This window comes from Eulemur rufifrons, chromosome 7 (genome assembly GCF_041146395.1).
Source record: "Eulemur rufifrons isolate Redbay chromosome 7, OSU_ERuf_1, whole genome shotgun sequence".
Taxonomy (NCBI): Eukaryota; Metazoa; Chordata; class Mammalia; order Primates; family Lemuridae; genus Eulemur; species Eulemur rufifrons.
This window is the reverse complement of record NC_090989.1, coordinates 180,617,008-180,689,096: the sequence shown is the minus strand read 5'-3', so window position 1 is coordinate 180,689,096 and position 72,089 is coordinate 180,617,008.

The window sequence follows — 72,089 nt, the reverse complement described above, 5'->3', positions numbered from 1 at the left end:
TAAAAATACTAATTTCAAAGATTGGATCAAGAAGTCGCACCGTTTGGGGAGTGGTAACACTTGAAGGTGCTGACTCGGGAAGGGGGGGGTGGGGAAGGGAGGGATATATACCTACATGATGGGTGCAATGCGCACGACCTGGGGAACAGACACGCCTGGAGCTCTGACTTGGGGGGAAAGGCGGTACAGGAGCAACGTATGTAACCTGCAATTCTATATCCCCCATAACAAGATGAAATTAAAAAAAAAAAAAAAAGAAGTCAAATGCTTCATTTCCTCATCTGAAAATGGAAACAAATGTATTTTGTCTACACTATAGAGAGTGGTTTTGAGGATAATATGAGGCCTTATCTAAATGTGCTTTGGAAATTGCAAACAGTTACAAAATATTAGCTTATTATCATGATCATTATTATTAAAATATGTATGCCACACTAATGGGCAATGTTCCCCATAGAATAAAACACTTTCTAGAAAGTTGAGTTATGATACTGGTATAAATGCAAAGTGAAATCAGTGATTTTCTGTATGTATTTACCAACTACCTATACCAAACACAGTCTTACTGAAAATGAAATCTCTACCAAATGGAGGGAAATAAATGTTAACAATTTCCTTCCTAGATTGGGTTGTAATGTTGGTATAACCAGGACCATATGTCAAAAAGTTTTTGCTTGTTTAATTTAACATAAGAAAATATTATTTCAGTAAATGGAAGGTAAAGATGACTTTTTCCAATAAATAAATGTGTTGAGAAGTGACATTCCTTTTTTTTTTTTTTTTTCCTACCTAAGGATATGCTTCTTGGATGTTAGAAACCCTGTAGAAAAGAAAAACACTATTTTAAATTTGAACTTTCCTAGATGTGGCTCCTGTTTTGAGTCACAACAAACAGAAAAGATTATGCCCCATTGCTCTCTCCTTCAATTGCAATTGATTTTTATTAGTAACTACGAGCATCAGAAACAGAGTTTCTGTCTCTGTTAATGAACTGAGGTGTGCAGGTGCATATGGATATGTTCATAAAAATCAGGGTTCTAAAGTGCACAAATTCTCCCCAATTTTCCACAATATTTTCTGTTTCTTATCATTATGACTGAATAACGATGGCAAAACTAATGATGCCATTACCCTGTAATTGGGAATTGAGGCTGCTTAGCAATGATAAAGCAGGCAGCGGGCAGAGTTAATGGGCCAACCAGGCGGCCCCACTGGGTAGCTAGTCCACAGAGCAAGGAGACTGAAGCGTCGCAAGGTAGAAATGTTGTTCGTAAAAGGCAGCGAGCATCAGGAAACAGCTTTTACAGATTATTGTCTCTTGCCCTGTCAGCCTAGGGAAAGTTAAATGAGCTCCAATAAAGATTTGAGGGGATTCTTGATGTGAAATGTAAATAGCCATCTTTTCTCCATGATTCAACCTTTTAGAAACCTCTTGCTGACCTCGTTTTCACAGGAATCCATTATTTTAATCCTACCCTATTCTGCTTATGTTACCTTCTCATTTAAATGGAGATGACACTATAGATTTTAGGGGCTGTAAGTGTATATATTTATTTAAAATGCATGTTCCACTATCCAACATGGTACCTGGAACACAGTAGGAGCCCAGTTAGCTATTAGCTCAATCAATAGGTGTGAACCTCTTATAAAAGAATATACAGTAATATCTTTGCTTAAGAATATACCCTAGCTCAATTTAGTGGAAAAAAAAACTGAAATTCTTACATATTTTTAGCACTAAGAATGTTTTCCTTAGACCAGTCAGGTTAAAATGAAAGCAGACCTGGCTGAGAAATAAGGAAAATTGGGGGGCATGGATGGACAAAGCATGTCTAGAGTAGCTTACCCCTGAAACTGTTCCCAGGACTGGGATTCAGAAACAGGAAGCATTTTCCCAAAGAACCATTTCTTTTCTATAAATAAACCATGCTCTATAATTTTTTTTCCACTTAGAACAGGTGATAAGTGAAATGCCACTACTATTAATGATACAATGCCTCCTATTAGTAATAATGATACTATTATTTATTTATTATTTTGTGCCAAGCATTATCCTAAATACTTTCAATAGATTATTTTATTTAATCCTCACAATAAGCCTATGAGGAGCATTTGATTAGCTTCCCCGTTTTTCAGTTTGGAAACATGAGTGTTAGGTAAAGTAGTGTGCCCAGGGTTATACTGTCAGTAAGTCATAAGGCAGGAATTTAAAAGAAGCCTGATTCAATTCCATGGTCTTAACCATTAGACCACATTGCAGCACATCATACAAAGTGCTTCCACACATTGCCTCAGTTGAGCCTACCAAATGTTCTTTCAGTTAGGTTGAGCTTGTTCTTGGAGCTCCATTTTACAGATAGACGTTTAGAAAAGTAAATAACTTGCCTGGGATTTTTACAGATAGTTAGTGACAAAGCCAGGTCACCAACTGCCTTTTTGCCCTCCTCAGGAAGCCAGTGTTCCTGGATGTGCAGTGCATGACATAGTTCCCAGGTAATCCTCAGGCCAAGCCCTCGGCCTTAAAGGTTTGAGGAAAGCCACTCATTTTTCGAACATCTAAGTCGCTTCCCTCTGCTAAGAAGGAACATTCTCTTGTCTATATTATTCTTTCCTCCCAACGAGAGGACCACACATCCTGGGCCCAAGGCTACTTCCCTAATCTCTTTCAATCTCTTCAGTTAAGACCTTTTCCCTCTTTCCGACCACATGCATCTGAGTGTATGCATTCAATTTTCCAGGTCATTTTTAGGTGGATCTCTTATCACAGCTTTTTATTTTACAGAATGCAAAAGGACATTCTGTTCTCGATTATACCCACCAGAATGGTTGCTCTTCATCCTATAATCCCCGGAAGGCATCTGTCTGTGGTTTGGGGTTTTAGACATCAGTGGAAGCAGCTGTGACTACAGTAACATTCACCCAGTTTCTACTGTCACCGTAACAATCACAGAAGTGAGCTGTGTGCCACATGCCACAGGAGCAGATAGTAACAGCACAGATCGTGGGGACCCCTGGGGCGCAGGAAGAAGCACACAGACAACTCTGTTAACCTTTTCCAAATATCCGATTTTTTTGTTGTTGGTTGCACTCATGTAGCCTAGAGTTAAAATATTATGTCACATACTCCTCCTGAAATAGTTTTGATTCACCAGAAGACTTCTGGCTAAACAGCCCTCTACCCAGGGAGAAAATTCAAATGCATATCCCCCCTGCTGGATGTTCCCCAGGATTTAAAAATATGTTGCTCTCTGTTATAGGCATGCGCCGACACACATTATGGGAATGTAAAGAAAGAAATAGTGACTGTTTAAGCAAGTTCTTATGGATGTGTATGTTTGTAGCTGTGTATATATTAATAGATACCACATATGAGAATTGAATATATAGTGCTCTTTAATTTAGAAACTTTTACAGATGGAGGAAGCATCACAGATTAAGCAGCAGTAAAGCACTGTCCTGAGGTCCACGCAGACAGGCAAGGCAAGTTAAAGGCAAGGGGAAAGGTGAAAGTCGATGGGATCCATGCAAGGAACTGCATGATTTCTTCAATTATTTTTCCTTCCTTCCTCTCTCCTTCTAATTTTTTTTTCTTTGGGGAGGGGGCTATAGGTGGGTTAAAATTAACATTCGGTAGGGAATTTCTATCTCTTTTGCTTCCTTTGCTTTAATGAAAAAGTTTCTTTCTATAAGCAAACCTTTATAATAGTTTTTTCTTATAAGTAGATATTGTCTCTTAACTCCCTTTCAATTAACTACATCAGAGAATCTTGACTGCAAGTACTATTTAAGGTACCATCAGATCTAGTTTCATCTAACCAAGTGTCCATCAAACCACTGATAGATTAATTATTCTATGCTGAACATTTGTTAGGGATCAAGTAATGATTCACAAACAGGCAGTACTGATAATCATTGACTATCCTATCAGCAACTTACATTTTTGTGCTTGTTTTCACTTGTGTGTTCCAGAAGCAACCAATCATTTATTTACCTTCCAGAGAGCCCTGATATCATTTTATCAAGATATTTCATTCAAAGAGCAGTTAGTTGGCCGGGCGCGGTGGCTCACGCCTGTAATCCTAGCACTCTGGGAGGCCGAGGTGGGCGGATCGTTTGAGCTCAGGAGTTCGAGACCAGCCTGAGCAAGAGCGAGACCCCACCTCTACTAAAAATAGAAAGAAATTATATGGACAGCTAAAAATATATATAGAAAAAATTAGCCGGGCATGGTGGCGCATGCCTGTAGTCCCAGCTACTCGGGAGGCTGAGACAGGAGGATCGCTTGAGCTCAGGAGTTTGAGGTTGCTGTGAGCTAGGCTGACGCCACGGCACTCACTCTAGCCTGGGCAACAGGGTGAGACTCTGTCTCAAAAAAAAAAAAAAAAAAAAAAAAGCAGTTAGTTTTGCCATTAATTCTAATGATCTGTTTTTTCACTGAAGAAGAAGTACTTTGATCCTGTTACCTCATTATAATGTTTTGCTGGAAGAAAAAAGTCTAAGAATTGTTAATTTAAAGAGAACACTGCTCTTAGGAAGAGTTCAGTATAGGACAGATATTACTGTCTGTGACATCATGATCTTTATTCATTGTCTGCATCTATCAGAAGTGGAATGAGGTGGGAAGGTTGATACTCTTTTTTCACATGGTAATTTACAATTAGAATCTTATTTGAGCATCAAAACAAATTTGTAAATTAGGGAGGAAATAGTCATGTGTTGGTAGGTAGTAGAGTGGTAGAAAATGGGAGCGATTGGAAGAGAACTTGCACAAACTCTCACCATCACGTCTACTTATCTCAGCAGCATCTGTACCTACCTGCTCTGCCCTCACAGCTCTTATTATAGGTGCATTGTCCACACTGCTGTCCAAGACCAGTCCTGTACTTCCACATGAGATACCAATCCTTTTAATCTATGCAGAACCATCACTCCAGCAAATCTCTCCTCTCCCTAATTATAGCTATTCCCCCTCTGCTGAATCATGTTCATTGGTGTATTAATAATTTATTAGTCCTGAAAGAAACTTCTCTTGATTACACTTTCCTTGTTCTAGTTACTGCCGTTTTATTTGCTCCCATATATAGTAAAGCTCTCTGAAATGATTTATGTTCTCTGTGATCAATGAGGTGTTCATTTTACCACCCTCTTTCTCTCGTCTAAAATGAACTAGTCATGGTAGTTGTGACTTTCATATTACTGAACCCAAAGACAACCCTCACTCTTCGTACTGATCCAGTAGCAGCACTTGCTACAGCAGACATCTCTCTTCCTGGAAATGCTTTCTTCTCTTGGCATCCTAAATGCCTCTCTCCAAGTCCTCCTCCTCTTCTTTTACCTTCTTTTCCTGACTCATTGGTGGCTCTTTCTAAATCTTTCTCTTTTTCCTTACCTCTTAATGGTGATTGTCCCAAGAATTACTTCTTGGACTTCCCTATCTTTTCCCTTTGTGACTTCACCCAATCTAATGGCATTAAACACCAACTACATGTTAACTATTCAGAAATGTATACCTATAACCTGGATCTCACTGCTGATTTTCAGATTTCTTTGCCCCTCTGCCTACTTGATACCTTTGACTTGGATGCTAAATACACATCTCAAGCCAAACAAGCTGAAATGTGAGCCGCTAATCTCTCCCCCAAACCTACTCCAGGTGTATCCCAGCTCAAGGCAATTATAACCTTGCAGGTACCCCTGAGATTTTACAGTCATTCTTGATATACCTCTTTCTCTCACACTCCACAACCAATCAGAATATTCTGCTGGCTCTATACTCAAAATATATCCAAAGTCCAGCGTTTCTTGCTGTTCCATTGCTAACATTATCAACTTCTCCCAGATAACTGTAAGAGCTCCCAACCTGTATCTCTGCTTCCACCCTTGCTTTCCTTCCTTCTTTGCAATTTACTCCAAACACAATAGCCAGTAACCCTTTAAAAGCCCAACAACCATTCCTTGTCACAGGAAAATCTAAGTGCTTAAAGTGGCCTCCAAAGCACAAAAAGATCTGTTTCCTCCTCTCCTCTGTTACCTCTCCAATTTTTTTTTTTTTTTTTTTTTGAGAAAAGAAGAATACCACATTCCATTTAGTCATCATGTCTACTTAGGCCTCTCTTGGCTGTGACAATTCTCAGACACTACATGTTTTGATGACCTTGACAGTTTTAAGGACTTTGTGTTTTGTAGAATATAACTCTGTTGGGATTTGTCTGATGGTTTTCTTATGACTTGACTTGGGTTTTTGAGAGGAAGACCAGTGTGACATAAAGTGCCATTCCATCACATTATATCAAGGGTACATACTATCAGTGTGACCTATCACTGCTGATGTTCACCTCAATCACCTGGCTGAGATACTGATTGCCAGGTTTCTCCACTGTAATGTTACTCTTTTCCTGGACCTCCACTCCTCCCCCAATTCCATATTGTACATTCTGGAAGCAAACCATTATGTGCAGCCCACACTCGATGAGTGGGGAGTTATGCTCTGCCTCTTTGAGGGATGAACGTCTATATATGTTCTTTGGAATTCTTCTACATGGGAAATTTACCTATTCCCCATTTATTTATTTATATAATCGTTTGTTTATAGTATTATGGACTCATGGATATTTACTTACTTTCTACTTTGGATTACAAGTAAATACTACATTATTTAATTTGTTATACAAATTATTCCAGCTTTGTCCCCGGGACATCTTTCAGTTGGCTTCTATACCACTTTGACATATCCCCAATTATTGTATATGTACATGTATGTGTGTGTGTGTGTGTCTGGTACTACAAGACACTCCCTGCTCATCTTGTATACTTTCTGTTCCAGTCCCAGAATTGGCCATTTTCCCAAAGAGCTCTGGTTTCTTTTATTAGAGAATGGCATCAGAAACCAACAAATGGGTGCTAGGTATGATTATTGCTACTGTTACGTGTGTGTGTGTGTGTGTGTGTGTGTGTGTGATTGCTTTTACACCCTTTTAGCTGAAAAAGTCAGGAAATATATGTCTATATACTAACCTGTATGCATACACATATCTATTAACATTTCTACATGTAACCATCTGGGTCTAAATGAGGTAGATTAACTTCTGGCATGACAGCATGAGGAGCTTTACTGCCCTGTTCTCCAGTGAAACTAGTGAAAAAATAAATAAATAAAGCTTCTGGAAATAATTCTAACGGCAACTGGCAAATAAACATCTGTTCAAGGAAATCTATCTATCGGAATTCACTGATAAATTGAGAGTTTGAGGTATTTGAACCAAGACTGCTGCTCCACCTTACCAGTTCAGCAAGGCAAGGTCTCCACTCCACACTGCTGAAGCCAGGAACACAGGGCTCCCTCTCCCCCAAGCTCATGGCTAGACGGCTTTCTTCCTAGGAGGAGCAGAACTTCAGCATTTATTGTCCTGCCCCCAGATGCCTGTTGCTAAATCCCAGGTGATTCATAACAAAAGGTGGAGGCTCCTTTCTTCTGCCCAACTCCCACTCACAGAATAAAGGCTCTATCTTGGGTGAGGTGCACTGAAAATACCAGAGCTCTGATAGCCTTTGTTTTGCCTGGTGAGGCAGTGATTCCATGCCAGGAGAAGAAAGTCAAAAGGACCTCAGCTGCTATTGTCCACCCCTCCACAAAGAACTGAGCTCCTAGAGTGGGAGTGTCTTCAGAAAGTTTGTCATTGTCCCCACCCCTAGCTCCAGAGCTCTGGCTCAGAAATTTTGCCTAGGAGAAAGAAGCCTGCTTTAAAACAGATAGCTCCTAATCTCTTCCCAAAGAAACTAATTTCATTTGCAACAAAACGTGGAAAAGTTTAAGCGTGAAGGTGCTCCAAATAACAGTGGAGACTGGGGCGAAAGGCAATTGGGAAGAGATTTGCATATTTAATAAAGACATAACCTAGTCTGTAGCCTGACTAGTTTGCAAGGAACCAAAGACTGGGACAGCTGGAAGGGATCCTCCTAGTATCAGAATGAACAAAATGCACTGACCTCAAAAACTATTCCTTTAAAGGAGCCACAATTTGATTGGATTAGTTCGTAGAGTAATTTATGTCCCAGAGAATCATTGAAAACAACAGAAAAATCAGTTGACAATTAGTAGAGGTTAACAGCTTTGAGTGATCAGGAAAAGAGACCCCTATCGAAACCACTATCATTTCAGGGTGACTATATGCACACCCAAAGGTATATCTCCCTGATGCATACCAGTGTGTGTATGTGGCAAGGGTGGGTTTGTGGTGTGAGTGGATTAGACTGCACTAAAATAATCCATGCAATCAATAAAATATAAACAAGCAAGTAACAATTACAAGCTTGGGAGACACCAGGGATGTGTGAACACCAAGGAAAGATCATGTGAGGACAAAGAAAAGGTGGCCATATGTAAGCTAAGGAGAGAGGCCTCAGGAGAAACCAAACCCGCCTATGTTTGTTTTAGCCTCCAGACTGTGAGGAAGTAAATTTCTGTTGGTTAAGCCAAAAACAAACAAAAAACAAGCCCAAGACTGGGGTGGAGGCTGAAGAGGGTATCCAGAGTTGCCATAATATATTATCTAAAACTTATAGTTTCTAGAAAAAATTTATGAGGCATGCACAGAAACAGAAAGTATAACTCATATGCTGAAAGTAAACAACAACAGAAAATAAAACAGATAATAGAAACTATTTGTGAGAGTTATTGAATGTAACAGAAAAAGGCCTCAAAACAGCCATTATAAATGTTTGTACACAGAACAAAAAGAAAACATGATTATAGGTGTTAAGAAAGACAGGATGACAATGACACATCAAAGAGAGAATATCAATAAAAAAATATAAATTATAAAAAAAATCAAATGGAAATTCTGGAGTTGAAAAGCAAAATAACTGAAATAAATTAATAAAAGGGCTCAAAAGAAGATTTAAACTGACAGAAGAAAATATTAGCAAACTTGGAGATGGATGAATATAGATTACACAAGCTGGAGAATAGAGAGAAAAAATAATGAAGAAAAATGAACAGAACCTCAGAGAAGTGTGGGAAACCATTTAGCTCACCAACATATGCATAGCAGGTGCACAAAAAATATAGGACAATGAGAAAAAAAAACAGAAAAAAATATTCAGAGAAATAATGGCTAAAACTTCTCAAATCTATTGAAAAACAACATACATATAGCTCAAAAACTCCAAGTAGGATAAATACAAAGAGATTCACAAATAGTCACATCATAGTAAAAATACTAATTGTCAAAGACAAGGAGAAAATGTTGAAAGCAGCAAGAGAAAAATGGCACATCATTTACCAGGGTATCCTAATAAGATTAACAGTGGATTTCTTAGCAGAAACAACAAACATCATGAGGCAGTTGGAGAACATATTCAAAGTGCTTTATGACAAAAAGAGTCAATCAATTATCCTACATCCAATAAAGCTATCTTTAAAACACAAAAACAAAATAAAGACTTTAACAGATAAACAAAATGGATAGAATGTGTTACTATCATACTGGCCTTACAAGAAATATTAAACAAAGTTCTTCAGGCTGAAAGCAAGTGACCCCAGATGATAATTCAAATACACATGGAAAAGCAAAAAGTACCAGCAAATGTAATTATGTGATTATAAAAGATAGTATATATGAATATTTTCTCCTTTATGTTCTTCATTATTTAAAAATTAATTGCATCAAATCATATGTATATAATGTATTATTGGATATATAATATACAGAAATGCAATATACGTGTAATATATTTGCAAATTAACAGCACAAAGTGGGTGAGTGGTAGCAAAGAAAAGACTATAGATTTTTATAATAATTATAACAATTATTATTATTATAACAATGTGTTGTTGGGTTTATAGCATTAGTAGATGTAATATGTATAGCAATAACACAAAAAAGGAAGAAAAGGAATATAGCTAGAGCTAGGAGTGGTACAGCTCTTTTCTCTGCCCAAGAGCTCCCCTGTTGTGTGCTGTGAGTGTCGGTGCTGCTTCCAGCAGAGACAGTCTGTGCTCTTGCTTGGCTCTGTGAGGCAGGAGACTAATCCCATCCCACTTGCCAAGTGGCCTTGGTGATTGAGCCCAAGAGTGGAGACGGAGACTTCTCCTCCCTATCAGCCTACTGCTGTAGACACAGCTGTTGCTGTTCCCATGGGAAGATGTCAGAGATGTGCCAGAGAACAGCCTTTCTGGGGCTTCTAGGGGCTACTGTAGTTCTACTGGCAGTTTGGCCACCAAGCCTGGGCTTGTGTAAAATGTGGGGCCCTGCCCCCTCTCTGAATGGAGCTGCAGCATTCTTTTTTTTTTTTTTTCATTTTTTTAATTTGAGTTTTTATTTTTAATTGACAAATAACTATATATTTTATGGGGTACAATGTAATGTTTTGATATATATATACATTATGGAATGATTATATCAAGCTAATTAACATATCCCTCACTTCACATACATAGTTTTTTTTTTTTCTTTTTTTTTTTCCTTTTTTTTTTATTTAATTTTACAGAATCAAAGAGTCTAACAGTATATCTTGTTAGATACAGTATGTCCTCATAATGTATACATTATTTCTTGTACAATGATATGAAATAATATGGGAAATATTCATGATAAATTATTAAGTGAACAGTGCAAGTTAAAAACAATAGTTTCATATTTTTTCCCCACCCCCCCTTTCCCGAGTCAGCACCTTCAAGTGTTACCACTCCCCAAACGGTGCGCAATGCACTCATTGTGTAGGCATACCCCCATCCCCTCCCCCACCCCCCACCTCAGTCTGATATCCAATTGGTGTCGTTTCCAGATTTGTATTTAGGTGATGATCAAGGAAACCAATTTTCTGGTGAGTACATGTGATGCTTGTTTTTCCATTCTTGGGATACTTCACTTAATATAATGGGTTCCAACTGTCTCCAGGAGAACCATAGAGATGTTGTATCTTCATCATTCCTTATAGCTGAGTAATATTCCATGGTATACATATACCACAGTTTACTAATCCAATCATGTATTGATGGGCATTTGGGTTGTTTCCACATCTTTGCTATTGTGAATTGTGCTGCTATAAACATTTGGGTACACGTGCCTTTGTTACAGAATGACCTTTTTTCCTTTGGGTATATGCCCAGTAATGGGATTGCTGCATTCTTGTAGTGGAAAACTGGAGAGCTGGAGAGCTAGAGAGCTGTGTTTGGAGCTGAGGGAGGAGGCTTCCCACCACAGACAAGTGGTTACATAAGATGTCCTTAAGACCAGAGTTCAGAACTGGTTCACTGTCACGTCTGTCTTATTTTATCTATCCAAGCAATTCACATGGCAAAGCCTAATGACAAGGGACAGGGACTCATTAATAATAAATAACTTTAAGCTGGAGAAACTAAAAAGTTACATGGTAAAGTGCTTAAATATAGGAAATGATGAAGCATTTGGGCCAATAATACAACCCATGCTCCAGGTTTCCATTGCACACTACCTTTGCTATTGAAATGGCAGTGACAATGGAACCCCTGTTTCTCAGTGATCCTCTTTCCCAAATTCTTTAAATGTATCAGACCAGAAACAAAGGTTGGTAGCAGAATGAAGTAAGAGGAGACCCCAAGCCTGTATGCGGATGGCAGTATCCAGGCTTCCATCAGACTTGCTAACTTCTTTAAAACAATGGTTTGTATGTTTCAGCAATCTCTGCCCATTGCTCCTGTATTGGAGCAGCAGGGCTTGCCCATAAGTAAGAGGCTTAATTTAGTGACCTCTTAAGTCAAAGAAAAACTTTCAGAGAAAGTAGGGTGTTATTATGCATAAAAAAAATCAATCTAAATATATTTTATTATAAAATAACACTAAATTTACTGATCTGGTAGCCTGATGTTTGTATTAAGTATGCAGCGGTCAACTTTGGGGATTCACTGTTCTATTAATCCAGCATTCAACTATGACAACAACAAAAGAGTACATTTTCTTCTAATCTCTCGTTTGCAAATCTTAAATATTTAAAAAAGGAAAAAAGAAAAGAATTACAAGTATAAACAATGAAAACCACCACTTATAAAGTGCCATTTTCACTCAAATGAACAGATCTTGCTAAATTTGCAAAAAGTGAAAATACAATATTTTTTTATAGGGCATTTGATTTAGGACACAAGTATCAGTTGCTGCAATAAAACAAGATGGTCTGGAACTTCAATTCATTTTTGAAAAATCACGTAGTTTGATTTCAGCTTATAGAATATAAAAATGTATGAAGGTTACTCTGGTATTCTTACCGAGTTTAAAATATGAATCTCTGAAACATTTAAGAGATAAAACATAGAAAAGTTCATTAAGTGCCCACTGTATACTTCAAATGACACTTCATGTATTTGAAAGTGAATAGAGGCTCAGGTGCTAGAGAAGTGAAAAACCATCCATAAATTATCTATAAATGTGGTAAAATGAATGATTCTCAGCCTTTTATTATTTTTAGAATGTTCAACTCTACAGTCTTACATCCAACCATGAAACAAAACACAGGAGCTTTCTAAAATATATCTATGTATAAAGTAGTTTTTTTTAGATTTCATTTCAGAAATGTTATTTTATTCCTGAGGTCTCTCATCAAGATAGAAAACTCTTATATTAATCCACATTGTCTTTGGTACTGTACTTTTTTCCTTAAAATTTCATGTATATTAAAATCCAGAGCTACCAATGCTTTTGCTTATTTATGTGATCTTGGTGATTGATACACAAAAATATGAATGAGTAAAAATCTCTACTTTTATCATTTAGCAAGTTAAATCAAGTAGTTCACGGTTGACTAAATTTTCTAAATTCAATTGGAATTTGATCTAAGTTAAGAGCAGATGCATTCCAGAGGTATAAAAGACTGCAGAGATTATGTTCTCTAATCTTCATATTACAGTATGAAAATTGTACCCACATAGGGACAGGGATTTACACAACACCAAGCCAGAACTGCAATCCAGATGTCCATGTCCCAATTCAGCTGTTATTTTATGGACATAATTTAACTTTTGGTTAAGATTTTATTCTTATCTGTTTTGTGCTTTTGTTTGGTAACATTGTAAGTGAATGACAGTGACTTGAGGGTAGAAACCATCACTGTTGAAATAAAAGCTGAAAGTAAAATTCCCTTTTCATTTTTCAGAAGATCAATGATAGTAAAGAACATTCATATCCCAACACTAGGCATTTGAGCTGAATATAAATTAACTGCTTTCTAAAGCTTGGTTGTTATGCAATTAGAACTTCTGCTCTCTATTACTATTAACCAAGAAAGCGATATTGTACCAGATGAGTGATGGTCCAGTATGTAATGTGATTTTATTGTTACTATTATTGCCTATAATCTATTCTCACTCTTTTATCTATTTCTTCCCATACTGGTAAATGTATCATCATGTCACCCAAAATTCAGAATTTTCAAATCTCTTTTTAGCTTGTGGCACTGTGTCGTGCCATCCGTTTGTAGTTATTTGGTTCCAATCTACTTCAACTCTCAGATGTGAAAGGATGACATTTCTTACACATTAAGATAAACAGTGCATTCTTTCTATCACTTCAGGGAATATGTTAGTCAAGTGCTATAATTTTTGCATTTTGCTGTTTATAATATTAATAGCTATGCAATAAGAAGTGTACTACTAAACTGTCAAGAATGATTTGTTACCAGATGTTAGCATAATTTGCCAGCTGTCAAATTTTAATAATTTTTATTTATCTAAAATGTGATACTTAACTTTCATGGTAAATCAAGACATATAGCAGAACTTATTTGACATTGTAGAAACTGAGGGAAAGCTTGCATGTGGCTTGACGGTTTCAACACCTTGAATTGAGAATGCACTTCACACATGATATTTTGAAAGCATCTTTTTTTGTGATAGGGATAGGTTGGAAAGTTTGTGCTTTGTTTTATGCTTTTTATACACTGAGCTTTGTACAGAGCTAGACAACTTACAGTTCTTCAATACCTATAAGGTGGATGCAACAATTAAAATTTACTTCTAAAAATGTTAGTTTTTTTCTTTCAACATATTTCATCTTGTTTCTAGTCTGTGATAACCTCTCAGGTACAAAAGCAGAGAAAAAAGATGTTTCTTTAAAATAAGTATGTCTTTATGTCTTTATTTTAAAATATTGACATATTTTTCATCTATTATATACACAAGATTAAAAACATAAATTCAGCCTATCAATAATTTTTCTAGGCTCTACAAGATAGCCATCCTTGATACCATGGGCAATTTTATCTAGGTTTATACTACAAACTTGATTTGGTCAATTCATTCAAGTGACTTGCAATTTAGCAGAAAAACAAACAGCTGCTAATTGCATTGGCTTAATTTCCATTACTTGGCAATGCATTTAAAAATCTTCAGACAGTTGTATTTAGGGCAAAGAATGGGAGCAAAAATTCTCTCTATCTAGAAATTTCTCAAATCTGAGATTCTTTCTCCATTTTCTTTTCTGTGACTTGGAAAGTTAAAAAGCTACAAATTAAGTTCCATTAAGTTCACATTCAACCAAATCTTTGATATTGATTTAATAAACTTATTGAAATTTATTATAACTAAAATACTCAAAAGCAAGTACAATAAGGAAGAGCAAATAATATTTGGCTTTATTAAAGACATGGGGTTGAGCATATGTTACATAAAATTATCGCTGATATAAATGACAGAAAAATACCAGATAAAAATAAACATAAGACGCAAATAATTCTAATACATCATTTGTGTTCAGCCTCCAAGCATATCTCAAATTCATGCATATCCCGCCAACTCTACTGATGTCATCCTAGAGTCAGCCCAGAGGTATCTCTCAATTGCACTACTCCATGGCTCCACTAATCGCATGGCTCTGAGTGGTTTCTTCTTCTGTCCTATCTCCCCATGATCTTTTATTGATTCTCTCTCCCCCAATAAAATAAGCACAGAGAACTGGGCTGTCTGGTTCCCTGCCTATCTCCAGTACACATAACACAATCTAGATGTTCAATAAATATTTTGTAAATGAATGAATGGATGGATGGATACTTGAAAGAATAACTTAAAATCTTCTTGAATCAAAGTTTTTGTTTCCTTTTTTCTAAAAATATCCATTATAAAAAATATGGGAATCCTAACGAAGTTTTTCTTTTCAATGCTGGGTTAAAAATCGTAGCCAAGTCCATTATAATCTATCAAGGAATTTTCTTCTTTCCAGAGAATTCTGAGCACTTGGGTCATTAAGTATGGCCTACACCAAAATAATGACAAGCAATTAAGTTACATCTTAACTAAGAGTTTACAGAAACTATTGAATTACATTCTGATAGTTTAGGGATTAGAGATTGGTCCTTATTCAGGAAATAATTCTTTTCTTGGAAAAAAACACACATACATACATACAAGCATAAATATGCATTTCTTATGTAGATCTTATTTCTGGTTTATAAAATGAAGAAAAAGAAATGTCTGCCCATTGTTTTATGTACAATATTCATACCCTTTTCTAGAAGTTTCACATTGTTTTGAAATCTGAGCCAAGTGAAGTAATGGTTCAATATCCACTTAATATCAACTTCTGGAGAAATACTATCCAGGATATGTGGATTAAAATTCTGTCTTGATCATGTAGGAGATAAGTGACTTCCAACAATTCAAAGTGTTTTTTGGTTTTAATTCCCATTACTATTAAATAAAAACAATAAATTAAATATTATTAGATTTAAATAGAGTAAATATTAATAAATAAAATATTACTAAATTTATCCAATCTTTTATAATTTTCTATATAGAAAAATATAGTTATTTATAATACACACGAACACACAAGTATTGGTTGCTGTACTACAACCACCCTAAATATAATGGTATGCAAAATTGTGTACCCATGATATTACGGGTCAAGATTTTGGGAAGGCCTCTCTCTCATGGACAGTTTAATTCTAGTTTATTTTTGAGAATATTTACATCTTTATTCATAAGGAATATTGGTTTTTTTAAATCTCCTCATGATATCTTTGGTTTTGATGGCAGAAAAGTACTAGCTTCATGAAATGAGTTGGGAAATATTCCTTCCCCTTCTACATTGTGTGAAGAACTGAGGATAATTCTTCTTTAATCATTTGGCAGAATTAATCAGTGAAACCATCTGGACTTGTGTTTTTCTTTGTGGGATTTTTCCATTACTTTTTTTAAAAAAAATTACTTGTTATAGATCTATTCAGATTTTCTGTTTCTTCTTAACTGAACTTCATTAATTTGTATCTTTCTAGGAATATGTACATTTCATCTAGGTTGTCTAATCTGTTGCCATACAGGTGTTCATAGTATTCTTTTGCAATCCTTTTATCTCTGTAGGTCTGTAATAACATACCTTCTTTCATTCCTGATTTTGTCAGTTTGAGTCTTCTCTGTTTTTTTCTTGATCAGGCCACCTAAAAGTTTTGCGAATTTTATTGATTATTTCAATCAACATTTATTTTTGTTTACTCTATTTTTTATATTCTATTTTCCTTATTTCTACAAAATCTTTGTTTTTCTTTTTTTCTTTCTGTTAACTTTGGGTTGAGTTTGCTGTTCTTTTTGTAGATTTTTAAAGTGAAAGTTTAGGTTATTGATTTGAGATTTTTATTGTTTTTTAAATGCATGCATTTATAACTACAAATTTCCCCTTAAACAATGCTTTAGCTGCATTTCATAAGTTTTAGTTGTGTTTTCATTTTTACTTATTACAAAATACTTTCTAATTTCCCTATGATTTCTTCTCTGACCCATTGGTTATTTAGGAGTATATAGTTTAAGTTATAACCAATTCTGAATTTCCTAAATTTTCTTTTGTTACTGGTTTATAATTTCATTCTATTTTGGTCAGAGTACATACTTTGCATGATTTCAGTTATATAAATTTGTTGAGATTTACTTATTGCAAAACATATGGTCTATCACTTGGGAAATAGGTGTATTCTGTCCCTGGTTGGAGTGTTTGAGAGATGTCTGTTAGGTCTATTTGGCTTATAATGTTGTTCAAGTCTGTCATTTCCTTCTTGATCTTCTAACTAGTTGTTCCAAACATTATTAAAAGTGGGATATTGAACTGTTCAACTATTATTGTTAAATAGTATTTTTCTTCCTTCATCTCTGTCAGTTTTTGGTTCATGTATTTTTGGGGCTCTGTTACTAGGCATGTATATGTTTTTATTTGTTATGTCTTCTTGAAAGATTAACACTTTTATCATTATAAAATGTCCTTCTTTGTTTATAGCAATATTTTTGTCATAAAGTCATATATAATCATGTCATAAAGTTAATATTTTTGTCTGATACGAATATGGCTACTCCAGCTTTTTGGAGGGGAATGTTTGCATGATGTATCTTTTTCTATCTTTTTACATCAACTTATTTGTTTGTATCTTTATATCTAAAATATTTACCTCATAGAAAGCATATGGTTGGCTCATTTTTTATACTGCTAATCTGCCTTTGAAATGGAATGTTTAATCTATTTGCATTTAATGTAATTACTGAAAGGTAGGACTTACATCTGCCATTTTTCTGTTTAATTTTCTATATGTCTTATGTCTTTTTGCTCTTTATTTTTCTATTATTTCTTTCTTTTGTGTTAAATAGATATTTCATCATGTGTAATTTAAATACCCTTATCATTTCTTTTATTATATTTGTTTGGATTATTTTCATAGTAATTGCCCTGAGAATTAAAATTAACATATTGATTTATAAAAACCTTGTTTGGATTAGTACCAACTTGATTTCAATAGTATATAAAACTTTTATTCCTGTATAGCTTCATTCTATTCCCCCTTCTTCACGCTATTCTGTCAAACAAATTACATTTGATACATTTGTAAGTTCATCACCAGGGTTTTATATTTATTGCTTTGTGAAGTTATCTTCCAAATAAAAAATAGCATAAAAATATTTCAGATAAATATATATTTATACTGTCCTTTATATTTACCTTTATAGTTACATTTACTGGCGCTTTTTATTTATTCATTTGGATTCAAGTTGCTATCTAAGGTCTTTTCATTTCATCCTGAAAGATTCTCCTTATTATTTATTTTAAGTCAGGTCTTTTATCCATAAATTGTCTGATAGGCCTTAATTTCTCTATCACTTTTAAAGGACAGTTATGCTAGATATAAAATTCTTTGTTCACAGTCTTTTTCTTCAGTACTGGACTATGTCATCCCACTCTCCACGGTTTCTGAGGAGAAATCAACTGTTAATCTTCTTGAGGATGCCAGGTGCATGATAAATCACTTTTCTTTTGTTCCTTTCCAGGTTTCTCTTTGGCTTTTGATAGTTTAATCATGATGTGATTAGATGTGGATCTCTTTGGGTTTATCTTGCTTAGAGTTAATGAGCCCCAACTTGTGTCGATTAATGTTTTTCATCAATTTGGAAACTTTTTAAATATTATTCCTTCAAATCTTTATGCTCCTTTCTCTCTCACACCTCTTCTGGGACTTCCATTATGCATATATTGGTATGCTCGATTTTGTCCTAGAAGTCTCTAAGCTCTTGTTCATGTTTCTTCATTTTGTTGTCATTGTTGTTCCACAGAATAGATCATCAAAATTAATCTATTTTCAAATGTGCTATTCTTTCTTCTGCCAGAAAAAAAATCTGGTGGTGAGCCCCTCTACTGAATTTTTATTTCAGTTAATAAACTTTTCAACTTCAGAATTTTTATTTTTTTTAATGATTTCTAAGTTCTTACTCACATTCTCTGGTAAGAAATTATTCTCATACTTTCTTTTAGCTCTTTAGACAAGATTTGATCTAAGTCTTTGAGAATTTTTAAAATAGCAGATTTAAAGTTTCTGTAATATGTCCAGTAGATGGGTTCTTCAGTACAGTTTTCATTGATTGCTTTTTTCTTTTATAGCAGCCATACTTCATTTCCTCACATCCTTTATAATTTTTAATAATACCTGGATAGTTTAATTACTATAATGTGACAACTTTGGAAATCAGAATTTCCCCCTTTATCAGGGTTTGCTGTTGTTGCTATTTGTTGTTGCACATTTTTGTTGCTGTTGGTTGGTTTAGTGACTTTTCCGAACTAATTCTGTAAAGTCCTTACGCTTTGTCATGTGCGACCTCTAACATCTCTGCCCAGTTATTTTTGTGGTCAACTAGTGATTAGACAGAGATTTCCTTAAATGCATGGAACCAATAAGTCTCTCAATATTTGCCAGGGGCTACTTGTATTGGTTGAGAATGCCTTTATTAAAGATAAGACAAACAGTTTATAATTCTGCCTTAGCCTTTATTTGTCCCTTGCACAGAGCCCCAGGGTGAGGTAGAGGTAAGAGTTTAGGCCTTTTCAGGTCTTTTCTGGGTAGGTACACAGTCATACACATGTACTTGGTCTACCAGATTCCCAGATATTTGGGAATTTTTCATAGATTTCTATGGGTATCTTGTTCCCCATCATTTTATTTTCAGTTTTTGGTAAGCTTTTTGTATGCCCCAACTGTTATCACCACTTTAGGCAGCTGCAATGTCACTGATTATTTTTATAAATGCTCTAGAAAAAAAATCTGTTTGCAGTCAGTAAGTTCTGAGTTAGATCAAAAAAAGACAAACTCTGTGAGTGGTGATTTCCAGGGAACTGCCAGATAGGTCAAATCATGACAATTTTCTGCTAATAGGGCTTTGGGGGAACTCCAAATCATTTACCCCTTCTAGTGGCTGACATGAACCTATTTATCATGACTATAGCAATTGAAAGGCTGCTCATTTTCAAGGAAATCATGGGTCAGGAGTGTGGAGGATAGAAATAAGACAAGCTAGTAACCCACTGATATTACTAACATTCACCTGTTTTTCTTGAATAACTGTTTCCCAGATTGTGGCAAGCCTCTGGTTAATTTCCAGACTTGATTTTGACAATTTTTGTTATTTTTCATTGCTTTTATGGAGAAAAATTTTCACAGGTCCATACTTTACCAATTCTACTGACATTACTTCTCTGTGGTTCAATTTTAATCCATATAGTTTCATTTATAGTGTTTGGGCCTGGAGTATCCACTTCCAAGATGTTTTCTTCACTCATTGGTCTGGCACTTAATTGTATCATGACTATCATGACTGCTCTATTTCTTTCTGTCCATGCTTTTTCATGCTCTGGAGCCTCTCCACATGTCTGGAACCCCCTCATAGCACTGTGGTATCACAGTGCTTTGTATGTGATAGCTTGATTTTTCCACAAGACCAAGCCAAGAGCTGCCAGCCTTCTAAAGGAAATAGCATCATTTCTACCATACGCTGTCAATTCAATTACAGACTAACCCAGACTTAAGACATTCTATCTTTTAATGGAAAAAATAACAAAGAATTTGTGATACTCCACAAACTTATCACACATATATTAGCTGATTTACCTTCATAAAATTTTATGGAATACTTATTATTATAGCTTTACTAATGCTAAAATTGAGACTAAATAAGTTAAATATATAAAATGTAGGAAGGAGCAATTTGAATCTATTTCATGCTATTCTAACTCTAAATTTGTGTCCTTTGGTGATTTTAGTATAGATAAGCAGTTTTCCAAAATTATTTTCACAGAACCATAGTACTTAGGAATTTTCTATTAATAAAAAAGAAAAGTGTTCTATAATGAAATATTTTTAAAATTAAAATCAGTATATTTGATTACCTCATTAGAGTCTCTCAATGTATATTTTCACACTTAGTCTCCTTCTCTCCCCCCAAAATAATTTTTGTGTAAATAATATCTATCCTATTTCCATGAAATAGTCATGAAATACACTTTGGGAAAGACTTAGTACGTGATTATTCTTAACATTTACTGAATTAACTTTAAGGATGGCAATCATTACCAAGTATTCCTGACATTTGAGACTTAAGTAAAGTGTTTTCCAAACAGGAAGGTGGGTAGGGTAAAGTATAGGCACATATTATCTATTTACCTAGTTAGTGGTTTTAGTAGAGCTCAGTTTATGTGGAAAAGGGTTCTTTTATATGGGTGGCAAGGAACTTGGCACTTAGGAATAGAGACTGGCAAGACCATAGCTGCCACTTTTTAAATCATGGCTCCCCTTGTTACTGAAAGTATGGGACAAATTACTTCAACATTCTGCTCCTGATTCCACAGCTGTAACATGAGAACAAAAGTGATGCTCACTTCATGAAATGTTTTAAAGGGAAATGAGGAAATGTGCGTATAACCTTTGGCACGTTGTAGGTAGTACTTCAGTTTATATGATAGCGGTAATTACATTTTTAGCAACTATGTGGATACTTTTACAAATTATGAAAGAGATATTTTTTTTTATTTCAGCATATTATGGGGGTATAAAAGTTTAGGTTAGGTACATTGCCCTTGCCCCACACCCTCCTGAGTCAGAGTTTCAAGCAAGTCCATTCCTCAGACAGTGTGCATCGCACTCATTATGTAGGTATACACCCATCCCCTCCCTGCCCCCCAAATCTGCCCGACACCTGATTAGCGTTGTTCCCAAATGTGCACTTAGGTGTTGATCAGGAAAACCAATTTGATGGTGAGTACACACAACATCAATACACACAAATCAGAGGCACTCATATATGCCAATAACAGTCAAATGGAGAACCAAATTAAGGACTCAGTACCCTTCACAATAGCAACAAAGAAAATAAAATATCTAGGAATATATTTAACTAAGGAGATAAAGGACCTCTACAGGGAGAACTATGAAACACTGAAGAAGGAAATTGCAGAGCATGTAAACAAGTGGAAAACCATAGCATGCTTGTGGATCGGAAGAATCAACATTGTTAAAATGTCTATACTACCCAAAGTGATCTACAGATTCAATGCAATCTCTATTAAATTACCAACATCATTTTTCACAGATATAGAAAAAATAATTTTACACTTTGTATGGAACCAGAGAAGACCCTGTTTAGCAAAAGTAATTTTAATAACAAAAACAAAATGAGAGGTATTATTTTGCCAGACTTCAAACTATACTACAAGGCTGGTTATTAAAACAGCTTGGTATTGGCACGAGAACAGGGACACAGACCAGTGGAACAGAATCAAGAATCCAGATATAATACCATCCTCATATAGCCATCTAATCTTTGACAAAGCAGACAAAAACATACTCTGGGGAAAAGAATCCTTATTCAATAAATGGTGCTGGGAAAACTGGATAGCCACATGTAGAAGACTGAAACAGGACCCACAGCTTTCACCTCTCACAAAAATCAAATCATGATGGATAACAGACTTAAACCTTAGAAGTGAAACTATTAGAATTCTAGAAGAAAATGTAGGGAAGACTCTTATAGACATTGGCCTAGGCAAAGAATTTATGAAGAAGACCCCAAAGGCAATCACAGCAACAACAAAAATAAATAAATGGGACCTGATTAAATTGAAAAGCTTCTGCACAGCCAAAGAAACAGTCATGAGAGCAAACAGACAACCTACAGAATGGGAAAAAAATTTTTGCATGCTACACATCTGATAAAGGACTGATAACTAGAATCTGTTTAGAACTCAGGAAAATCAGCAAGAAAAAAATCAAACAACCCTATCAAAAAGTGGGCAAAGGACATGAATAGAAATTTTTCAAAATACGATAGAAGAATGGCCAACAAACATGTGAAAAAATGCTCAGCACCCCAATCATTGAGGAAATGCAAATCAAAACCACAATGAGATATCACTTAACTCCAGTGAAAATGGCCTTTATCAAAAAGTTCCAAAACAATACATGTTGGCGTGGGTGTGGAGAGAGAGGTACACTCATACACTGCTGGTGGGACTGTAAACTAGTGCAACCCCTGTGGAAAGCAATATGGAGATACCTTAAACAGATTCAAGTAGACCTATCATTCAATCGAGCAATCCCATTATTGGGCATCTACCCTCACCAGAAAATTGGTTTCCCTGATCATCACCTAAATTCACATCTGGGAATGATAACAATCGGATATCAGACTGAGGCGGGGGGTGGGGGGAGGGGATGGGTGTATGCCTACATGATGAGTGTGTTGCGCACTGTCTGGGGAATGGTCACGCTTGAAGGTGCTGACTCGGGGAGGGGGGGTGCGAGGAGGGGATGGGTGTATACCTACATGATGAGTGCAATGCCACTGTCTGGGGAATGGACACGCCTGGAGCTCTGACTCGGGGGGATAGGCGGTACATGGGCAACGTATGTAACCTGAACTTTTTTACCCCCATAATAAGCTGAAAAAAAAAGTTATTCTATAAAAAAGACATCTGCACCTGACTGTTTATAGCAGCACAAATCACAATTGCAAAGATGTTGAAACAACCCAAGTGCCCATCAGTCTATGAATGGATTAATAAAATGTGGTATATGTGTACCATGGATTATTACTCAGCTATAAGAAATAATGGTGATATAGAATCTCTTATCTTCTCCGGGTTAGAGTTGGAACCCATTCTACTAAGTGAAGTATCCCAAGAATGGAAAGAGATAATTTTAAAGTTTGGAATTTGTTCAAATAATGAAAGAATTAAAAAATTAAAGTCCAATTTTATGGTTTCAAATATTAACTAGCTGTGCCCTCCAAATACCCAAATAACTGCCACACTAACTAAACTTATGTGTCTTTTCCCAAACTTCAATAATAGAAACATAGTGTTAGTGTGTGGGTATATACATTTAGAAACATAGACATCCCTAAATAACCATATCTAATAATTTATTAGTAAATATTTGGTAAGGCATATAAAGGACTTATCTCCTGTGGGTAATTAGGTAAATAAAAAGTTTCTTTATCTAGAAAGTATAGTATGGTGCCTTCAAATAAAGTTATTTCAAGATAATAGTGGAAATAGTGTTTTTTTTAAGTTGAGAAACTATTATATTTGCATGTTTCCTACACAGGAATCATTGTAGAATGAGAGAAATCAAAGATAACTACTTAAAACAATTGGTTGAGTTCTATTAAATTTATTTGAAAACAATCTTTGCCCCTAAAGATTAAAAGCCTCTATGAATTCAACAATTTAGCATTTTAGATTTAGTGGAATGAGCTTGCAGATTTGCATGTCATTTTAATTCATGTCAGAAATGCTCATGATAATGAAAGTTTAAAAAATCCAGTGGTGAAATAGTATCAAGAACATCAAACACATTTATTGCTTGCCATAAAAATATGACATATTATAAAGTGCAGTGAATATATTAAAAGGCATCTTATTTATTACAACAATTAAAATAGCAAAGCTTAATAACTAATAAACCCAGAGAGAACTTTGTTTTCCAATAAAATTTTTTTTTGTAATAAAAGATAATTTTGACAAGAATGTTTGCCATGAAATACCTACAACCATGGCAGCTATTTGTTGTACTTAGTAAATGCTGAAAAATACATTTCCTTGTGTACAAGCAGATTAAATATGCATTCTGCAATCTTCTTTAGAAATTTTAGCCAAGTCTAATTAAACACTTCTAATTAAAATTGTGTAGATAGAAAGGAAATTAATGGCTTTGTTTGAACTATTTGTTTATTTCATCATCAACTGTACTGGATAAAATTGCAATGCCAAGAAGAAATCATCAAAATTATTCTTTACCCTGTTGATTTCCTGTAATGTCAATTCATTCATAACCTTCATTTTTCCAGCTTTAAAGGAAAACAGAAGCAGCTAAATATAAGACCTTGACCTGGGGGATTTTTTTCCCCCAAAACTATTAGCTACAAACAACATGTATTGAACAAAATAAAGGTTAAGCTTTAATTAAGCATTCTAAATATATTTAGTGAGATATTGAATAACTCATAATGCTGCCACCCATGCAATTCACCAAAAGCTTTGAATAAAGTAAATTATAACAGAAGCCAAAAGAGTACTCAGATGATTTACTGCATCATGTGGCTTTCCATGGTAAATTATGATTGCCCTTACATTATATACAGTTGTTTCTAGGAGAAGAAAAAAATGTACTCTAAAAATAAATAAATAAAACTATTTCAAAAATGCTGCCAACAGTGTAGAATGTCTTCCAGGGAATGGCTGAATTTAAAGCCACATGTATACTTATTTTTTTTTTCTTCCCAGATTCAAATGCTCTTTCTAGGGCCTAAAACTTACATGCAACCAGCTCACGGGTATTATTACATTCAAGTCCTGTGTTGCAGAAAGCATACTAGTGGTTTATTTGCTGCCAAAACTGGAGGATTAATCTGTGGTTTCAAAATCAGAACAAAAACTCAGCACTAAAATACAGATTGAAGAGGACAATTTTCCATGGAGGAAGTGGAGAGCATTCCGAGGTCCTGGAGGGAATGACTCTTTCTCTATTCTTTTTTCCTTCTAAGAAATATTCATGACACTGGCTTGAGCACAATTCTCAGATTCCTAACTGTGAGCTCTCTTGGCATATCTTTTGTTCCACTAAACTCTTCTAAGTGGTCTGAAACAGGTGTTGGGAGCTCAGCTGCCACTCACAGAGTCCAATGCAAAGACTTGTCATTGTAATAGTCTCTGAAACTGAGGCTCAGCCACCACTCTCGCGGCCAGTTTTAGGTCTATGTCTGTGCCACTCCCCACATGGCACAACTCAGAAATTTTGGTAAAAATTTCCAACAATTTAGTGGGCAAATTGACCCAAAGGGTTATTTGGCATCCTATGTTCATTTACTCACTCTCTCATTCTGAGGAATGTACTAACTATGACCATTTTAGGTGTGCCCGAACTGAGTTTGGGGAGCTTGAGTTACTTGCCTAAAATCACTTAAGTAACAAGAGAGAGAACCAGGAATTGAACCCTGACCAATCTAAATTTTATACCTGCCCTCTTTCCGGTATATCTTATTACTATAACTGAAGGTCAGTGTGTGTGTGTGTGTGTGTGTGTGTGTGTTTGTCCGTCCGTGCGCGCGTGCGTGCGAAGGTGGAGTGGGGTGGGAGGGCAGGGGGAGAGATTTTTTTTTCCCCCCATCTTAGTATTTGGAAAGATCTTTACATTTTGTAACTACATCTGGATATCTTTATATTTTGTGAGATTTAACTTTTGAAAAAATGTGTTTATACTTGGAATTTTTGAGTCATCAGCTTTCAAAGGTATCTATTTATGTATGGCAATTAGTACTCCTACATGCTGTGGTGTATTTGTAGTGTACTAACTTAACTAGCCTGAACAATGTTTTCCAGGTTCCTGTATGGTACCTGGTTAGCGTGGGGCACAAAAGACATGTTTTACAGAAGATTTGAAAGGCAGAAGTTGAATCAGTTACCATACATTCTTTTACATGCAGAAGTGTGGTGCAGGGAGTGAGCTACTGCAGCTCTAACAGCTGTTCCATCTCTTTTTTGTCACCTTTGTGGTGGGGACAGACACTGGACCTCAGCTCCTTAAGCTGGCACCATATCGCCTCCTGCAGCTTCCTGGAATCCTTGGCCAGGTGTGCATTTAGCTCTGAGATGAAGGGCACCTACAGCCCACACACCTCATCAAAGTTGGAGGCTTTGAGGCAATGAGAGGTCAACATTGGCTTTAGTCCATTGTCAGAGATTCCCTTTTCTCCTTGCTTTTCCTACTTCCCTCCTACCCAACAGCCTGCCCTATGGATTTCAGGCTCTAGCAAAAAACACAGAGACAACAGTTTTATGTAGATGTCTAGATCCCACAATTACAAAGTGTCAAATCCATACAATAAATCTCCTATTGAATGGGGGTGGGGGGGAGAGAGAGAGAGAGAACTCTGCTCTAGTGAGCCCACTTCTCTAATTGCTCCCTGATTGATACAATGTGTATTCATTTCCTATTTCCATCCCTGACTCCACCACATACTTTCCTTGATTTTATCCCTATTCTAGTTTCCTCTACTGATGCAACTGATTGTTTTCTCTTGAATTTATCTCTCACAGGGAATTAAATTATTTATATGTGACTTTTCTTTACCTGCCAGTTTATTATTTTTCTCTAACATTTTAAGTACATCTTCTTTTCAATTTTATTTCACTTAGTCACCTGAAGCTGACCTTGTTGACTCTTGCTATGTTTTGGAGAGTGACTGATTTTCATTTAGTTCCTTTTAATGTGACTTTTGCTTTCACAATGTTAGTGCTTATCTCTTCCATTTCTTCATTAAGCCCTCTCAGTGCACTTTCTAGTTTCTATTTATGTTGCTTTTATTTTTTATCTTCTTTGAACTCTGTGAAATGTCACAATTCTAATTTTCATTACTTTTTGGATATTTTAAGTAGCATTTATTTATAACTCAAAATGTAATTCTGCCTTGCTGTATAGCTTTTATGGTTTGAATTATTTTTTTCCCTACTTTTTAATTTTTTTAATTGCACAATATTATGGGGGCACAAATATTTTGGTTACATAAATTGTTTTTGTACTGTTTGAGTTAAAGTTGTAAGTGTTCCCATCACCCAGATAGTGTGTAGTGTCCCCTTTAGGTGTGAATTTGCCCACCCTCTCCTCCTTCCTCCCACCTGCTTGATTTCCAATGAATGTTATTTCCATATGTGCACATAAATGTTAATTGATTAGTTCCAATTTAATGGCGAGTACATGCGGTGTTTATTTTTCCATTCTTATGATACTTTTCTTAGAAGAATGGTCTCCAGTTCCATCCAAGTTAATATAAGAGGTATTAGTTCACCATTTTTTTTTAATGGCTGAATAGAACTCCATGGTATACATATAACCACATTTTATTAATCCGCTCATGTATTGATGAGCACTTGAGTTGTTTCCACGTCTTTGCAATTGTGAATTGTGCTGCTATAAACATTTGAGTGCAGATGTCTTTTTTATAGAATGTCTTTTCGTCTTTTGGGTAGATGCCCAGTCCAATAATGGGATTGCTGGATCAAATGGTATTTCTACTTGTACCTCTCTGAGGTATCGCCATATTACTTTCCACAGAGGTAAGTAGTTTGCAGTCCCAACAGCAGTGTATGAGTGTTTCTATCTCTCTGCATCCATACCAGCATTTGTTGTTTTGGGACTTTTTGATAAAAGCCATTCTCACTGGAGTTAAGTGATATTTCATTGTGGTTTTGATTTGTATTTCTGTGATTATCAGAGATGTTGAGCAATTTTTCACGGTTGTTGGCCATTAGTCTATCTTCTTTTGAAAAGTGTCTCCCTACTTTTTTTCTTGCCTCTTAATTCCTACATAGAAGCTTCCATAGCTTCCAAAGCATTTGTTGTTGTGGTTATGCATTTTAAAGTGGGATTCCCTTTTTTTTCCCCATGGACCTGATAATTTTTGAAGAATAGTGTCAGGGAGTACTTGGGAATATGAGGTGAATCAGCCAACCACTACTTCGATGTTCAAAGAAAGGAATTTATTTTCCTCTTCAGGATGTGAGCACCTCTGAAGAGTTGTTCTGAAATATATGCAAAGATAGATGCGTTTTCCCTTGGTTAGTTTTAATTTTCAAAGCACTTTTAGCCCTTTTTTGACTGTGATTCAGCATTATTTCTATTTTCTAGTTTATGAAAAATCTCATTTACTTTTATGTTTTTTCTTTCCCCTTTTTACTTTCACTTGGTTTGAAAGATGAAAGCTAGATAGCGACTTTTATTAGAAATTTTGACTATAGCTTACACTTTTTTAAACCATAAAATATAAATAATTAAATAGAATGACCAATTGTTGCCTGTTTTCTCTCTCAACAATACTCACTAGTAGGTACTTAAGTACTTCAACCAGGAGTTCTTGCTCCATTGAACCCAGTTAGGAGCAAAACTGAAAAAAAAAAAAAAAAAAATGAGATCAAACTAACAATAAAATAGTCCCCTTAATTCAAAGTCTACAATATGCCAGGAGATAAACTGCTTGTCAGATCTAGAGCGTCTCTTCACATTTCTAATTCTTGGGTAGTATTCTGTTTTCATCCAACCCAAATATTTGGTCATCACAGGGTGGTTAACGGTATAAAAGGAAAATCAAAGTCTCAGGGCCACCTACCCCCCACCAACTCCTTATGCCAAAGAGAAGGTAAAATCTTCAGGCACCTGTGAAGAACTGGCCCCACATATCATTCATTAAGGAAATTCCTTGCTAACCTCCCATAAGTAAGGACATGCAAATTGCACCTATGTCTAGCACCTAAAACAAAAGTCTATCCAATTCTACAGTAACAACGACTTACAAGTTTATCTTACAGGTAACAGAACTGGAGGGGAAAGAATCAGACATTCTTCCACCTGCTCACGGACATTGGCATAATTGATGCTTCTTTCACTCCCTATTTTATGTAAAATGTAGATTTCTTGGGCCTTATAAGAATGTAACCACTTTGCCTCACCACCCTGCCTGCTTGCCTTTTTCCTTCTCTTCACATGCCTTTAAAATGCTGAAGATTCCAACTTTCCCTTTGGAAAGACAGCCACAGGCATGCCCTAAGTGTGTCCTCAAAATCTTTGCTTAAAGCCTCCACTGGCTGAGATTTTTGTCTTAGTCATTTACTTGGGTCGACAATGGGAATCTGAACCAAATGAAGATGTTGCCACTGACTTGGAGAGTATCATCAATGTCTACAATCTCTTGTTGACATGCTCCTTATAGTCTCATCATTCCTCCTTGAAGATCTACACCAGTAAAAAAATGGACAGAAGTTTGCCAATTGGAAATTGTGACTTGGTCTGATTATCAATATCTTTGGAAAGGCCAATGCTATAGCAAGGTGTATCTCTTAGCTTTGGTCTATTCACTCTTCCTTTTCTGTACCAGCTTTTATCCTGAGGTTCCTAGAATGTCCTGCATTCAAACTTAAGCAAGCTTTATCAACTCTATTGTAATGAGAAAAAATCAATATCACAGTTATAATCTTTAGTAAGATGATAGATACCAGGTAGAGAGCAAATTCTCTACTGCAACAGTGTCACTACTGATGAGAGGAAAAATGCATGTTTATTTTGATACCATTCTATACAAGGCAGGAGTTCAGCTATATCATTTCTCATGAAATGCTAGTGTTTGTTAATTCAATTCTACTACAATGTTACTGGCTAAACCAGTCACTTGCAATTCTAGTATCATGTCAACAGAAAAGAAGCCAAACTCTGTAAAATAATTTTAAAGAGATTTATTCTGAACCAAATTTGAGGAACATGGCCCTGAGCCACACTCAACAAGCCTTGAGCAAGTGGAATCACTGTGGTTGGGTTAGAGTTTGGTTTTATACATCTCAGGGAGACAAGAATTACAGGTAAAGTCATAAATCAGTACATGGAAGGCATACATTGGTTTGGCCAGTAAAGGTGGGCCATCTCAAAGTGGGAGGGTTTACAGGTTATAGGTGGTTTTAAAAATTCTTTGACTTGTAATTGGTTAAAGACATGAAGCTTTGTCTAAATGCTTGGAATGTTTTAAGATAAGGAGGTCTATTAATCAGAGACAAGCCAGACATACATTTGTTGTGTAAATTCAGGACCTGCAGGTTTGTCTTGCAAAGTCTTAGGCCTGTTAATGAGTTATAAAGGGTATCTCTAAGAAAGGAGGAGGGCATGATGAGGCATGTCTGACATCCCTCATGATGACAGGTAATTTAGTTTTAGGATATACCCTTGGCCAGGAGAGGGTCCATTCAGTCAGTGGGTAGCAGGGAGCCTTAAGATTTTATTTTAGTTCACAACTGCAATTGCCCTGTGGGTTTTTTTTTCCTGCATATAAGGAAGAGATGATAAAAGAACTTAAGCAAAGAATTTTATTTGCTTAAAAAAGTATTTAAATAGTATTATAGTGTTTGTACATATTCATATACATTATCTCATTTAATCTGATTTAATGGAGACTGGATCAGTCATTGCTTACACACTCACCATAAGCCTTGGAGGGAAGCTCAGAGAGAAATTTTACTAGCTTATTAAGTATATAAGTACTTCAATAAGAAAGATTATTATGACAACATATATCCTTGTCCATTATTGTGAAACCACTGTGTTGTACTACAATGAAAGATAAGTCTGCAATTCAAGTCCTGATTATGACATATGCTATACATATGACTGTGCACAGTTCATCTAATTTCTCATTCTAAGGTTTTTTTTCAGTGTAAAAGCAAAATAATGCCTGACTCAGGGATTGTATCAAGGGTTAAAGGAGAATGCTTTATTTAAAGCCATGTATCATTATATAAGTATAAATATAAATCAAACAGCTCAAGGAAGTCAGAAAGTCTTCATGGAGGAGGTACCATCTGAACTGTCTTGAAAGAGGAGCACAATTTATCCAAAGGTAAAAGTGTTGAAAGTGGATTCTAGGCAGGTATAGCGATACATGCAAAGGCATAAAGGAGTGATAAGAATGGGTTAAAGAAAAATTGAAGAGCTGGGTGTGAATTAAGTAGACTGTAAGGTAAATTCAGAAGAAATAAAGGGTTAGAGATAGAGTGGTAGGTAAGGATCAGAAAGTTTCTTTATCCTATGCCTACTATTTTAAGCTAATTTTACACACTTGTGCTAAAATGTTATTGTCTTTTTAATTTATTAGTTATATATTGAGCCACTTGTAAAATTCAAATCTGTTGAAATTTTTGGCGTTTTATTGTTCTACAGCTAGTACATTTGCTTAAAAATTTAAAGGTATAAAAGGAATACCTTAGCAAAATAGTTATAGGCAGCATTTGCAGTTATGCATTGCATAACAGTGCTTCAGTCAATGACAGAGTATATACAATCCCATAAGATTATAATACTGTATTTTTACTGTACTTTTCTATGTTTATATATGTTTGGATACACAAATCCTTACCATTGTGTTCTAGTTGCCAACAGTATTCAGTACAGTAACATGCTGTACAGGTTTGTAGCCCAGGAACAATAGGTTATGCCATATAGATTAGGTGCACAGCAGGCTATATAGGTTTGTGTAAGTACAGCTGACCCACCATATCCATGGGTTCTACATCTACAGATTCAAACAAATACAGATCAAAAATATTTGGAAAAAAAACCACAATAACAATCATACAAACACAAAACCAATATTGTCTAACAACTACACAGTATTTGTATTGCTTTAGGTATTACATGTAATTTAAAGATAATTTAAAGTATATAGAAGGATGTGCATAGGTTATATGCAAATCCTATGACATTTAGATAAGGGACTTGAGCATCCATGGATTTTGATCTCTGTGGAAGGTCCTGGAACCAATCCTCCATGGATACTGAGAAACCACTCTATACCCTATAATGTTCACACAATGATAAAATCACCTAATTATGTGCTGCTCAGAATGTTTCCCTGTTGTTAAACAATGCATGCCTGTACTTTAGTTGGATCTGGGTTTTTTTAAGTCCACTCTGACAGTTTCTGTCTTTTTAGTTGGGGTGTTTTGACCATTTACATTTACTGTGATTACTTACATCTTGGAATTTATTTTCTATTTGTGACATGCTATTCTTCCATTTTTCCTCCTTTATTGCCTTAGTTTGGATTAATTGTGATTTTTTTATAATTCCATTTTTTCTCTATTGGTGAATTAATTATTCCTTTTTAATTGTCCTAGGGTTTATAGGATGCTCTGCTAATGTAATAACTCTATTTATAAGTAATATTATGCCATTTTAAGTATATTATTTAAAAATCGGATAATTGTATACTTCTTTTTCCATCCTTTGTGTTATTGTTTTCATATTTTACTTCTACATATGTTATAAACCAGAGTATACAATGTTACCATGTTTGCTTTAAAGAGTCATCTTCATAATATACTTTAAAAATTGGAAAAAATAACTATATATACTTACATAGAAATTTACCTTTTGCATTATTTTTCATTCCTCTTTGAAGATCTAGATTTCTTTATGGCATCATTTCCTTCTGCCTGTAGAAGTTTCTTTAGCGTTTCTTCAAGTGCAGGTGGGCTGGTAATAAATGCTTTTTACATGTTTGTATCTGAAGATTCTTTGTTTTGTCTTCATTATTATTATAAAAGATATATGCCTACTCTGAACAGAATTCCAGGTTCACAGACTATTCTTTCTGTACTTGTAAGACATTGCTCCACTGTCTTCTGGCTCACTATATTTCTTATGAGAACTCTTCTGCCTCATTCTTATCTTGCTCTCTATATGCAATATGTCCCTTTTTTCTCCTCAGACTGCTATTCAATATGCTCTTTATTTATCAGTGGCTTGATTTCGATGTGGCTTCATGTAGTTTTCTTTATGTATCTTGTACTTGGGATGTATTTGGATTTTTAGCTCTGTTTATTTGTGTATATTGTGTATATTTCCCATTAAATTTTGAAAAATTCAGCCATTATTTCTTCAAAAAATTTTTTTCTGTTGTTCTCTCTCTCCTTTTTCTCCAGGAACCACAGTTGTCTATACATCAGGCCACTTAAAGTTATCTCACAGCTCAAAGATGTTCTGTTTATTTATTTATTTATTTTTTTCTTTCTGTTTCATTTTAAATAGTGTCTATGTCTATAAGTTCACCAACTATTAACCTTTTACTTGGCTTACTTAGACTTTCAACTGTATTTTCTCAGCTCAGGATGTCCACCAGGCTCTACCTTGGTTCTCTCCTTCTCTACTGCTGCCTGGAAACACTGTCCATACAGTAAGTTCCTGCAGTTGTAGAACTCACTTCACTTGTTTCCACTCTTTCAGAAGTTGCTGCTCTACACTGCATGATGTTCAGTGTTGGAAACAACTGTTTCATACATTTTGTCCAGTGTTCTAGTTGTTTGTGGTAGAAAAGTAAACATACTTTGGCTGAAAGTGGAAGTACTATTTTAAGCACACTGTAAATTTAAGTACACAAAGGGCTTAACAGTAAAAGGATAGGAAAACTGATATCACCCCGTCATTAATCCATACAACACTCAAAGGCCTATATTGATAGCAGACTGAATAGATTTCAGAACAATGAAAATACCTGGGATTAAAAGGCTTATTGGATAATGATGAGGGATAAATAAGATGAGATAATCAAATGTTTATGCATCTAGTAACATAGCTTAAATATGCATGAAGTAGGAACTGATAAAACTGAAATGTGAAATGGATAAATCCATAATTATAGTTAGAAATTTAAATACTTTTCTAGCAATAAATTATAAAACAAGTACACAGAAAATTAGCAAGTGTATAGAACAGTGATATCAACTAAACTGAACTAACTGACCTATTTGAAATTATTAGAAAACTCCATCCAACAAACAATAGAATATACATTGTTTTCAAGTACACCAAAATAGACTGTATTCTCACTGTACAACAAGTCTCAATACATTTGATCTGATTTGAATAATATGAAGTATGTTCAAAGACAACATTTGAATTAAATTAGAAACCAATAAAAAAATCTACAAAAGCCCCAAATACATAGAAACGAAAAAACTTATTTCTAATATCTTACAGGTTAAAGGAACCAAAAGAAAAATTAGAATTTATTGTGATTTAAATGAAAATGAAAAAACAATGTACTAATACTTGTGGAACACACAAAAGCAATGTTTAAAGGAAATTTTATGGCTGTAAACACATATGTTACAAAGGAAAATGTTTGAAATAAATGACCCAAATTTCCACCTTAAGAAAGTAAAATGGGAAGAACAAATTATAACTAAAATAGGCAGAAGAAAGGAAACAAGAGTGATAGAGAATAAAAGACTCTATTTATATTAGAGTGACCAAAGGAAGACTTCTCTGAGGACATGACATTCAAGTTGAGCCTCGCTGTTTGAGAAAGAGTTATTTACACAACATAGTGGAAAATAAAACAGCAGGGGTAAGGATAGAAAGTGTTAAGACTTGATAAATTAGAATAAACTAGGCGTGTTCCAGAAATTGGGAGGTCATTGTGACTATATCTCTAGCCACAATACACATGAGACTGATCCACACTCATTATTTCACTTTAATTTTGTAGACTAAGACCCTCCTTTCAGAGCTGTTTTAAGTACCTTTAGCAACCTTTTATAAATTCTTCCAAAGCATACATTCCAAGCTTAAGAAATCACTGTGAAAAACTGGGTAAAAAAGATCTTGCATCTGTGAAGTATTAATGAGGCCACATATATCGTAAAAGAAATATTTTTGGGTTTTGGTAATTTTTGCCACTCCTTGGTTTATAATCTTAATTTAAATTGGGAGCAAAGATTTTTAATTCAACCAAGTTTCCTCTGGAGTTAACGCCACACTTTTTCACACTTCTTAGATTTCTGTAGAGCATCAGTGCAATACCAGAAAGAATAAAAGGGAGAATGCAAGTAAGCAAGCAAGCACGCAAGGAAGGAAAGAAGGAAACAAGAGAAGGAGCATCAAGGATAGGATTAAAGGAAAACATTTACTTTAAAATATATTTTTCAATACTTACCTTGTCTTTGCCTTTTCAGGAAGTGCTAGAAGGTAACAGTGTAAAAACAGCAGTCTCTTTAAACTCCCCATAAACACAAAGGAAGCATTGGGAATACTAAAAATATCAGTATTCATATTTTCACTAAAATAATCATGTATTTTTCACTTTTAAATGCATTATATGAAAGGTGAGGATGCTAAAACTGTTTGCCAATGTCATAAGGGACAACTCAAGGATGCCAGGTGAGTATTAACTAAGGTAAAGCAGTCAATAAAGTCCAAAGGTTGCCTTCAAGGAGCAGAAGTAATGATTATAAATTTGTGTCCCAGCTGCCAAGAAGCAGGATCTGCAATACCAGTAGGTTTGGCTTCAAAGGAAACACAAAGATTAATAAAATTGAGGAACTTTCTTTCAGACAAATTAAACTGCACGATGGGTAATTTCTAAAAATTCCCTGGATGTGTTTTCATTTGGTAAAGTATCTTGAAGTATCTTGAAGTATCTCCAAATTTAAAGCTACTGAAGTATAGTGAGAAGGCACTTACCAAGAGAGAAATCTCTTAAATAGCCATGGTGCTTTGTTTTGAAGTGTCTCTTAAGGATTAGTGCCATAAGATCCTTCTGTTCCTATTAGCTCAGCAGAGAACAGTGGTTTGGAATTACCAATGAACTTGGGCTGAGCCATGACCAGTGGGTCAATGGACCAATGGTCCTCAGTCAAAGGTGGTCAGAAGTGGAGTGCAGAATTGTGTTATTCAAAGGACTTCTGCTATAGGCAAAAGTAGAAACTCCAGCACAGCTCACCTAAGAAAATAAGGAAAAAACAGCTGGAGTTTCCACGGGTACTAACATGCTGATGCACACATGATGATGGCAACAATGAAGAACCAAGTAGAAGCCAGATAGCCCTAGCTCCACCACTGGACTTTGAAATAAGTCACACAAAGTCACTTATAACTGTTTCCCCTCTAAAATTAGGTCACATTTTCCTAGTTAACAAGTATACTGTGAGGATTAAACAAGATAAATGGTATAAAAGCACATTGTAAATTGTGAAGCCCACACAGATGTTAGCTATTGATATGGCAATATAGCCAAGATGGCACAGTATTCTGTTTGCCATCGCATTCCTGCGAGAAAAAGGTTTTGGCTCAAAATAAATTTGGATGGCGACATAGTTTAAGTCAACCGGTACAGTGGCAGAAAAACAACAGCTGGTTGTCTATATTAGTCTCTTTCACTGTTTTCTTCAGTACTGGGTTTCTATCACAGATAATATAGCCCCTAATTATCAAACAGCATGTGGCTTGGATGGGCTCAGTGGTTTGTGAAATAAAAACCTTCCTGAAGACTCACCATGGTCATAAGCTCAAATGGACCCAGAGGGGTTTGTCAAGAGGCGATACATGCTTTAATAACTTTTTAATTTGCTTTTTCCTTGAAAGAACTGGATTCTTGTGTCTCATTGAGCAAATAAGACTCTGAAAGTAACTGCAGCCACACACACAAAAAAGCATTCTGAGAGAGAGAGAGCACATGAAGAAATCTGCTAGGATGAGCTATAAGAGGTTAATATGGAACAAAAACAAACAAACAAAAAAATCCCCCCAAAAAACCCTTAGTTTGAACCCCTGGGATTAAGGCCTAAAAGAAATTATGCTGTGAGCAATTTTGCATTTTTATATTTTTGGAAACATCTTCCAAAAGATATATTTTGGAAAGATCTTCTGCTGTAACACTTTGGGACCTATGAAAGATATTTTACCTTAACCAATTCTCTTATGATTTTGGGAGACAGAGGTGAGAATTGGTAACAAGGCTGGATTAGTAACCATGAGAACTCGATATCTATCATTTGCCTTTGTATAGTCTCTTGGGGAAACTTGTATTACTAAATACTAATCTCAGTGAAAGAAAGGTTGGGTGACTTTTACTTATCATATTTCATTCACTTAAACATTCTGAACATCTACTACATCTAAGATACTGTGCCATGCATGCTAGATTTTGGGGCTGTGAAGACACCAATTCTTAAATGGTTTTCTATGACAATAGCTAAGATAAGGTATTATAATAATGGGATTTAGAGAAAGAAAGAGCTGATTCAAACACAGCTTCTACTGTTACCTTGTCTTGGGCCCATAGGTAACAGATGTGAACCCAGGCTTTTAACCCAACATTTTAAGTCATAACTACTACAGACTATGTATAACTACTAAGCTATACTATTTCTCACATACTCTGAGTTATATTATGGATTTCCTAAATCATAAGACCATCTCCACAGGGAAGCCATGGCCAGGCATAATTATAATATAATTTATGAAATCTTTGGTTAACAAATATTCACATAAGCATAGCTTTCTTCCAGGAAGGCTAATTGTGAAAGAGGATCCCACAAAAATATAGTATAGTTAAAAATCACCAGCATCTAGCTAATTATCCAAGAGAAGCCATACTTCAAAGATTCTATGAGCTTAAAGTCAGCATTGCCCTTCACCAGCTGTGTGCCTTCAAACAGGACACTGCTTCTAGCTTCAGTGTGTTTTTATGATGGGGAGAACACCACCTTAGTTATCTTTAATGAACAATATAAGTTATAAATGAATAACTTTAACATAAGCTATAAAGGGCTAAACATAAAGATGCAAATAATGTGCTACAGAAGCTTGATATCTGTTAGCGTGAGTTTAGAACAAGTGTCAAAATACCTAGTTGAAAGTAGTTTTAAATACAGATTTGTTTTCCCCATTTAACAAGAAGTCTGGGGCACGTGGTGCCTGGATTGGTCAAATAGCTCAATAATGGTGGGACTCTGAATGGGCTTCCCTGAGGTTGTCTCAAATTTCCAGTTGGGGTGGCAAGTTGGCTACAGCAAATGCACATCCCATAGTAGTTCTACAGCTAAAGCAGGAAGGAAGGGGAAGGAGCTTTCTTTGAACACTTTAATTTTCTCATGGAGGAAAATCATTTCTGAGCAAATTTCTCCTTATAGCCCATTGGCCAGGATGGGGTCACATAGTTACATCCTCTAGTGATAAAGAATGTAAGGCAAGTACACATCTGGAATGTTCAGCTTCTTTAAACAGGGCCTAACATCAATGAAGAAATGTAGAGCAATGGCTGTTGGAGAGGCCATCACAGCTCAGGGACAGGAAAGAGGGAGGTACCCTTGGGTCATTGAACTACAGAGGCAAAGGCATGGATGGAAAGGAACCGTGGTAGTGGGTGGTCGTGGTAATATACAAGAAAGAGTAAATATTTTGATTTGACGTGATGTGTGTAGAGTTTGAGAAAAACAGTGGAATGAGATTTTTTTTTTTCAGTTACCAGTTACTGAATTCTTGCTATACATATTAGGTAACCTGCAGCCAGATCATGGAAGACCTTAAATGTGAAGTTAAGGAGTTGAAATTATTGTGCTTGCAAATGTAACTTTTAAAGCTTTAAAATACTGAGAATCATAAATTCTAGGGCATAAATGTCAGTTGATTGATGCCAAGAGGTCTACAGCAATTGGAGACAGATTCATGACAATGGTAAAAAATAAAAAAATAAAAAAAAAATAAAAAGCAAGAAGCCTAGTACATATTTACAACCACTATTTTCTCTGAGGAGCTAAAATTCCTTAAGCTTTCTCAGTTCGCTGACATATTGGACAGGACTGAGCCACAGGGCAGCAACTGTGTAAATATGCTCTACACTGACTTATGTTGTATTTCCCTTTCCTGTTGTTTCCTGGGGACCAGCTGGCCTCTCAGCGTTCCGTTCTGTGGAGACCAAAATGTACCTGTGGCTGCAGCCAGCCATTTTGCATATTCATGAAATTTGTCTTAGGGAAGACCCAGCAGAAGAGATGCATTTGTGCAAATCTACTCATACTACTAGAAAGATTCAAAGGATCTCAACAACTATATGGGTGATTGACAAAAAATTTCACATTATAAGCTTCATGAGATCAGAGAACTCATTTGTTTTGTCCATTGCTATATCACTAGGGCCAAGAATGCAAATAGTACATGGTAAACAACCATCCACTCAATGATAGTTATTTTAGCAAAAGATCAATTTACTAGTCATTAGGTTTCAACTCTGCTATTTTCAAGAATAAAAAACTGCATTGAACAATTATGTCAAAACAACCTACTGCCTGAGAATTTGGAGGCATGTGTCCTTTTCCTACGTCTAATACAAATTCTTTGTGAACTTAGACCCACAACTTAACATCCCTGGATCTCAATATCGTCATTTGTAAAAATCAGAAATTTGACCAGATGATTTCTGTTACTTGCAGAAGACATGACCAAATTCTTCATCATGTTTCATTTTATCAAATAGTTAAAACCATAAAGATATAGAGAAGTTTCACAGCACTCAAGGGCAGAATTGCAACAGGGCATCTGAAAGAAGCTAAACCAGAGCTGGGGAAGCTCAGCAAGCAGTCTCTGTTTTTTCAACATTCTGTTTCCTTTTTCTCCTATTTATTGACCTGCTCTATCTGCTTCCCAGTTTATAAGCCAGACAATCTTGCCATCCACAGTTTCTGAATTCACATAGGATCCAAAAAAGATAGAATTGTTTCCTGAGTCCCAATTCTAAATTCTTAGGAAAGAGATTGTAGTTACCTATTGTGAATCTGTTATCCATCTACAAACGAAAAATGAGGGCTGGGAAGGTGGTAGATACATAGCACGAAATGGCAGCTTGGACTCTATTTGCATCAGGGGAGGGTGTCACCAGAGCCAGGAGTTGTTCACTGCTGAGAGTAAAACATAGTAAGCTCTTCTAACCTAAGTAGCTGGGATTGCAGGATAGAATTCTGTCTGGTGTGTCAAGCCATATCAGCAGGCACTGTAATGCTGCCCCGAACATGAGAGAAAACCAAAATGAAAATCACCTGACTGATGATTAAGAATTTATAACCTAAAGTTATAAACAGTATAAGCATAGGGATTATTATACTCTTGATTATCAAGGAAATGAGCCATGGCATTAAATAATCCAAAACATCTGATAATGCAGAGATGATACATATTTGTCTTTGGTAATACATTAATTTGTTTTGGAAACAGATTTATCCTTTTAAGTGTTTGTTCAGGCTAATATTAAAATTGGTCTGCATTCCCTAAGCACATATCAATTGCTGGAACAGAGAGTGAGATCAGATGTGTGCTTGGAGGCAAAATGAAGTCAGCCTGAGATTAAACCAGCTCTGAATAATCCATACATGGATAATTGAAAGGTGATTGACAACTGGCAATTGACTGACAAATAACCTTTGCAGGTATTTATAAAACTTCTTTTATGAGCATGAGCTGTATTTGGAATGGTGAAGAGTGCAGTGATACTTTCCCATTTATCAGTCAAGGTTAGGTCTTCCAAGGCCAAGAGTAGCAGAGGTTGGGTAATTATCTAATGAGATCAGGAAGCGAGAGTCTTTACACACTTTAAGTCCTATAGTTTTGTCTTGTGTGGTTGAAAGATTTCAACAGGATAGTGAAGTCATTTTAGAGGATACATTAGTTTGCTAGTGCTGCCATAATAAAGTTCCAGAAACTGGGTGGCTTCAACAATCAAAATTTATCATTTTAGATCTGGAGGCCAACATCCAAAATCAAGGTGTTGACAGGGTTGGTTCCTTCTGGAGGGCTGTGAGAAAGAATGTTTTATGAGACATTGGCTTGTTGATGGCTGACTTCTTCTTGCATCTCTTCACGTCATCTTTCCTAGATCAGTTTGTCTCTGTGTCCAAATTTCTTCTTTCTATAAGGACACTGGTCAGATTGGATTAGGGCCCACCCTAACGATTTCATATTAAACAAGATCACATTCTGAGATACTGGACGTTAGGACTCCAACATATCTTTTTTGGTGGGACACAATTCAACTTATAACAGAAGTGATTACTCAGGAATAATAAATCAAAACAAATAGCCACACAAATATACAGTCAAATGAAAAAAACTGTTAAATAGTGACTATATGTGAGACATGTTAGCAATGCAGGGCACACATGACATTATTATATTTAAAACCTGCCCTCATAAAGTTTATGTTTCTGAAGACTAAACCAATAAGACTAAATTTGCAGTGTAAGGCAATCAAGGGAATTTAAAACATGTGACAGAGAAGGTCATGTACAATTGACTAATTAATTAAATATGCAATACTACTATAGCTGTCAGAGTTCAGAAAAGGAGAATGTCTCTGTAAGTTGAGTGGTGGGACCTTCCAGTGCTTTGAAGTAGGTTATAGGCTTTGGCTACCTGTGTCTAAAATCTATAAGAAAATTATTCAGGTATCTAGTAACTTAGGCTTATGCTATACTGATCTTTTTTAGTTTGCTACTCAGTGTCCCAAAAATACTATTCTAATTCTTATGTTGCCTTGCTCCACCTATTTAGATTAAGATGCCCTTTTTCACCTCCTTGCATTTCTCCTTCTGTCTCTTCATTTTCTCCATTTTCAAATTCAACCTTATTCTTGAAATTTCAACCCATAAGGTCACAACAAACTTCCTAGTCACCTATCTCATGATATGACATCTTCCATCTGTGTCACTACACAGATGGAAGGTCACCACACACATGTCCCATGGGACTAACCAAATTATTAATGATATAAATGACACTATACCAAATAATACATTATAAATAGTGATGTGTCTGTATCACTTTCTGATTTTAATTGCCTTAAAAGTAAAGTTCATGTTTTATTTGCATTTCTACTTGCAGTACAAATAAAACATCCAAAAGATAATTCCCCAAATAATTTTCAAATATTCTGCATGAAAAACTGGAGAAGCAAAAATTCACTCAATTCAAAGTCTGATTAAAATTCTGTTTTTGGTGGTGGTGTGTGTCTGTAGTCCCAGCTACTTGGGAGGCTGAGGTGGGAGGATCACTTGAGCCCAGGAGTTGGAGGTTGCAGTGAGCTATGATGGTGCTACTGCACTCTAGGCAACAGAGTGAGACCCTGTCTCAAAAAAAAAAAAAAAAGAATTCTCATTTTGATATCATGTAGTGAGCCTAGAATTGTCTACATAGTGACTGGAAGAATCTGAGCACTTCAGCTGTTGTAGGCACCAGACAACTCAATTGGAACAAATTCAAGTACTGGTCACTAATCCCACATCTGTGCAAATGGATAGAAATATTTACTCTAAGATAAGGTGACAAATTGTTTGTTTTGTAACAACATGTTTGTACTTTAAAGAATAAAGCAAAATAATATTCTTTTAAAAATTAAAATTTATCTGCAAGAATATTAAATTTCTTATATAGCTTACAATATGTTGAGTAAAGACTCAAGAAAAAAAGAACAAACTTAGCCTCTTGTGATGCATTACATAGATCTAGCTCAGCTTACCTGTTTCATCGACAATAATAACTAACATCTAAGGACCACAGTATTTGCTAAGCCATCATGGATGGAGAAAATGCTGAGATTTCATATAGTTATTTACAAGCATGTGACTGTAATAAAGAGACAGCTTGAAGAAACATTATCTAGTTATAAAATTTGTAGACAGTAATATCTTTTATATACTTGTTAATCACATGTGTAAGAAATGTAATAAGCCTGTTAAAAATGCTGCCTAGTTTTGTGCACCATAAGCATCCATCAACAGAGTCTTTCCCTGTGTTTTCCAAGACCCAGATAAAGTTTTGAATGTAATAGTAAATAGAATGCTATAAAGGCTACAGAGATGAAATATTTTTTCCAATAGGAAAGTGACAGCATTTTATAACTATATTATCTTTCAATATTCGCAACTATGGTTTGTTGGTAAAACAGATCAATATATTATAACTACACTATATATTTTTACCCTGACTTTTATTTTGTTCTATCAAATTATATAATGGAAACCTACCCGTAAAGATGGCGGAGTGGCAGTTACTGCTTGGATCTGCGCTCCGGCGAGGAACCGTGGATCCGGACCTGCCACAACGCTAGAGGACCGCTCCCACACAGGAACAGCGGTGTGAATCCACGGAGAATCAGCGTGGGACAAACAGAGCAAGTGAGGTCTGAGGTGAACAGAAATTAAGATCGCGGAACTCTGCGGAAGGCGCGGAACAGACAGTAGCCAGCGGAGCGCAGGCGGCTGCGCCCGCCCCCAGGTGGGGCGGGGGCAGTCTTTAGGAAAAGCGGCTTGCGCTCCTCACTGACCTCCACCCCCAATTGCTTGGAGACCCCCTCGCAAGCCAGAGCAGAATCTCCGAGCGAGACGTAGGGCATTGCAGACAGGAGGCGTTTTCGGGAGAATAGCTTGGAACCTGGGAAGTCTCGGCTGAGACAGTCCTTGGCGAGAAGGGACGGACCTGTGCCAGGGGGGAGGGGCACGATCAATCCCCGATCAGCGAATTGCGCTGTACCTCTGCGCTACTTTTGTCGGTGGTTCTTCAGCCGGTGGCCCCCGGCGGCTTTGCCCGCCAAACCCCCCGGCAGCGGCGGTCCCTGGTCTCTGCCTGCCGGGGAGCCGGTCCCCCTCCGACCCCGGAGCGCTGCGGGCGCCATCTTGAAAGCAAAGTCGGAACCGCTCGGGAGCCATAAGGTGCCCAGCGGCTCTCTCTCCCCGGCGCCCCCCGCTGGTCTCTGGGCCTGCGCCATCTCCGCCGCCGGCACTCGGCGTGAAGGGGCGGAGCTGCGCTAAGACTTAAAATAAACACTGAGTTGCCGCTCTGGAACCAACGGAGCCGGCGTGAAGGGGCGGAGCTGCACTAAGACTTAAAATAAACACTGAGTTGCTGCTCCGGAACCAACGGAGCCGGCGTGAAGGGGCGGAGCTGCGCTAAGACGTAAAATAAACACTGAGTTGCCGCCCCGGAACCAACGGAGCGGGCGTGAAGGGGCGGAGCTGCGCTAAGGCGCAAAAACACGATCAATGAGCCGCTGAACTGTATACTTCAGAATTGTGTATCCCTTCGTTTAGCGATGCGCTGTGGTGCTGTGTAGCTCTGTTTTTGTTCTTTTGTGTTTGTGTTTTCGCTGTTTCTGGGTTAGGTCTCTTTGTGTTATTTGTTAGTTTGGTTTTTGTTTTTGTCTTTGTTTTTTTTTTTTTTATTTTTTTGTTTTTTGTTTTTTTTATTTTTATTTTTTTATTTTTTTTTCTTTTTTTCCTCTTCTCTTCTCCTCTTCTTTTCTCTTTCTTTTTCTTCTCCTTCTGTTCTTTCTTTTCACTTCTTTTTTTTTCTTTTTTTCTTTTCTTTTCTTTTTTCTTTTTCCTTATTTCTTCTCTCTTTTTGCCTTCTAACTGGGAACCCACGCTGAGCTTGGGAACGGGCCAGGCCCCTGGCTCTGGTACATACCGGAGCCTGAGTAGTCACTCCCAACGCCGGCGATCTGCGGGCACGCAATAGCCATCTTGGGGCCCACAGCCAAGTCACTGCGGAGCAATAGGGTGCCAAGAGGCTCCCTGGACGGCCCCCTCCCCTGGTCCACAGACCTTATATAGGGTCCCCACCCACGTCTAAACATTGACTACTTCTCCAGAAGCGAGAGTGTGGAGCCTGGTCCCTGGGGACATTGGGCCAAGGCAGACTTTTGCCTGTGGGAGTTGCGGCAAATGGAGCGCTGAGCGAGCGAGGGCACCATCCACTCCCCACAACTAGTATTTTTCCTGCAGATAGAGACAGAAACCACCCCTATAGAGGAAGAACCAATGGGAAACAAACAAACAAAGAGAATTTTGGCCCACTACTAGTGTGGACCCTGCCTGCCCTCTGAAAGATTACAACACAGTGTCTTAACTCACCAAAGCAGTCTTGGATCACTCCAATCCTCTAGGATTGGACCCATCAGAAGCAGTCCCCCAACTGAAATAGAAAAATTTCTAAACAATTCACAACAGTCTTCCCCTCTTGCCAAAGGAAGCAATATACCTAGACTACTCCACAGCCTAAGAATAGAGCACAGAGAGTGCTGTTAACCAGACTAAATCTATAAGTAAAGATCCAACGATTAATCTAGATGGGAAGGGCCCAGCGAAAAAACACAGGAAGCACAAAGAATCAAACAGAAAGCTCACCCCCAAAGAGAAATACCGGCTCTCAACCATTTGACACAAACCAGACTCAAAACACCAACATGTCACAGGAAGAATTCCAATTATGGATCATAAACAAGCTAAATAATATACAAGAATCAATGGACAGACAACACAAGGAAAATGCAAAAAAAAATCAGGATTTGGAGGAAAAATTCACTAAAGAAATTGAAATATTGAAGAAAAACCAAAATGAACTCCTAGAAATGAAGAATTCACTCAGAGAGCTACAAAACACTGTGGAAAGTCTCAAAAGCAGGGTAGATCAAACAGAGGAAAGAATTTCAGAAATTGAAGATAACTCCTTTCAACTAAATAAGTCAGTCACAGAGATAGATCAAAAAAGTAAGAGAAATGATCTGAGTCTTCAAGAAATGTGGGATTATGTGAAGAAACCTAACTTGAGAGTTATTGGCATCCCTGAGGGTGAAGAAGACAATAAGCAAGGGTTGGACAAGCTATTTGAAGACATAATCGAGGAAAATTTTCCAGGCCTTGCCAATACTCTAGACATACAGATTCAAGAAGCTCAAAGGACCCCTGGGAGATTCATAGCAAATAGGAAAACACCACGCCACGTAGTCATCAGGCTGACCAAAATATCCACTAAAGAGTCCCTTCTCCGAGCTGTAAGGAGAAAGAAACAGGTAACTTACAAAGGAAAACCCATCAGAATTACGCCAGATTTCTCAGCTGAAACCTTACAAGCAAGAAGAGGTTGGGGCCCCATTTTCACGCTTCTGAAACAGAATAATGCCCAGCCTAGAATCTTGTACCCAGCTAAGCTAAGTTTTCTATACGAAGGAGAAATCAAGACATTCTCAGATAAACAAAGGTTGAGGGAATTCACCAAGACAAGACCAGCCCTGCAAGAAGTACTCAAAAGAGAGTTACACACGGACCAGCACAAGAAAGATCCACGAATGTAAAACTACTCAAGAGCTAAAGATCAAATTCCAGATACCACAATGGCTCAGGAGAGAAAACATTGCAATGAAGTTCTACCCAACAAGCTGAACAAAAAACCGTCTCACTTATCAGTTTTCTCAATAAATGTGAATGGCTTGAATTCCCCACTCAAGAGACATAGACTGTCCCAATGGATAAAAAAGCACAAGCCAAGTATCTGCTGTCTCCAAGAAACCCACCTAACGAGCAAAGATGCATTTAGACTGAAAGTGAAAGGATGGAAATCGGTATTTCAAGCAAACGGTAATGAAAAGAAAGCTGGTGTGGCAATCTTAATTTCCAATAACTTAGCTTTCAAACCAACAAAAATAATAAAAGACAAAAATGGCTACTACATACTGGTCAAGGGCACAATTCAACAAGAAGCCATGACTATACTCAATATATATGCACCCAACCTAGGTGCACCTAGATTCATAAAGCAAACCCTACTAGATCTGAACCAGATGATAGATAATAATACTGTAATAGCTGGAGACTTTAACACCCCACTGACAGTACAGGACAGATCCTCTAAACAGAAAATAAACAAAGACATAATGGACCTAAATAGAATGCTAGAACAAATGGGCATGGCTGACATCTATAGGACATTCTACCCAAAGTCCACAGAATATACATTCTTCTCATCAGCTCACAGGACATTCTCTAAGATTGACCATGTCCTAGGACATAAATCATGTCTTCAAAAATTCAAAAAAATAGAAATTATACCATGCATCTTCTCAGATCACAGCGGAATAAAAGTAACAATGATCACAAACAGAAACCCTCACTCTTACTCAAAGTCATGGAAGCTAAATAACCTTCTCCTGAATAATTATTCTATAAAAGAAGAAATCAAGATGGAAATCAAAAATTTCTTTGAATTAAATGACAATGGAGATACAACTTATCAAAATCTATGGGATGCAGCTAAAGCAGTCCTGAGAGGAAAATTCATATCCATAAATGCCTATATCAAAAAGACAGAAAACATGCAAATAGACAACCTAACGAATAGACTCAAAGAGCTGGAGAAAGAAGAACAGAACGATCCCAAACCCAGCAGAAGGCGAGAAATTACTAAGATCAAATCAGAACTAAATGAAAAGGACAACAAAGAAACTATAAGGGAAATTAATAAAACAAAAAGTTGGTTCTTTGAAAAGATAAACAAAATAGACACACCTCTGGCTAGACTAACCAAGAGCACAAAAGTAAAATCTCTAATAACCTCCATTAGGAGCATGAAAGGAGAAATCACAACCGATGCTACAGAGATACAAGATATCATCTATGAATTCTACAAAAATCTTTATGCACACAAACTGGAGAACGTGGAGGAAATGGACAAATTTTTAGAGACACATAGTCTTCCCAGGCTCAACCAGGAAGAAATAGAGTACCTGAACAGACCAATATCAAGAACTGAAATCGAAACAGCAATAAAAAACCTTCCCAAAAAGAAAAGCCCTGGTCCAGATGGGTTCACACCTGAATTTTACCATACATACAAAGAAGAACTGGTGCCCATCCTACATAAACTATTCTCCAATATTGAGAAGGATGCAGTTCTCCCCAACACGTTCTACCAAGCCAATATAACATTAATACCAAAGCCTGGAAAGGACTCAACAAAAATAGAGAACTACCGACCAATTTCCCTCATGAATATAGATGCAAAAATTTTCAATAAAATACTAGCAAATCGAATCCAAGTACTTATCAAAAAAGTAATCCACCACGACCAAGTGGGCTTCATCCCCGAGATGCAGGGGTGGTTCAACATACGTAAATCTATAAATGTAATTCACCACATAAATAGAAGCAAAAACAAAAATCATATGATACTCTCATTAGATGCAGAAAAAGCATTTGACAAAATTCAACACCCTTTTATGATAAAAACGCTTAACAAAATAGGCATTGATGGAACCTACCTAAAAATGATACAAGCCATATATGACAAACCCACAGCCAACATCATACTGAATGGGGAAAAACTGAAAGCACTCCCACTTAGAACTGGAACCAGACAGGGCTGCCCATTGTCTCCATTACTTTTCAACATAGTATTGGAAGTCCTTACGAGAGCTATCAGGCAAGAGAGCAGAATCAAGGGAGTCCAAATAGGGAAGGAAGAGATCAAACTCTCACTTTTTGCTGATGATATGAGGTTATATCTGGAAAACCCCCAGGATTCAACCAAGAGACTCCTGGAATTGATTAACAAATACAGCAAAGTCTCAGGCTACAAAATTAATATACACAAATCAGAGGCATTTATATATGCCAATAACAGTCAATCGGAAAACCAAATTAAAGACACAATACCCTTCAAAATAGCAACAAAGAAAATAAAATATCTAGGTATATATCTAACTAAAGAGGTAAAGGACCTCTATAAGGAAAACTATGAAACACTGAGAAAAGAAATAGCAGAACTTGCAAATAGATGGAAAAATATACCATGCTCGTGGATCGGAAGAATCAACATTGTTAAAATGTCTATACTACCCAAAGTGATCTACAGATTCAATGCAATCCCTATTAAATTACCAACATCATTCTTTACAGACATAGAGAAAATAATTATACAATTTGTATGGAATCAAAGAAGACCCCGTATAGCAAAAGCAATTTTAAGCAATAAAAACAAAATGGGAGGTATTAATTTGCCAGACCTCAAACTATACTACAAGGCCGTGGTTCTTAAAACAGCCTGGTATTGGCACAAGTGCAGGGACACAGACCAGTGGAACACAACAGAAAATCCAAATATAGAACCATCCTCATATAGTCACCTAATTTTTGACAAAGCGAGAAAGAATATACTCCGGGGACAAGAATCCCTATTCAACAAATGGTGCTGGGAGAATTGGTTAGCCACTTGCAGAAGACTGAAACAGGACCCACAGCTTTCACCTCTCACAAAAATCAAATCACGGTGGATAACAGACTTAAACCTTAGGCGTGATACAATCAGAATTCTAGAAGAAAATGTAGGAAAGACTCTTACAGACATTGGCCTAGGCAGAGAATTTATGAAGAAGACCCCCAAGGCAATCACAGCAGCAACAAAAATAAATGAATGGGACATGATTAAACTAAAAAGCTTCTGCACAGCCAAAGAAACAGTCCAGAGAATAAACAGATCACCTACAGAATGGGAAAAAATTTTTGCATACTACACATCAGATAAAGGACTGATAACAAGAATATATTTAGAACTCAGGAAAATCAGCAAAAAAAAATCAAGCAACCCTATCAAAAAGTGGGCAAAGGACATGAATAGAAATTTTTCAAAAGAAGATATAAAAATGGCTAACAAACATATGAAAAAGTGTTCAACATCTCTAATCATCAGGGAAATGCAAATCAAAACCACAATGAGATATCACTTAACCCCAGTGAGAATGGCCTTTATCAAAAAAACCCAAAACAACACATGTTGGCGTGGGTGTGGAGAGACAGGAACACTCATACACTGCTGGTGGGACTGCAAACTAGTGCAACCCCTGTGGAAAGCATTATGGAGGTATCTTAAACAGATTCAAGTAGACCTGCCATTTGACCCAGCAATCCCATTACTGGGCATATACCCAAAGGAAAAAAGGTCATTCTGTAACAAAGGCACGTGTACCCAAATGTTTATAGCAGCACAATTCACAATAGCAAAGATGTGGAAACAACCCAAATGCCCATCAATACATGATTGGATTAGTAAGCTGTGGTATATGTATACCATGGAATATTACTCAGCTATAAGGAATGATGAAGATACGACATCTCTATGGTTCTCCTGGAGAGAGTTGGAACCCATTATATTAAGTGAAGTATCCCAAGAATGGAAAAACAAGCATCACATGTACTCACCAGAAAATTGGTTTCCCTGATCATCACCTAAATACAAATCTGGGAATGACACCAATTGGACATCAGACTGAGGTGGGGGGTGGGGGAGGGGATGGGGGTATGCCTACACAATGAGTGCATTGCACACCGTTTGGGGAGTGGTAACACTTGAAGGTGCTGACTCGGGAAAGGGGGGGTGGGGAAAAAAATATGAAACTATTGTTTTTAACTTGCACTGTTCACTTAATAATTTATCATGAATATTTCCCATATTATTTCATATCATTGTACAAGAAATAATGTATACATTATGAGGACATACTGTATCTAACAAGATATACTGTTAGACTCTTTGATTCTGTAAAACTAAATTGAAAAATAAATAAATAAATAAATAAAAAATAAACCTACCCGTAACCCTTAACACTAACCCTATCCGTGAACCTTAACCCTGACCCTAACCATTACCCGCACCCAAGCATTTAACCCTGACCCTAACCCTAATCCTTAATGCTAACCCTAACACTAAACCCTAACCCTAAGCCCAACACTTATCCCTAATCCTATCCCTTAACCCTAACCCTAACCCTAATGCTACCCCCTAAACGTAACCCTAACCGTGACCAGTAAACCTAACCCTAACCTCTAACACAAACCATAGCACATAACTCTAACCCTAAAACTAACCCTAACCCTAACCCTAACCCTAAACCCTAACTCTTAACCTTAACCCTAAGCGTTAACTCTCACGCTAACCTTTAATCCTAACCCTAATCCTAATCTTCAACCGTAAACCTAACACTTAACCCTAACCCTGTACCAAACCCTAACCCCTCATCTTAACCCTAACCGTAAACCTCAACCCTAAACCAAAGTGTAACCGTTAAACCTAAGAGTAACCTTTAACCCTAACCCTAATCCCTAACCCTAAGCCCTCACCCTAACACTAAACTTCATCCTTAACCCTAACCAGAATCCTAACCCTAAATCTAATTCTCAGACTTCTTCCTTTCTTAGAGTTTAGAAAGCCTGCAATCCTCCCATGCCATGCGTGAAAGGAGGCTCTACCACTGTGTCCTGCATGAAACCCACGGGCCCATACCCAGAGTATGATAGAGTGGGTTCCCGGGTACAATCCCAGCCCCCTAAACTCCCCCCGCCCGCCTAATGCAGACAGGGCCCGTGCGCTAAGCATAAACAATACCTTTAACAGATAACCCTAACCCTGAACATAACACCCAACCCTGTTCCTATTTCTCCCCTTAACACGTAAACCTCACCATGCGCCTAACTTTAACCTCTTATCCTAACGTTAATGCATAACCCATTTCCTGAGAACAACCCCTATCCCATAATTCTAACCCAATCTCCTAGTCATCACTGTGACACCTAATCCCTAACCCTAATTTTAAACTGCTAACCCTAACCGTAACCCTACCTACAACCCTAACACTGACAGTAACCCTTACTAAAAAAAAAAAAAAAAAAAAAAAAAAAAAAAAAAACAAATTATATAATGTTCTCTGCTCTATATTTAGAATAATAGGGAAATTAATTTTTCTAAATTGGGAGTTTGAGGACCAGGGTATTTTAATGGTGAGATTACAGAGAAAAAAGAGTATTTACAACTTAATAGATTTGATAATCTCAGTGAAGATAACCAACAAACACTAGAGAAAATCATATAATTCTGTTTCTCTGATATAGATTTTTTTAAATAAAGTAACTTGAAACAGCTAAGATATATATATCAATAAAGACAAACCAAGAGACCAAGTCATAAGTAATGGATTGAATCTATTTTTGTTCACCCACTCTGTTGCCATCATAGTAGACTGCTTAATTTGAGCAGGAAAGCCAACCTCTCTTCAATTATTTCACATAGTAGAAACCAGTCAAAGAGTAAATATTTGCTAAAACATGATTTAATTGGAAAATATATCTTAGACACAAGGAAATAACAGTAATTAGAACTTTATTTTTTTATTTCAATAGATTTAAGGGTACAAGTGGTTATTTTTATTACACACATGAATCGTATAGTGCTGAAGTCAGAGCTTTTAATGTACCCAGCACTCAAATAGTATACATTGTACTCGACAGATAATTTTTGATCTCTCATCTCCCTTCCACCCTTCCTCCTTCTGAGTCTCCAAAGTCTATTATACTACTCTGTATGATCATGTATACCCATTATTTAGCTCCCACTTATAAGTGAATGCATATGGTATTCGTTTTTCCATTCCTGAGATACTTTGCTTAGGATAATGGCTTCCAGTTCTACCCAGGTTGCTGCAAAATACATTATTACATTCCTTTTTATGGATGAGTTGTATTCATGGTATATATATACCATATTTTCTTTTTCTGCTCATCAGATGATGGGCACTTAGGTTGATTCCATATCTTTGCAATTGTGAATTGTGCTTTGATAAACATACAAGTGCATATGTCTTTTTGATATAATGACTTCTTTTCCTTTGGGTAGATACCTTGTAGTGAGATTGTTGGATCAAATGATAGCTCTACTTTTAGTTCTTTGAGGAATTTCCATAATGTTTCCACAGAGGTTACACTAATTTACATTCCCACCAACAGTGTGTAAGTGTTCCCTTTTAACTGCATCCCTGCCAATATCTATTGTTTTTTGACTATTTAATAATGGCCATTCTGACTGGGGCAAGTGGTAGCTCATTGTGGTTTTAATTCACATTTCCCTGATGATTAGTGATGTTGAACATTTTTTCATATGCAGGCCATTTGTCTATCTTCTTTTGAGGAAAATATGTTCATGTTGTCATTTGTCCACTTTTTGATGGGGTTATTTATTTCCTGCTGATTTGTTTGAGTCCTTTGTAGATTCTAGTAATAGCCCTTTGTTGGTTGTATAGTTTGCAAATATTTCCTCCTCTTCTGTAAGTTGTCTATTTACTCTGTTGATTATTTCCTTTTTAGTTTAATTAAGTCCCATTTATGTATTTTTGTTGTTGTATTTGCCTATGGAGTCTTAAATTCTTTGCCCAGGCCGATGTCCTGAAGAGGTTTCCCTGTTTTCTTCTAGAATGTTTACGGTGTCAGGTCTTACATTTAAAGTCTTTAATCCATCTTGAGTTAATTTTTTGTGTATGGTGAGAGACAGAGATCCAGATTCATTCTTCTGCAGGTGGCTACCCAATTTTCCCAGGACCATTTATTTATTGAAAAGGGTGTCCTTTCGCCAATATATGTTTTTGTTTGCTTTGTTGAAGATCGGTTAGTTATAGGTAGATGGTTTTATTTCTGGGTTCTCTCTCTGTCCCATTGATCTATGTGTCTATTTTTATACCAGTGTCATACTGTTTTGGTTACTACTATATCCTTGTGGCACAATTTTTACTTGGGAATGTGATGCCCCCGGATTTGTTCTTTTGCTTAGGATTCCTTTGCTTATTCTAGGTCTTTTTTTGATTCCATATGAAACTTAGGATTTTTTTTCCAATTCTGTGAAAAATGACATTAGCATTTTGATGGGAATGACATTGAATCAGTGAATCACTTTGGGCACTATGGACATTTTAACAATATTGATTCTTCCAATTCATGAGCATGAGATATTTTTCCATTTGTGTATTCTATGATTTATTTCATTAGTGATTTGTTGTTCTCCTTGTAGAGATCTTTCATGTCCTTGGTTCAGTATTTTCCTAGATATATATATTTTTTGCAACTATTGTAAATGGTATTGAGTTTTTATTTGATTTTCAGCGTGGCTGTTACTAGTGCATAGAAATGCTACTGATTTGTGTACATTAATTTCATAACCTGAGACTCTACTGAATTTATTTATCATTTACAGAAGTCTTTTGGAGGAGTCTTTAGGATTTTCTAGATATAAGATCCTATCATTAGCAAACAGGGATAGTTTGACCTCCTCTTTTTCAATTTAGATGTTCTTTATTTGTTTCTCTTATCTGATTGCTCTGTGTAGGACTTTCAGTATTACGTTGAATAGAAGTGGTGAAAATGGGGATCCTTGTCTTGTTTCAGTTCTTAAGGGGAATGCTTTTAACATTAACTCATTCATTATGATGTTAGTTGTGGGTTTGTCATATACGGTTTTTATTATTTTGAAGTATGTTTCTTCTATATCTAGTTTGTTAAGGGTGTTTATCATTAAGAGAGGCTGGATTTTATGGAATGCTTTTCTGCATCTATTGAGATGATCATATTTTTTTTTGTTTTTAATTCTGTTCATGTGGTGAATTGTATTTATTAATTTGCATATGTTGAACTGTACTTGCATCCTTGGGATGAAACCCATTTGATTGTGGTGAACTATTTTTTTGATGTGCTCTGTTGGATTTGGTTTGCTAGTATTTTGTTATGGATTTTTGCATCTATGTTCATGAAGGATATTGGTTAGTAGTTTTCTTCTGTTGTTGTTGCTGTGTTCTTTCCTGGCTTTAATTATCAGGGTGATACTGGTTTCATAGAATGAGTCATGGAGGATCCCCTCCTTCTCAATCTTATAGAATAGTTTCGGTAGGATAGACACCAGTTATTTATAGATCTGGTAGAATTTAGCTATAAATCTGTCTGGTCCAGGGCTTTTATGTCTTGGGAAAATTTTTTATTACTGATCCGATCTTGCTACCCATTATTAGTCTGTTCAGGGTTTATACTTCTTTGTGATTCAAGCTTAGGAGGTTGTGTGCTTCCAAAAATTATCCATTTCCTCTGAATTTTCTAGTTTGTGTGAATAGAGGTGTTCATAGTAATCTCAGATGATCTTTTGTATTTCTGTGGTATCAGTTGTAATGTTTTCTTTTTCATTTCTGATTAACCTTACTTGAATCCTCATTCTTCTATTCTTAGTTAATCTAGCTAGTGTTCTATTGACTTTATCTTTTCAAAGAACAAACTTTTTGTTTCATCAATCCTTTGTATTTTTTTGTTTGTTTGCTTCAATCTCATTTAGTTCCGCTGTGATCTTTGTTGATTCTTCTCTTCTGTTAGCTTTGAGTTTTGTTTGTTCTTGTTTTTCTAGTTCCTTGCGGTGTGACATTAGGTTGTTAATTTGCGATCTTTCTGTCTTTTTGATGTAGGCATTTAGTACTATGAATTTCCCTCTTATCATTGCTTTTGCTATATCCCAGAGATTTTGGTAGCTTATGTCACCAGTCATTCAATTATAAAAAAAATTTATACCATCTTGTACTCTCCTCTCAGCTGGAAGCAGCACACCGTGAAGCTGCTTTGGTCTGAGTGGGTGCTGGAGAGCATTGGCTATGGATACAGCAATGTAGAGACCCAGGGGCTGAGACTCCAGGTCGAGGAAGCTGCAGAAATTCTGTCTGTCCTTGAAAAGAGGGAAATGAGCTGCATCCTCCATACAGAACCTGGGGGTTATAAGCAGAGTACTACTGGGAGTGTACTGTCACTGCAAGCCTAGAACTGGCCATCCTGCAGCACACCTATACCATAAGCTTGTGGTTGGGAGCAGAGGTGGCTATGTCTGCAGTATTGGGTGGTTGGAGGAGGGGAGATCCCCACCTCCACATCCCTTCCCAGGCCCTGGTGCTGCTTCTGCGTTGTAGTGGGGACACACTCCTACCCTATGGACTCCTCTCTGTACTAGCATCTCCACTGACAGGTGTGTGACAACTTTGGATCATGAGCCAGGGGGTCTTAGGGGCAGGAGATGTGTATTCTGCCTTTGTCCTAAAAAGTGATCACAGCACTTCCCAGTCCCCTTAGGGAAGCCCACCCTATGGGTCAGAACTCTGGGAATACTGCTGCTCTCCTGTGTCTCCCTCTTCTTTTGTGGTTCTCACAGTCCAAGTGGGTTCTGGGGAATGTTCATGCATGATTTGGTACAGGGAAATTGAGGGGCTGTGACTTTTCCAGCTGGATAGAGGAACCCAGCATGTGTGCAAACGGTGACACCTGCCATCTCAGCTCAGGTCTGTGGTGGTGAGAAGTGACCCTGTGTGGGCCTGCAGCCCAGTGCTCTGCTCCCAAGAAGCTCTCATCTCACCAATGGTATCAGCACCTGGATTTGTCAGGGTAGAAGGTCTCTCTGACAGATTGGGAGCTGGAAGACTGACACAGGTGTGAGGGAGGAAAAGTAAACACTCCTACCTACTCTTTCTGCTGGGCTCTGAATCCCTCAGGGGGTTGGTCTCTGCCAAAATCATGCTCCTCCTTGTTCTGCTATGCAACTTCTTCCCATGGATTCTCCAGTAAGGGTAAGTTTTGACACTTTTCCCTCAGTATTTCATCTGGGCTATGCTTTTCACCAGAAACTTTTTCTTCTTTTTGGGACAATATGATGACTGATGTCTCCAGTTGGTCTTCTTGCCCCCTCTTCCTCTTTGAAGTCTTTGATAAAAGCCACTGGCTATGATTATGGAGGCCAAGAAGTCCCATGGTATGTTGTCTGTAGGCTGGAGACCCAGGGAAGCCAGTGGTGTAATTCAGTCTGAGACTGAAGTCCTGAGAACTAGGTGCTCCAGTGTCTGAGGGCAAGAGCATATGCATGTCTCAGCTCAAGAAGAGAAGACAAGAACTTTAAATACATTAATACTTATAGATGCTACAGCAGTAATGATATATTTTTATTAATTTCAGTTTACATAGTCAGACATTGTGAATCATAAAATCATTTGTTTATGTTTCACTCTTTTGTATTGCTAGTTTATGTAGCATCAATTTACACTGTGTCAATGCTAGTTCAGTTCTTAGATGACTATACCAAGCTTAACTTAACCTTGAAACACATATGAACTTGAGTATCAAGTGAAAGTCATTTGAATGACTTATTTCTTCTTAAAAACCAGTTAAGCCACCAGGATATTGATATATTACTTAGATCTCTTCAAAGTGTTGAGGAATTATTGTGCATGAAGTCAAGAGCATGTGTTCATGAGTCACAGCATGCAAGAAAACAGCAATCAAAATAAGTTGACAGAAAGGGTAAAGGAAGCCAAGATAGAGCTAAGACCAAAGCCCACACAATCTTAGAAAAAGTATGCTGTCATTTAGGATAAGAGAGCTCTGGCTTAAGCAATTACACTTAGGTAAGTGGCTTCACCTCTCTGGTTTCCAGATGATCTCACAGTTTAAGGAGATCATAGCAGGCACTCATTCTGACTCCCAGCTAGTATCTCAGTGTGGATAGCCATGTAGCCCAAGTGAAAGGGAACCTATTACTTGGTGAAACACTTTGTTCCATTAAGAGACAGTTATAGGTGATAACACATTTGAACAGAGCATTACAATTTAGAAGAAGGTATTATTAACATTACTTTTGATAATCATAAATTATAGGGAGAAAGACATAGTTTTTATTAATAAGCCTCACTTTGTGCTTTAGGAAATTAAGATTTAGAGAGGACAAATAACCTGATACTACACAGCCAGTATAACACCACTGTGTTGCTGAGGCTCAACCCAGGGTGTCTGGATTCCAAGTACAGTGTACTTCCTATTATTCCCCATTGACTCTCTAAAAGTATCTGCTCAGAATGCACTAAAATCTACCTCTCTCCAACCTCCACCAAACAATCCCAGTATTATCATTTGGGCCAATAAGGATTTGATATACTTTAACATTGCAAATATTTCAAATATGGGTTTAATTCACTGAAAGGTCCCTTTAAGGAGCTATTTCCCGACTACATGTAGATGTTTGTTGATATAGTTGTAGGTATATTTGATGGAGAGACTGTGGTGGGGTAAAGAATTACAAAAGAAATATAAATATTAACAATAATTTAGAAGGAGCCAATACTAATTATAGATGAGGCAGAAATTAATAAGATGCCATTCTGAATGAGATATTTCAGAAGTTCGGTATAAGGGAACATTAGTGGAGTAATGGATTCAGTTAGTCTAGAAAAGCTTCATGCAATAGATGAATATTTTGAGGTTTTTAAACAGAAAGTATTCCATACAGTTGCATGTTATCCTCATGAACTTTGTGATTTGATTATCAGACTTCAGAAAGAATTTGTCTGACACAGGGAGCAGAGTGAAAGAGGGGACTTAACATGTGATGAAGCCAGAAGGCAGCTGGCACCTGCTTCTACCTGTTGCCATTTACACAAGGGAGAAAACTCCATGATTTTCACAGATGACTCCTCACCTTGGTGATTGTTTTCTCTCCCAGAGTGTAGCCCAAGTAAATGTCATCCCCATCTATTTATTCCACAGATATAAATGTGATGCTTTCTATGAGACAAATGAGTCAGAGAAAGTTGACCATCCACCAAAATGTCTGCTGCTCCTCCACAGAATGGTGTAGTGGCTGAGAACTGGCTGCCCAGACAGAAACTACATTTTCTAGCCTCCTTGCATTTCAGTGGGTCCTAGGACTATTTCTTGCTGATGTAATGTGAGTGAAAGTATCCTATGTCGCTTCCAATGTGAAGAGGTTAAGTAGTGTGAATGCCTTCTTCACTCTCTCCTTTTTTTCCCCTCTTTAATCAGAGCACAGAAGACTCTGGAATGCCAAAGAATGGGAGAATCCCAAGAAGGAAAACCTGATGGATGGAAGCCACATTCTGACTAGAAACACTCACGTTGTAAATGTTATCTGGGTGAGAAACAAGCTTCAATCAAGTTACTGAACTTTAAAGGTTTATTTGTCCCATCAGTTTGATTACTCACGTTAACATAGGAAAGTAGCAATGAATAAGACAGACACAAGCTAAAATGAGGGAAAATGTGAAATATGTTATAGGTTTAGTTGTGGATTTCTTACACAATATCGGTCATCAGTTCTTAGGATTAGTTTCCTGGTATTCAGATGGCAAAAACTATGTTACATTTTCTATTTTTTTTTAATTTCCAGATAAGCAAATTTTTGAGATTTAAACTCGTTTTCTGAAATTTTAAAGGTGAAAATAATTAAACATTTTCCATTATTTAATTTCTCTTGCTCAGGCCCTTTTGAAATTTCACACGCATAATAAGCACTGGAAAAGAACATTTGTTCATATTTGTCTCACTTTCATTATTCCATCCAAAAAGCATTTGTACCATGGTCTATTCTACTCACTCTGGATACTTTCCCAGATTCACTCTTCTACTGTTATAATATTGATTACTAGAACACTCTTCTAATACACTCATTATCAGAGAAGCTCAAAAGATTCTGAAAACAACCCTTAATTGTGTGAGCATTTAAGGTTAATTTGGTCTTCATTACTCTCTTTTAAATTCAGCTTCATTTTCATACTTAAATTATTCATACCTTGATTTTATAACATAATTCATTCATGCCCTTAAAGAAAGATGTTTCTTATTTTAAAAAAATTTTTAAATGTAAGATCTATCAAGAGATCACAAAAGTATAGCAAATGCTATTTAACACGTTATTGGCCATCTGTCATTCTCTGAATAGTAGTCAATAATGATTTGTCAAACAATTAACAGAGTTAATAAATAGTTACAGAGTAACCTAATCTGCCTGCCATCAGTAGTCACTAGTTGGGAATTAATGTACTGAAACTATTCAACATCACACCTGATTCCCATCCAGATGGAGTGCAGGCATGACATAACAGATGATGATTGATGATAAAGATGATATAATTCACTAATAACATTTCAGATCCTGAAAATCCTTTTTTTTCTGTACCCTTAAGTCTGAAAACATGTACCCTATAGCAAAGACTCCTTTAAGAAGAACAGTATGCATGGTCTACTTTGAAGTTTCTGCCAAAAGACAAATATCAATATAAAATAGGAACTGAGGGCTAAATTATTAGATTATGTCAATTCTCCACTTGAGTTGTCCCATGATAGAAAAAATTATAATCTGTGTTATTAACAAAAATTAAAATGTTAACATTTATACAAGCCTCCAGAGGGATTAGTATCCATGTTTATAAAACTAAGACTGCTTACAAAAGCAAATAATCAAAGGAGTAAATTCTGAGAATGGGAAAAGAAAGAAAAAAGAGCTAGAATTAGTCAAGCCAGCTGTTTCTTCTATATCTAATAGCATCTATATATATAGGCAGTATTGCCCATTATTTAGAAAAACATGGGCTTTCAGCCAGACTGCCTCAGTGTAATCCAAGGTTTATCACCTCTGTTGTGACCTTGGGCAAATTATGTATACTTTCTGCCTCCTATAATAAAAATATTAAAATTAGTACATTTATGTATGTTTTGAGAAGATTGTGTGGCATGTGGTAAGTACATACTGTGTGCTATTATTATCCAAACTTAGCCTGGACATTTGCAATGGAGAGAACTATACTTCTGCACAAGGCAGATTATTCATTACTGAAAATTCCAGGTTATTAAATGCCTCTGTCTTATGTTGTGTTTAATATTCTTTCCTAGGTAATTTGTACACATCGGCCCACATTCTGTCCTTTAGCATGGTGATTCTCAAAGTGTGATTCCAGACCAGCGGCATTAGTGTCACCAGGAAAGTGATTAGAGGTATAAATTATTGGGCTCTACCGCAACCCTGTATTAGTCAGGGTTCAACCACAGAAACAGGAATTATCTATGTATCTATCTATCTATCTACCTAGAGAAAGAGAGATGAATTTATTATAAGTTGTCTTACACACGTCAGGAGGATGTCTAGCAATTCCAAAGTCCACATGGCACACAGGGAATAGGAAGGGAAGATCACAAGCAGGCTGAGACCTCAAGGGCCTCTCCCTCTCCTGCCTCTCCTCCCTCCTCTTCTCTTCCCTCTCCCTCTTTGCCTCCCCCATCCCCTCCCTCTCCCTCTCTGCCTCCCCCAGCCCCTCCCTCTCCCTCTCCTCTCTCTCTCTCTCTTTCTCATGATGGAAGTTCTAAGTGCTCTTTTCTTTTGAGACTTTCCAAATAATTAGGTCAGGCCCACCCAAGATGATCTCTCTAATTTATTTATTTTTAATGTTTAATTTATAACAAAGAGAAAGTTATTTCTCACAGTTCTAGATGCTGTAAAGTCCAAGATCACAACACCAGTAGGTTATATGTCTGGTGAGAAGGGCCTTCTTGCTGTGTTCTCACATGGTAGAAGAGTGAGCATTAAAGCAAAAAGAAGCCAACTCTCTCTGAAGCCTCTTTTATAAGGCATTAATCCATTCTTGAGGGCAGAGGCCTCATGACTTAATCACATCCCCAAAGGTCCCACCTCTTAATAACACTCCCAATGGGAATTAAATTTCAACATGAATTTTGGCGGGAACACCACATTCAAACCATAGCATTTTACCCCTGGTCTCCCAAAATTCATGTCTTTCTCCAACACATTTACTCCATCCCAATACCCCCAAAAGTCTTAATTCATTCCAGCATCAACTTTACAGTCTAAGTTCAAAGGTTCATCCAAACATCATCTAAATCAGATTTGGGTGAAACTCAAGGTATGACTCATCCTGAGGCAAATTGCTCTCTAGCTGTGAGCCTGTGAAATTAAAACAAATTATGTGCTTCTAAATTATAATAGTGGCACAGGCATAGGATAGACTTTTCCATTCCAAAAAGGAGAAATGGGAAAGAAGAAAGGGGTAAAAGGTCTTGGGTAAGTCCAAAACTAGGGCAAACAAAATTACATTTTCAGGCTTGAGAATAATTTTCTTTGACTTCATGTATCACCTTCCAGAAACAGTGGGGTGGAAGTTAGTCCCCCAAGGCCAAGGGCAACACTGCTCCCATGGCGTACAGCCCATGCAGCAGCTTTCAGGGATTGGAGGTAGGTGCCTGCAGCTCTTCCAGGCTGGCCTTGCCTGCTGGTGGCTCTACAGGTCTGGGGTCTTTGGGGCAGCCTTGCTCCCAGGGCTCCACTCATAGCCCTACTGGGGCTCTCTGTGGTGGCCCCAATGATCTCCTTAAAGTCAACTAATTAGGACTTTAATCACATATGCAAAATCCTTTTACAGCAGCACTAATATTATTAGGACTTGATTGAATCACTGAGAAAAGATGTTTGTGTGTGGTCCAAAATGGCTCTGCTGCTTCCCTTCCTTCCTCTAACTCTTAGGAGACTGTCTCTTTTAGCCCACCTCATCTGGAAACAGATTAGAAAGGGAATTATGAGGACTGTAGGTTAGCCCAGCCACGCTGGTATACCAAAAAGCAATACACCAATTCAGAAACTCTAGGGATAGGTCCTAGCAATCTGCTATAAGAGGTCTTCCAGGGATTCTGATGTATGTTTAAATTTGAACCTGACTGATTTAAAACAGCATAGTGGGGTCAATTCTTCTTTCCTATGACAGCCATTAAATTATTTGAATATGTTAGTGTATGTTCTTAAAATATATGCTCTGGCATTCCATAGATAAAACTTTTGTGAGCCCTTAAAAAAGTGTCCTTTTTTTTTTTAGTCATATTATTTCAAAAACATAGTTCACCTTTTAAAATATGTTATTCTTTTACATGTTCCTCTCACTGATTCAGTCTGAACTCCTTACGTATTAACTACAGTGCTTGAAAAGTGGCTAAAATAAGTGTTATCAAGAGTTCATGTTGGCCGGGCGCGGTGGCTCACGCCTGTAATCCTAGCACTCTGGGAGGCCGAGGTGGGCGGATCGTTTGAGCTCAGGAGTTCGAGACCAGCCTGAGCAAGAGCGAGACCCCATCTCTACTAAAAATAGAAAGAAATTATATGGACAGCTAAAAATATATATAGAAAAAATTAGCCGGGCATGGTGGTGCATGCCTGTAGTCCCAGCTACTTGGGAGGCTGAGACAGGAGGATCCCTTGAGCTCAGGAGTTTGAGGTTGCTGTGAGCTAGGCTGACGCCACGGCACTCACTCTAGCCTGGGCAACAGAGTGAGACTCTGTCTCAAAAAAAAAAAAAAAAAAAAAAAGAGTTCATGTAATACGACTTCATTATTGTTCCATAATAACCCCATTTATTTTTTTTTTTTTTATTTTTTATTTTTTTTTTTTTTTATTTTTTTTGAGACAGAGTCTCACTCTGTTGCCCAGGCTAGAGTGAGTGCCATGGCGTCAGCCTAGCTCACAGCAACCTCAAACTCCTGAGCTCAAGCGATCCTCCTGTCTCAGCCTCCCGAGTAGCTGGGACTACAGGCATGCGCCACCATGCCCGGCTAATTTTTTCTATATATATTTTTAGCTGTCCATATAATTTCTTTCTATTTTTAGTAGAGGTGGGGTCTCGCTCTTGCTCAGGCTGGTCTCGAACTCCTGAGCTCAAACGATCCGCCCACCTCGGCCTCCCAGAGTGCTAGGATTACAGGCGTGAGCCACCGCGCCCGGCCTAACCCCATTTATTAATTTCATTCATTCTTCTATAATACATATTCCTCTAATCATGTATCACTGAATATTAATCTCAAAAACAAAAATAGGTCAGTATATTTATTCATACATATAGCAAATGATTCATGTTCGTATCATGTGTCATTGTAGAGGTAGAGTTTATATTTTAAATGAGAATCTTACAGAGTCTACTGAAAAGAAGGAGTGCCAATACAGGCTGAGTATCCCTAATCTCAAAATCTATAATCTGAAATGCTCTAAAATTTAAAGCTCTTGGAGTGTGAACATGATGCTCAAAAGAAATAATCATTAGAGAATTCTGAATGGAATTAAAATGCAAATATTATAAAATCTAGTTCCAAGCATTTTAGAGAAGGAATACTCAACCTTGATAGTCCGTTATCAAGACTATCCTTATTTTAATGATATATACAGTAGACTGAATTAGCCTGATGCTTTTAAGCATTAAATTCATATAATTGATGCCTCTGGCTTTATTTCTGTCCTCACCAAACATTTTTCTGATTATAATTTGTCATCCTTTACAGCATTGCCTATAGGAAAAGTGTATTATACTTGCTGATGTAAGACTACTATGCACATGATAGTTACATTACTCATTGAAATTTAATAATTGTCATAAAGTGATAAGCCAAGAGTACCTGACTTTGGTAAAATTCTTAGAAGTGGGAAATGACCTAAAATTTATGGAGAGTATTATTGCATTATTTATAAAATCAATGGAAAACATTCATGTGCAAATACTTGGCCGTGTGCACCCAAAGGCTACTACAAAGTGTATATATTTAACATTATTTGTGATATTAAAAATTAGGCAATATCTTAGTATCTAGCAATAGGTGTATTGTTTACACAACAACAATTTGTCCTACAAAATATCATCTTCCTGCTAAGAAAAATGGGAGGGGTTCACAAGAAAGATCTCTAAGACATGTTTTGAAATGTAAATAGAAATATATTGGAAACAGTTTATTCTGTATCAAGGATTGGCAAACCATTTCTTAAACAGCCAGATAGTAAATATTTAATGCTTTGCAGACCTACAGATAACACTGAGGTGGTTATGTGGGTTACTATATAATTATTTAAAATGTAGGCATTAAACAATGTGAAAACCATTCTTAGCTCACAGGCAATAAATATGCAGGTGGCTGACAAGATTTTGTCCACAGGCCATAGTTTTCTGACCCTTGTTCCATATGATTTCATTTCTATATATACATATAAGACCACTTAATGTCTATATAGAGATCCAGAGAAATACATACCAAATTGATAGTGTATGTATCTGGGAAGAGAAATAATATTGGGATAGGGATTTGGAAGTCAAATTACTGTTTTATCTATGTTATTTGAATTTTTACATAAATTTTACACACAAACTCATAGACACACAGATATATACATGTGAGGGGTCAATATTCATCACTCCTGGGAGGTGGTGTAAACAAGAGGAGGACTCCAAATAGCAAGCTAGCTAGACTCTGCATCAATCCCAGTCCAGTTTACCTAGAGCACTAAACTCAAGATTTTCAGCTCTTCCTCATATACGGTGTCCTCTGTAGCATCAAAGAGCAGAGGGGAGACTACAAGAAGATATATTATTAATAATAACTTCCTTTTCTATTATGGATTCTGATTTCACAGTGTCAAGGGGAAAGCAACAGGTCTGGGATCCCCCAAATCTCTCTTGAGTTCACAGACTTAAGTTCATCCCTATGCATCTAACTCAAACTCTTCTCCTTCCAGATATCATTGTTTCTTTAGAGCATAACTCCCTTTAAAATTCCCCTCCAGACTTTCACTTAAGATGGAGCTTATTAGACTATATTCAGCAGTGCTTTTAATTATTTCATTTGCATGACCTTTTCCCTCAATACATTTCCATTCTTAGGAGGTAGAGTCGGCATGGTGCAACCTTAACTTAGATTTAACTTTATTTGGTCAGATTTCCATCATATTCTTTGACCTTCTCATTCTTGTGACTAAAAAGGTACAAACTATTTCACAGTTTTCCCATTGTATTTTTCACTTTTCCATAAGTTTCTTCTGGCCCATATGTTTTCTCTGAAATTTACTAACTTGACTTCTATTATTTCTAGAAACTAACCACAATGTATCTGCCTTCTCTTGCACAGCAAATTTTCCATTGTTTTCACAGTCTGATCAATGTTTCATACTTCACATCGATTCCAACAGTCGTCTCCTCTATGACATGAGCTATAACATTAAGAGATGATATTTCATGGCCTATACTATGATGCAAATCCTTCAGAGAACTCCCTCCAGGGAGTTCATTCTTATTCTAATCTGTATTTCTCTTGATGAAATTATAAGAGAATTTGGTTGGCGTCAATCCTAATAAGTATGGTCTCTCTCTCTCCCATTCAACTTAGGTTCTACCTAGTTCCTTTAAACATTGTATCAGAATCTCTATTATCTAATCTTACCTGAGATTCAAATACTTTAAAAAGAATGAAACATACATAAATCAAAGAATTCTCTTCTAGTACTGTCTCTTAATATTACCAATCCCAGTGATTTTAGAGCCCCATGGCAGGCCCCTGGAACCATACAGCATAGAGTTTACAAACATTTAGATTGTAAGATTTGTGTGAAAATAAAAGAGTTTTTATAAACCTTATATCAGTGCTTCTCAAACTGTTTGAGGTGAAAAACAAGTAGGTTGATAGATAATTACTGATGGGACTCTAATGTTTCTATATGTCTTATAGGTGAGAGAGACACTGACTGCCCTTTGTCCCAAACTATTAAATATCTTTTCAAGGATGTTTGTATGGGGAACAGCCTTGGGATATAAAGATAGAGTCTCTCTGTGTAGCAAAACATAAATTGTCTTATAACCTGGAACATAAAGATAGTGTCTCCCTTTGGTGGAAAGGGCAGGCATGTTTATTGTCCATCATAAAAGAGGCGTCTGTAATGCAATCCATTGCATGTGCAATTGTAATCTGCACTCTTTGTATCATTTGGCGAGAACTAGATCAGTGATTCCACACAAGAAATACTCTGGCTACTCTTATTTCTGTAAGTAATAAATTGTCTTTAGTCTCTATACCTAGAGTTTCTCGTCTTCCTACAAGATCCATGAAATTGTGGCATGCTACCTATTAATAACATTAACTTGCACACAGACACAGAGTAAAATTTCAATCCTTTCAAAATTTTTGATACAATATTGTTTTCCATTTTTTATTTCCAATTGGTCACATACTGATACTTTTCTAAAATAGAAGCCTATGGTAGGTAGCTTCTAAAATAACTCCCAATGATCTGATTTATGCTTTTGTGTAATTTCCCCTTGAAGGTAAGTCAGATGTTGTGAATTTCTTCTGATGAGCAGAATATGGCAAAAAGGATGGAATGTCCCTTCCAAGGTTAGGTTACAAACAGACTCTGGCTTCCATCTTGATTTTCTGCTCTCATTCTCACTTGCTCCAGTGGAAGCTGGGCACATTGTGGTCATTTTTCCCTATGGAGAGGTCCACATGGTAAGGAACTGATGGAGACCTCCATCCCCTTGCCAACAATGAACTGATGCCCTCCATCTAACATCCAACAAGGAACTGAATCCTGCCAAAACCATAGGAGTAAGATTAAAAGTAGGTCCCCTCCTAGTCAAGCCTTCAGATGAGATTGCAGCCCTGGCCAACATTTCCCTTGCAGCCTTAATGAAATTTCGAGATGGAGGATCTGAGTAAATTACATCTGGTTTCTTGAGCTATAGAAACTAAGAAATAATAAATATTTGTTGGTTTAGGCTGCTAAATTTTGGTATATTTGTTAAGCAGTAATAAACAACTAAGAGTTCAGGGACTGCATCAGTTCATGGAGCACCTTTGCCTTGTTCTAGATGGCAAGCTCTTTCAGAAGGAAGGAATCTAATCTACCTTGATCATCAATGTATCCCTGCTCAGTGTAGATACATTACTACCAAATTATTTTTGAAAAGATAAATGAGCCACTAGCCAAACCCAATTATAGCCACAGTTCCTGTTAATGAGATATAAATTGGGAATTGAGAAGCATGAGGGGAGGCCAAAGGTATGTGGGACAGCTATTGTATTATTAAGAGGCTGGTAGATGACACATTAATAGATGGAAGAGGAGTCTGGAAGTAATATAATCATTTAAATAATAATGTATGGGGTTTATTCTTGATGGACTCACAAACAAATGAGCCTAAACATATATATGCTAAGTCCTCACATCATCCATGGGTTCTTGGAAATTGCAACTCTAAGCAAAATTACATATAAGAAAACCTATTTTACTAATGGATAATTGGTATAAACAAGAATTAACTTCCTATGGCATATTTCTGGTCACAAAAACATCACCAGACTTCTAAATAAAGACCAAAATACTTCAAATATTAAACATTAAGATAAATGTGAGCTATACAAACCTTTAAGGAAAATTAATAAAAACAAGTAAGGGCTGGGTGTGGTGGCCCATGCCTGCTATCCTAGCACTTTGGGAGGCCAAATCAGGAGGATCACTTGAGGCCAGGTGTTTGAGACCAGTCTGGGCAATATAGCAAGACCCTGCCTCTATAAAAAATAAAAAAGTTAGTCAGGTGCTAAAATAAATCAGTGCACACCTATAGGCCCAGCTACTTTGGAGGCTGAGGCAGGAGGATCACTTGAGCCCAGAAGTTTGAAGCTGCAGTGAGCTATGATCATGCCACTGCACTGCAGCCTGGGTGACAGAGTGAGACCCTGTTTTATAAAAAAATAAACAAAAAATTTAAAAAATAAAAACAATTGAGATCATTATTTACTCAATTACTCCAGTTAAGGATCACAGATGGCTGGAGCCTGTCCTAGTAGCTCAGGCCACAAGGTGAGAATCACCCTAAAGAAGGTACCATTCCCTTGCAGGGAGTACTCACACACACACCCACGCTCAGACTGGGACAGTGTAAACACACCTCACATGCACAGCTTTCAGATGTGAGAAGAAACCTGAGTACTCAGAGACTGTGCAAAGTCCACACAGGCAGCAGCCCTGGCTGGGAATCAGTTTTTTTTCTCATCAATGTTATAATGAACAACCTTGAATGAAACGATATCATTCAAGGACCTACTATAGAAGAGATTTGGCTCAATTAAATATTTGTATACTTATGCCAACCCCTTGTCTCTCTCCTTACTCTTCTATTATCTTTAACTTTGATTTTCAAATATAATTTTCTGGTTAAAAAAAAAAAAAGGGCTACCCTTTTGTCTAACATACTGGTTAACAAATCAGTGTTTCAAAACAACTAGAATAACAGACTATTGCTATTGATTGTATGACTGAAATCATGTGAACTGTGTAGCCCACAGTGGTAACAACTGTAAAAAGACCACTCAGTTATATGGTCTCTAAAGTCTCTTCTAAAAAGTAAAAATTCTATGAATCTTAACTCCTACAACAAAGGTCAAAATAAGTCAGCACACACTGATCTAATGGAAACATTTTATGAAACTCTTTAAAAAGTGGGTCTATTTCTATTTTAGAGCAACCTCACCAATTTAATAAATCTGTATTTAAAAAAAAAAAAACTCTAAATACTAAAATTATTTCTTAGGACTGAATCACTTTCCAGAGGGAAAGTAATTGTTTTGGGTCATTACAATTTCACAGAAAGATTTAAAAAGGACAGCTCACTAAACTTAATAGTTTTCTTAAAATACTGTAATTAAATAATTTTTGAAATCTAATTTATAATTTATTTTGCATTATTTTAGTTTTATGACTTTTGAGATATATTATATTTACTTTGGATTGATTTTCCTCTGACATAGGATTCATCATTTTAGCTTGCAGTTTCTCTATTGCCTAATATCTCCTCAAGTAAATCAGTCAAGAAACCCCATTATGTATTGGTACATTTATAGAGCAATCTATACTTTTTGTACCAATAAAATTATAACTTATTTTCAATTATCTTTAATGGGTTTTCTTATTTTTATTCAAATTTTCCCCCAATGCATTTCTTTAATGTAAGGAACAACAATAGTTTCCCACATCTACTCAAGCTGAAAGTATTTAAGTTATTTTTTTCTAAAGTAAGATGGATAGCTTATCTCCCCAGGAAGGAAGCAAACTTACTTAAGTAACAGGTTTAGTAACTAGCTGAAATGGACTAGTACACTCTAATTCTGGAAGAAGCAGTTTTATTTATGCTTGAAGAAGTAAAGTGATGATTGTCAAATTAAGAAATGTTTCAATTATCAGTGACCAAAAATTTATAAAGACAATGAACAGTAATTTTCTATGAAATACAATTCACAAGAGAAAAGAAAAATAACAAATGTAAAAGTAGTCTGTAGAAAAATTTATCTCATTAGTAAAAGGTTATATATCTTCAGGAGTTGGTAAATCATAGAATGAAATGTGCTAATTTAGGAGTGATCAAGGAACTAAAGATATAACTTAGAGAAGTTTCTATGCTTTTTACATTTTTAAAAACACAGTTTCTTTGCTAGCTCTGGTGGCATGTGCCTGTAATCCTAGCCACCTGGGAAGCTGAGTCAGTAAGTAGGATCACTTGAGCCCAGGAGTTCAAGAACAGCCTAAACAACATAGCAAAACCCTCGCTTCAAAAAAACAAACAAAAAACTCCCCCCAAAACCCACAGCTTCTTTGCTGATAAAAAGTAAGCATTAAAAGTGCCCCATTCTTTAAAAAATAAAGGTTATCTGCAGAAAATGGCAGATATTGACTCTGTCCATAAAATTCCTCAATATGTTGGCTAGAATTTATACAAGGTGACTTCATCAGGTCCCTTTACTTTTTATGGCAATGTTTGTTTCCATGTTTGATGAAAATGGACTTCATAAGTGGAAATTTTATGCTTAGAAAGCCACTCGGGGATTACGTAAGGCTTCCTGGCAGAAGAGGCCATTGGCAAATTTGGAAGATCTTGGAGGAAGGAGGAAAAATTTTATAAATACTGAAGACAAAACTGGTGGAGATAGTTTTTTGTTCTCAGAGAATATGACTTAAGAAAACTTTATAAAAAGAAAACATAATTTCTTGATGTTTACAGCCTCACCATATGGATATTTTATAGGGCTTTATATTTACTGACCATAGAACAAGGAGGCATATGTGTGTTAATTAATAACACTTTTGCACCTATTTTGGATAAAATTGGCCACGAGATAAAATATACACCATGTAACTACACAAGCCCATAGACTACATAAAATAGCCATTGGTCAATTATTCCCAAATGCAGGGAAGAGGTTCAAAGGCATAAAATATCAGTAGGCTTGTGAAATCACATGTTGTATTTTCAAAATCAGATATGAAAATTTAATGTAATGAGTGCTTTAAAAAGTTCTTAGAGTAAATTATAGGAGAAAGCAAAAAAAGAAAAGCATGTAAAAAATAAATCCACAGAAAAAATCCCATCACTAGCATTGAGTTCTTTCAAAAGCTTGGATTTTAAGGTTTCCAGATGGTTGAAGAGCAAATTTCGTAACGGTTAAAGAGTAAAAGACTCACAATATAAAAAAAAATTAAATGTCATTCTGTGGATAGTCTGGATTGTGTGAAAGTATTTGAAGTGAGAAGAAATTAAGACAGCAAAAATAAATTTTCTTAATTATATTGCAGTTTAAAATACTCCATGTTGTAAAAACTACTGTGCTTGTTAGATACTGTGATAACTTTCTTTTGTATATTACTATCACATAGTGATATTATTGACTCAGTTTTAAAATATATTAATAACACAATTTATTACTTTATAATTTAGCAGTAAAATTTTGATTTATAAGCTCAATGCACCATAGACAATTAGAAAATTATACTAAATCTGATTTCCCTATTCATGACCCTCTTCCACTCTATTTCAGACTTTGGGATATAAATGCACACTTATTAAACCTTTTTAAAAATATGGCTATAATATCTAGGTTAAGGCTCCCAGGTCTTTTGAAAATATGAGCATCTGTCAAAGTTAAACATACTATTAAACAGAATACAAGAAGTGCTTTCTCAGCTCCAATTATGTGAACAGCCCTGAAATTGATTCTCTGTTTAATTCAAAGAAATATGACAAACTCTGCCTTTGCGGAATTCAAAATCCTTCTAAGAAATCTACACATAGACACATAAAACAGTCAAAATAATGTAATATTGGGAAGCCAAGGTGGGAGGACCCCTTGAGGCTAGGAATTTGAGACCAGCCTGGGCAACATAGCAAGACCATATCTCTACTAACAATAGAAAAATTAGCCGGGTATGATGGTACATGACTATAGTCCTAGGTACTAGGTAGGATGAGGCAGGAGGATCACTTGAGCCCAGGAGTTTGAGGTTGCAGTGAGCTATAATGACACCACTGCACTCTAGCCCAGGTGACAGAGTGAGACACTATCTCAAGGAAAAAAAAAAAAAGTAACACACAACTGAGCATTATAAACATAGTATTGAAAAATAGCATTATGATTATATTTTGTGGTACACTTAGTAAATGACTTATACAGAACAAAAAAAGAACTATAATTGTGAATTTCAGAATTACAGTAATGGCCATTCACCTGTACAAAACAATATTTATGAAATCACTAAAACTGTCTTAATATATGCAGCAGATACTATGGCTCTAATGTGCTTTGAAATATTTGAATGAAAGACATTAAATTATCACCATTAATGATCATCATTACTATTTTCATTATTAGAAATTTTAT